At 31.5% G+C, this 72,089-nt stretch overlaps 1 protein-coding gene and 1 long non-coding RNA gene across 2 annotated transcripts; one reads left to right on the top strand and one right to left on the bottom strand.

Moving 5' to 3' along the window:
* Positions 1 to 1,561: 1,561 nt before the first annotated feature.
* LOC123658719 lies at positions 1,562 to 2,185 on the top strand. Its single transcript, XM_045594065.1, has one exon. It carries the CDS (start codon positions 1,562 to 1,564, stop codon positions 2,183 to 2,185), a length of 624 nt encoding a protein of 207 aa, XP_045450021.1.
* Positions 2,186 to 11,708: 9,523 nt separating this feature from the next.
* LOC123658553 lies at positions 11,709 to 34,604 on the bottom strand. Its single transcript, XR_006743910.1, has 3 exons — positions 34,518 to 34,604; positions 20,580 to 20,589; positions 11,709 to 11,721 (listed from the first exon to the last, which is right to left on the bottom strand). It is a non-coding gene; the product is annotated as an uncharacterized LOC123658553 (long non-coding RNA).
* Between the last annotated feature and the right edge of the window lie 37,485 nt (positions 34,605 to 72,089).

Genomic DNA, 72,089 nt, shown 5'->3' on the forward strand with positions numbered 1-72,089 from the left:
TTAACCCCAAAAGGGAGTTGATTTCTAAAGATACATTATTTGGACACCTTCTCACCATCTATAGAGCATACATTTTAAATTTCAAGTCTCTTACTTCAAAAACATAGGACTTTCATACAAACTTGCAACCCCCGTTTACCCCCTTAGGGGTTGAGTTTCGTAAAATCCGTTCTTAGCGGATGTCTACGTCCTATAAGGAGCCTACCTGCCAAATTTCAAGTTTGTAGGTGTTATAGTTTCGGAGATTTTGTGATGAGTGAGTGACCTTTCGCTTTTATATATATTATTATAGATAGTAGAAGTTAGCATTTCACACCAATCTTAAAAAGACGATAAAATGTACCGTCACGCACTTATTCTGTATAGATAAAGTTTTTCCTACCAACTTACAAGCCTATTGAGACCTCTTTTTTACCCGACTGCCAAGGAAGGGTTATGTTTTTCGCGCGTATCTTGTATGTATGTATGTATATTTGTATGTAATATTCTTTACTACCTCATATTTCCAGAACCACTGAACGGATTTACATAATTGAGGTATCGTTAGGTTCGTCTTAGCTGCCCAAGTGTTCTTAGATAGGTGACATTAAAAAAAATCAAACATGGCGGCTGCGCGAAGCCATTGTAGTTAATGAAAAAAAAAATTTTTCTCGAATAGTACAATATGGGTATCAAATTGAAGGACACAATACAAGAATTTTAAAAAGGTATATCATGATTATTATTACCGTAATACTAATAAAGAAATACAATATTAAAGTTTAAAAAATGCGGATTTTGTTCTTTCCCACGTCTATGCCATGTCAAACTCGCCTCCTAGGCGACGATCAACTTCGGGGTGTAGCCTTTCTAATAAAATACAATGCTTAAAAAAAACATACAATTAAAATTACAAATAAAAATTAATAAATGTCACACCAATTTACAATTACATTAATAAAATCAATAACAAATACATAATACCAAATACAAACAAATAATTTTAATAATAATTTTATTATATTAAAACTAATAGTTGTTGACTTAAGCAGTCACCTATTTGCTAAAGGTCAGGCTTACGTTGCTTTGAGCAGAGTGAGATCTTTCTCCGGGCTTGCTATCAGTTCTCTTGACCCTAAAAAATTACTTAATCAACCACATGATGTAAACTGTTTTAATGAATTGAACCGATTACGTAATTTATCTGACTGAAAAGACATAAATAAAATAATAATTAAAAAAAAAACAAAAAACCCGCCTGCGTGAAGAACAACTATTGGAAAATCAACTGAAAAAGCTGGAACAAGATAAAAATTCAATATGCACACAAAGTCAGCGAAATAAATAGAAACAATATCAAACATTTTGTGCTGTATATTTAAAATATATTAATACGGTAGTCCTTCGAAACTTTATGCAACGTCGTAGATAATATGCAGTCGGAGGCATGAAATTGAAGGATAAGTCAAATCATTCTCTCTTTGTGCATGTCGAAATCAGAACCGCCATTCGTGAAGTTTTTGAGGAGGAATTCGCGAAAATTAAAAGAGGAGTAGTGGAATTCCATGAATCAATATCTTACATGAACAAACAACTTGAAAGTGCCGTCTCAGATATCAAGCTGTGCGCAGAAACTACAAAACAGTTAGAAATTGAGAACGTCGTATTAAAGGGTAAGGTTCACGATCTCGAGGCAAGACTGGCCCAGGTTGAACAAGACGCTCGTCAAAACAACCTTGAAATACATTGCTTGCCGGAGCACAAACAAGAGAACCTTATTAATACTGTCTTTCAGCTAGCTAGAGTTGTTTCGTCACCATTGACTGATGGTGACATACTTTCCTGCAACAGAGTCCAAAAATTTAACCCTAATTCAAAGACACCGAGGACAGTCATATGCAGAATACCGAGCAAATTAAAGAGAGATAATTTACTAGCTGCAGTTTTATCTTACAACAAGGCGAACCCAAAACAAAAGCTTAACACCAAACTTTTAGGGTTCGGTGATGCAGAGTCTCCAGTTTATGTAAGTGAGCATCTTTCACCAACCAATAAAAGCCTTCATGCAGCGGCTAGAATAAGAGCTAAGGAGAAGCTGTATAAATTTGTTTGGGTGCGCAATGGAAAAATTTTCGTTAGAAAGAATGAATCAGCACCAGCGCTGGTCATTACCCGCATGGATGCTCTTAAGAAGCTTGTAAACTAGTATCTGTTATTAGCTGTTTCGTTTCATTTTGATCTTAGTTTTGTTTCTTTATAGTATTAAATTTAAGTTAATTGTTTTAATTCATGTCTAATCAACTAAGCATTTACTATCAAAATGTAAGAGGTATTCGTACGAAGATGCAGGATGTCTATAAAAATGTATTAACATGTAACTACCAAATAATTGTTTTAACCGAAACGTGGCTTAATGATAATATATTTACAGCTGAAATTCTGGATCATAGATATCAGGTATTTAGGAGGGATAGACAGTCTAATACGTTTGATAAGGGTAAGGATGGTGGAGGTGTTCTTATCGCTGTATCGAAATCTCTTAGTGCATTCCGCAATACTAATTTAGAAAGCTCATGTGAGGACCTGTGGGTCACTATCGACTATGTCAGCAAGAATATGTGCATGAAAATTAACTTATGCGCGATTTATTTACCACCCCCTGTTAAAATTGAGGTTATGTCACACTTTACTAATAAGTTACAAAAAAACATTAACAATTTGGAAAATGTCTTATTGGTTGGGGATTTCAATCTTAGTCGAATTGAATGGATCCAACATATGTCTATCTGGCACGTTGTACCGAGGATTTCTGGTGGTGTTGTCTGTTCAACTCTGATCGATTTCGCTGCATATGCATCTTTAAAGCAATATAATAATATAAAAAATAAACAACAGAAAATATTAGATCTTGTCTTCTCAAACACCTCATGCCCTCTGACTGTGACTAACCCAACCGATATATTGAGCAGTGTTGATTCATATCACCCTCCAATAGAAATTAATTTAACATTTGAAAAGCAAAAACCACTTAAACCTAAAACAAATACCGTGTTGCAATTTTATAAGGCTGACTATAACAGTATTAGGGAAAAATTGCTAAGTGTGGATTGGAACGAAAAACTAGATCTTTCGCTCACAGTTGATGAGATTACACAAATTTTTTACAGTGTCATAAATAATATAATACAAGAAGAAATACTAAAAAAGAGACCCACTAAGAACAATTATCCTGTGTGGTACACTATCAGCCTTATCAAAATACTAAAAGAAAAAGAAAAGCATAGAATAGCAATGAAGAAATTTAATAATAAGTTAGATGAATTTGAATATAACTTGCTAAAAAAGAGATGTAGAATTTTGATAAATAAATCATACTCTGAATATATTAAAAACGTACAAATTAATGTGGTTAAGGATCCGGAGGAAAGAGGTGGTGAAGGATAATAACATTCCTAGCTGCATGAAGTTCAGAGATGAAATAGTTTCAGATGGTGAAGGGATAGCCAATCTTTTTTGTAGACATTTTTCATCTGTGTACACTGTCCCACAAGCTACTAGTCACTGTCACGCTGGGCATGTTGTATCAGCGTTTGATTCTAGATGTTTGACAAGTATACATATTACAAAGTCTGAAATTGAGACTCAGCTGAAAAAATTGAATATAGCCAAAGGTTACGGAAATGATTGTATACCACCAATTTTCTTTTTAAAAAAACGCAGAACCACTTGCTATACCCCTTCAAATTATATTTAATAAATCTTTAAACAATGGTGTGTTTCCGACCGCTTGGAAGGAAGCCACTGTGATACCGATTCCGAAATCTGGTCCCAAGCAACTGATAGAAAATTATCGACCTATCAGTATACTATCAGTACTAGCAAAAGTATTTGAGAAAATCATCTGCATACACATTACTTGGTACACGAAACAAATGTTAGGCGAACAACAACATGGCTTTGTAGCCAAGCGATCAGTGGCTACTAACTTGGTATCTTTGTTGAACAGCTGTTGTCACATATGGGTTCCGGGGAGGAAGTAGATGCTATTTATGGGGATTTAAGTAAGGCGTTTGATAAAGTGGACCATAATTTACTTCTTAGAAAATTAAAAAATCAATTTTACATAAATGGCTCGGTGTTGCTGTGGTTCAGTTCCTACCTAAAAAACCGCAAAATGAGGGTATTAGTAAATGGGTATAGTTCAAATTACTGCATCCCTTCGTCTGGTGTTCCACAGGGATCTATTCTAGGACCTATATTGTTTGGCTTGTTTTTTGATGACATTAAATACTACATAAAACACTCAGAATTCCAGTTATATGCTGATGATCTAAAAATATTTAGAGTCGTACAGAATGAATTTGACGAGGAGTTGTTGCAGAGGGATGTTACTGGTGTTGCTCAATGGTGTCAAATTAACTATATGACTATGAATATTGACAAGTGTGTACACGTAAAATTCTCTAGAAAACGTAATAAATACAATTCTGGGTACCGTATTGATAATAAGAACTTGAAAAGAGTTGAGGAAGTAAGAGACTTAGGCGTAATTATAGATTCGGAGTTGCGGTTTACTGGCCAGATAAATCATGTTATTAAAAAAAGTTTCAAAATGTTAGGATTTATAACACGTAATACCAAAGAGTTTACATCAATATTAGCTCTAAAGACCCTATATAATGCATTGGTACGCAGTAATATCGAGTACTGTTGCTTTTTATGGTACCCAGTTTATCAAAACAATGTACAGCGTATTGAAAAGGTGCAAAAAATGTTTTTAAAAAGACTATCCTTTAAAGCTAGAACACAAAACAATCTGCTTCTCAATAACTACAACGATCGGTTACGTTATTTCAACTACCTTCCCTCATGGAAACGCAATCAGGCTCTTGGCGGCATTTTTCTGTATAAGCTGCTTAATCGTATGATTGACTGTCCCTCCCTCTTGAAACGAATTAATTTGAGTGTACCCAGAATATCATCCAGGGATAGCTTCTTTAGAATATATAAACCATTTTACTTAATGCATAATAAATCTAAGTATATAACTAACTCACCGCTTAATCTTATGCAAAAAAATTTAAATGCAGTTTTTCTTAACATAGACATAGACATCTTTGCAGATTCATTAAGCCAATTTAAGGGAAAAATAATTAAAATGTTGATGGACTTTGATATATAATTGTAATAGTTTTGTTTTGTTTTTTTCTCTCTCTATTTTTTTATTGTAACAAATGTCATTTTTTCGGTAAATCACACAATTAAGATTTATATCTGATTACAGTAGCGTTCTAAGAATGTTGTGCAAACCTTTAATTTAAGTGCATATTGTATAACTTTGTGGTATTGTTTTAATGCAGAAAGCTTTTTTATGTACTTAGTTGGTATGCCTTTATTAAATAAATAAATAAATAAATTCTGGCAACTACTGCTGCAGCAGAGCTGCGGGTAAAATCGAGAAGTGCTTTTCGCTACAAATACTGTGTAAGATATAAAAAACAAAAATAAATTGACTTCAATTTATATCGATAATTAATAAAATAAAATCATCGTCAGTTTAGGTAGTTCAAAAATAGTCAAATAAAAACGCATTATCAGGAATAACTTGAAAATTATTAGACAGATCTCGATTGAGTTGAAATAGGACCACATAATTGTGTTTGCTTGCAAACGAAAAAAAAAACCGACTTCAATTACATCGACAAGTAATACAACGTAGATCGACGAAAAAATAGTCAAGCAACTACGCGTTATCAAAGTTTACTCATAAAGTACTTATCAGATCTCGATAAAATTACCGACGACCACATGATAAACATCAGCTTTCGATTAAATTAAAAATTATCAAAATCGGTACACCCAGTAAAAAGTTATTACGGATTTTCGAGAGTTTCCCTCGATTTCTCTGGGATCCCATCATCAGATCGTGGTTTCCTTATCACGGTACCAAACTAGGGATATCCCCTTTCAAACAAAAAAAGAATTATCAAAATCGGTACATCCAGTAGAAAGTTATGCGGTGTAATACAACAAATTATTAGATATAGCTCGAAAAGTAGTTGTTAGATCTCAAATAAATTTAAATGGGACCGATTGGCACACACCACCTTTCGATTAAAACAAAATTTGTCAAAATCGGTACATCCAGTAGAAAGTTATGCGGTATAATACAACGTAGGTCGACGAAAAAAGCGTCAAGTAAAAATGCATTATTAGATATAGATCGAAAAGTAGTTGTTAGATCTCAAATAAATTTAAATGGGACCAATTGGCACACACCACCTTTCGATTAAAACAAAATTTGTCAAAATCGGTCCACCCGGTCAAAAGTTCTGATGTAACATACATAAAAAAAAGAAAAAAAACAGTCGAATTGAGAACCTCCTCCTTTTTTGGAAGTCGGTTAAAAACAATGCTCATCTTTCGAATAAAATAAGAATCATCGAAATCAGAACACTCATTAAAAAAGTATGAGGGTTTGTATCTTCACTACTACAACTACTACTACTACATACTTTTAAAAACAAACAGTCAAATTAATAACCTCCTCTTTTTTAAGTCGGTTAAAAAATAGCAGTGAACTCTAAGGCAATTTATAAACACATTATTTTGCAGTGATGAGTAGATTGGTATTATAAACGATGATGTTTAAGTAGATGCCGAGCAGACATTTTAAAATCTATCACAAGATTAACGATTAGGTTCGAGAGACGCGTCATTTCACTTAAATCGGTATAAAATTTACGACAATCGTAAAACTACTGTATAAAATTATGATAATCAATAGACAACAGTGATAAAAGACGGAGTTTCTGTAAACTATTCTTAAAATGCACTAAAATAAATTATATAATGTATTAAAGTTGTCGTATTTGTAAGTTTAAGTTACGAGAAAAAAGTTTTAATAATATATAATCCAATTTAATTGCAAGTATCTTTCTTAATGATTTATTACTTTTTTAAAAGTATTATAACAGTAGAAATATATATCGTAAAGATATTTTACTATTGATACCTTTTTTAATCGAAGTAAAAATATATTTTTATACGTATTCGTTGTTTTACATCTCATCGCGTCGTTCAAAAAAATAAATCTCATATGATACCCAGACGCAAATCATTTTACAGTCTACATGAAGTGTCAAGTTTGCACGTCTAACAAGACGTGCAATTTTCACAATAAGATCGAAAACTTTCGACGAGTGTTGAATTATTCAAGAAAAATTGAAAGTGAAGTGATAGTGAAACAAATTGCGGACGATATCGGTGTCGAGACACTCCACGAATTATTATTAAATTTCTTAAACGGAACCGAATAAAAATATGATGTTTTTTTTTTGGTTCAAATGTCATTTTTTGCGCGTCATCCTTTTACCAGATTGTGGAACAGATTGATGATTTCGTTAAAGATAACGATTAATTCCTATTAATGCTTTATTGACAGTCTTCATAACTTTTTTATATTTTTAAATGAAGAATTTGTTACTATAATTGTGAGTCGAAATGACCTAGTAAATAGAAAACTTAAATCAGAACTAACAGTACAAGATATTTTTATATAAGGTTATGATATGAGAAACTTTGTCATATCAGAAAAAAAATCTAAAATTGTTTCAATTATTTCTTTTACTGCGAAATATTGAAAGGCTGTCACGGTACTCATCACCCTATGTCTAAAAGAGTTTGAGTAGCAACAATGCAAACCAGTAACATTTTCTTTTACTTTATCGGGCATGAAACTATAAAACCAAAGGTACACAGCATAGGTGACATTCTAACATTTTTTGGGGTGTTTCTATAGTCTTTTGATTATATGTTGGACCAAAACTATTTTCTTTTTAATTTTTTGCTTCTTCTATTTTGTGTTTTTTTTTTGTATATCTTGGCTGCGCGTCATGCTAAAACTATTAATGAATGGATTTGAGTGAAAAATCAAAGTTGATTTAAACACAAAATATATTTCTTGTGATCGTCTGGTGAACTCCCACCTCAGGTACATTAATTTATAGCCAAGCTACGACTATGACATAAATTTCAATGAAATCGGTGATAACGAGTAGGCGGCTTCTCCTTGCATTTGCTTTTGATTAAATGAAATTATTATGCGCAACAAATTGGTTTAAGGTTATTGACATTCTTTTTAAACTTTAAGTTAAGACTATCGATTTTGACTAAAAAAAATACTTTATTTTTGCATGCTTTGAAACTCTACTTTAAATAAAATCATATTCGGTCAGCGAAAGGTCACTCACTCATCTCAAAATCCCCGAAACTGCAACACCTACAAACTTAAAATTTAGCAGGTAGGTTCCTTATAAGGCGTAGACATCCATTAAGAACGAATTTTACGAAACACGACCCCTAGGGGGATAAAACGGGGGTTGGAAGTATGATTGAAAGTCCTATGTTTTTGAAGTAAGAGACTTGAAATTTAAAATGTATGCTCTATAGATGGTGAGAAGGTGTCCAAATAATGCATCATAATCTACATATATAAAAGAGAAAGGTCACTGACTCACTCATCACGAGAACTCAAAAACCGCTGGATGGTCCCATCCATCCAGGATGGACAAAGATGAAATTTGGCAGGGAGGTGGATTATAGTTAGTAGACGTTCGCTAAGAACGGATTTTGCGATATTCCACCGCTAAGGGGGTTCAATTGGGGTTGATAGTTTGTATGAAACATATACAGCAGCTTTTAGTTCACCTGATAGGCTATTTATACTGCAGCCTTAAAATGGAACTAAAAATATGGTGTATAGAGAGGTTTTATAAAAATAACTATTAAATTATATTACATTGTGCCTTTTAAAAAGTTACTCAGTGTGAGAAGCATTTCAAGTGACTGAAATAAAAAAATAATTTGCGTTAAACATCTTAATAGTAATGCATATCTTCATAACCACGCGGACTTAGTCGCGGGCAACAGTTAGTGTATTTATTATAAAACAAAGTGCGGACGGAACGGCTAAGCTGATTTTGATGAGAGTTTCACTGGAAGTCTGCCGGAAAAACTTTGTGACACACTTTTGTTTTTGTAAATTAATTCATTATTAAAATCATATACATAGATATACATTGAGACACAATACAGCAATGAATGGTAAATTTTTTGTTCAATTTCAAATCAACTCACGTATAAATATTTTTTTGTAATTTTGTCAAGTGATAACTATTATACCTAATTAGTGCGAATTATTCGCACGGGTATAGCTTTGTTTATTATCTAAGAAAGTAATTGGATATTACAAAACGCTTCCGCATAGTTCCGAACAGGATTTGTTTGAAATAAAGTGGGGACCCGTTGTCTGAATATCGTAAAATTTTATGGTATGATAGTAAGTGTTATGGCTGTAATGGTATTATCGCCTTTTCCTTATGATAATTTGAATAAAATAGTTTTTATAGGCAACGATTTAACAATATAATATTAAATGGCGTAATTATCTGAATTTAATTTAGTTATTTTCCTACTATAATAAATCTGTACGTTGTAGATACTTTGAAAATTATCTTTGACATCACTATAACTGGTACTGGAACTAAATATGTATTTTTATATACACCCGTATAGAAACTTTTATCCTAGCTAGTTACTTGCAGTAACAAGCCCTAGCTTATATATACAATTAGGACCTAGCTAGGATCTCCTAACATTAAATACTTTTTATACCGAAATTCGAAATGGGTCCCTTGCCTTAAACTCTCAGTAAGAAGTCACTACAATTGGACACTCCCGTTATATAGCTATTTATCATATTTTTAATTAAAATTAAAAAGCTCTATATTCAAGTAGGGTTCAAAGGCACTTTGGAATAGTAATTTTGTAAATTTTTAAGGTTAAAATAACTCTAACTACCTATGGTATGGTAATCGCAAACGTTAACTACGTTATAGGCTTACCCTCCAAAATGAATGCAAACTTTACTTGTTAATTTTAATAATAAGATTAAAATATCAAGCAAAAGGTTCTATAAAATTTATCCCGTGTTGAGTTTTTATACACATTTCATTTTGCTTAACATTTTAAAAGCTGTTCTTGTCCTAGTCTGGTGAAGTCATAGTCTGGTGATTAATCGCCTTCTGAGATAAACAGGCTCTTACATGAAAGTACGAACAATAATTTAATCGTAATATTAGATTAAATTATTGTTCGTACAATGAGAGAACGACATATATTTAATAAGTAGGTAAATACAAAAATTATTGACATAAAATACATACAGATATTAAAATGCAAATTTAAACTAACTTTAAAAAACTTACAATCAAAATTAATCAAACAATCAAAATTATTTGATATTATATTAAATTCCCTTAATGAGAATAAAAAGGGTATACTTATAATCATTGCTTTATTACAGTTTCATTGTGAATTCAAAGCCAGTATCGAGCGAGACAGTATCTTTCGGTCCATACGTTTGAACACAATGACAGGTAATTGGAGTATCAGTAGCTTCGGCACCATATCAGTAGTCGAGCATAATTACGTTTTGAATGCGGGAAAATGAACTTCGCGCCTCCCACTGTGATATTTACCAGTAAAGGCTTTTAATACGTTCTAAATAAACATATGTGTAAAGATACACATATGGAGTAAAACATGAAAATTAATTACAAATAGAAATAAATGAATATAGTTAGTGATTATAATTTATGAGAGCGGATGTGTACATTTAACTCTTTTCATACTACGAATATCTGGGCACTTATATCATCTATTTATAAATCAGTTTTATGATAAAAATACATCTTAATTTGTTACAATATTAATATAATAGTTAGTGAATAATGAATTACTTTAGTATTTTATTAATGTTTTGCACACTTTTAATCAATCTTAGTAATCTCGCGCTAAGGGCATACTGCTCGTAGCCGTAACCCAGAGGGAATAGTTCGTTTCTCCGGCTTTACGCAGTTTTCCTAATGTAATCTTTTAAAAGTGTTATCAAGCTATATATTATCATCATCTGAACATAAAATATACAATACATGGTTCTTTTAATACATTAACGTAATTTTGCAATATCACATTTAAAGGCTTTATTTTTATAATATTAAGAAAGTTCATAAACAGTTATAATCTTTACATAAAAAGTACAAAAAATAAGTTAATGAGCTGTATCAATTGTTATGTGTGTAAAATTCCAAACTCATAGAAATATACAGTTTTACTGTAGTTCAAAAATAAATATATTATGGTTAACGAGTACGGTTTAGTGGGACATGTTACTGAACGTGTGGATTTTAATTCTAGAAAGTGCTTTTGAATTTTTCAAGTTTTCTTTTATTCATAATTTTATTCATCTCAACTTTTGTAGGACAGAAAATCTTGTGGGGATCTAAAATAAATTATGAGGCACGTGGTTTTTTTTTCAAAGGTAAAAATGAACCAAGGAATTTGGAATCTTACTAATATTTTAAATGCGAAAGTTTGTGACGATATTTGTATATTATGTGTGATTGTAATGAAATTTTGTAACGTAGACAGCTCGAGAACGAGAATAACACACAGAATACTTTTTATCCCTTTATTCCTTTCTTTTTAATAATATTCCCGTATTATCTACAATAGTGATAAATTAATCTAAAGCTAATTACGAAACCATTTTGTTCCTGCTGTCCTGTAATTTTTACACCAAATAAACTATTTTAGAAGCAATAATAAAACAAAGTATTTAATGGCATCGTCTCGATCAATTCAGCGCATGTCAAGTTAGGAACTGTAAAGCATTTATCACTGTATGGTGCTGGCTTAATTACATATAGTGGATACTTGACATATAACTGACGTGAACGCGTTACACTGATTAAGCTTAATTGACAGTTATATGTAGAAAAGTTAGAAATAGTAATTTACATGTCGTTAGTTTTTTTTCTCTTTTTTGCTTATATGGTACTTCTTCTTCTTCATCTTTAGGGTTAATGCATCATTTTAAACTTTCGATATGCTGGTGTCGTTGCAGACGGTCACTAGTGTCTTTCAAATACCTTTTGTCAATCAATAATATTAAGTATTATTTTTCTTTTATGTTTTTGAAGTAAAACTTCTTTAGGCGCATGAGGGTAAAATTTTTACGGATGAAGCGGCAACGTTTTTCTCGATGACGCTGGAACGGAAATCTAAAACGTTAGATTTATATAAATACTAGCTGTTGCCCGCGACTTCGTCCGCGTCAGTTTCTGTTATTATGATCGCAATTAAGAAGTTTTTATAAGAATATATTTCAAAGTACTTTACGTAAATGATATTTTTAGTTTTATTTTTTTGTGGCAGAAGAACATACTGATTTTCCCCGCAACCCGATCTTGACAACGCGAGTTGGCCGTGTCAGTCTTGACGTAAATCGATTCATATTTAAATGTTTTCCCTGTGATTTATTAATTATTACAGCCAAAGATAACTTAACGGGAAATTGGATTCTTTTAAAATTAAAAGGTGAATTATTGAATTTCATTTGAAATCATTGAGATGCGAGGTATAAGCACTGTTTGAAAAACTGCTGGACCAGTCAAAACTATTGCTGCGATCGCGTTGTTGCGCAGAAATTTGACTTGAAGTCGGGTCCCATTACATAAATTTGGTGGTTTAAGGTCTCTTAGTAAAATTAGTGGGGCACCTATTTACAACTTGAGGGAATATGGGGGAATGCCACTCGGGTTCAAAGAATTAAGAAACTCCTGTGGGTAATGGATCGCATCTTCTTGATCCATTACATTATCAATAGATGTGTAGGTAACTATATTCCCTGGAAGTTTAGTTAAAATTAGGTCGTTAATTTTGTCTACTGTTTCTCGCCGCCAATATTGCCCTTTGAGACGTACATTGATAATCTTTATTTTCTATTTAGACGATATCAGGGTAAACTTTCGATATTAAATCCTCAATGCTAGTCATTCTTTCTCCTAAATCGCGATTAATTACAATTTTATTTTCAAAATGAGGCACTTTTCCTTCTTCTATTAAAAGTAACTTTTAAGGGAAAATTTGTACTACCTCCCACCAAATGTGCTCTCATATTCGTTGATAGTTTTAAGATATGAACAAACTTCCATAATGGGGAACTTTTAAGGCAAGACTACAATGTCTGCTCTAGTTCCCCTTACTATTACCGGTAAAGTTTGTCGAAAATCTCCTGCAAACATAACAGTAATCCCACCCATGATTTTATCACAGCTTCTAATATCTCTAAGAGTCCTATCTAGAGCCTCTACATGAGCTCTATGGATCATGGTACATTCGCCCCAGACTATCAAAGTGACGTCTTGCAAAACTTTTCCCAATGGGCCATTTTTACGAATAGAGCACACGCTATCTTTCTGTAAAGAAACAGTTAGAGGCAGTTTAAAAGTGGAATAAGCTGTTCGTTTACCTGCTAATAAAGTTGCAGCGATTCCTGACGACGTTACTGCCAAAGCTAGTTTTCCCTGAGACCTTACTTCTGCTATCAATATCATACTCTTAATCAACAATACATTTATTTGGATAAGGATTAATATCATAATATGTACGATTTTATTTTTGTGTTTACCCACACATTAGGAATTCTAAACATTTTTTGAATATCATATCAAAAATTGACCGCTCCAGCGGGATTCGAACCCGCGTCTCCGACTTACCGTGTCGGCGCTCTAGCCAATTAAGCTATGGAACGATGTACCCGCCAGAGCGAAATTCTTGATATGATGATTTTTATTTTCGGTTTAAGCGAACCGTGGCGCCGTCTATAGTGAGTTCTTTTACAGAGACCCGTAACTATTCAAAGTTTCATATTACAATGAAAATCTTTTGACAGGAGACGACACCATGCTATTCTTAATATGTACGATTTTATTTTTGTGTTTACCCACACATTAGGGATTCTAAACATTTTTTGTATTAATGTCATGTTTATAAAAACACCTTCGCAGATAATGCAATATTTTAGAACAAATTTGGTTAGTATAGAAAAGGTTATAGTGAGTCAACCTTTAAAGATAGACATATGCTGTCGCTGACTTTTTTTAGAACTTTTAAAGATGAACAATTCTGTCATACATGATTTTTGCGAAACTTTAACTGTTTCCGCAGCGCACGCAGCTGAAGCTCTCAAAAGGAAAAAAGAACCCCCGATTTTGAAAAATTCTTCATTGGTGCTTCGCTCCTATTAGGCTTAGCGTGATGATATATAGCCTATAACCTTTATCGATAAATGAGCTATCTAACACTAAAAGAACTTTTCAAATCGGACCAGTAGTTTCTGAGATTAGTGCGTTCAAACAAATAAATAAACAAACAAACTCTTCAGCTTTATAATATTAGTATAGATAAACGAGACTTAAAAATTAGTATGCCAAAGAAGTTTCACTTCTGACATGTGTACTTTGTACGCGCGCACTTTTTTATAAGCCTCGAATTACGTTATATAATTTAATAATAATAATAATAATAATACTCTTTATTGTACACCATTAAAAGAAACAACAGAGAAAAAAACATAAAATGAAAGATGTACAAGACGGTCTTATCGCTGAAAGAGCGATCTCTTCCAGACAACCTTTGGTTATAGGACACGAAATAGAAACTGCAGTTAGGAAGTAAACAAACGATTGGTGTGCGAATAATTTATTGCTTTATTTTATTTTTTCTGGCAACGATTTAGTGTTAACTGTGTGTGAGTTCGTTATTACATTTTGTTATGTGGCGCTTTAGTATTATTTTGAAAACCATGTTAAAATATCATAAATTAATTACAAATTTTATTATAAAATTCACTTATAATAATTTAATACGAGTATATAAACACTTTATTTTCGCATAAAGTATGATCAGTTTTTTAATTAAATAAATAATACGAGTTCTTTATTGCTCGAGCCTTTTTCAAAACTTCATGTACCTAAATGTTACATTTATCATACGGTTTTTTTTTATTATTTGATTATAGGTTCACAGTTCTGTGACAGTCTAAAATAAATGAAAAAGATCGGTTTCATGACATAACTTTAATTTGGATTTTGTAAAAATAAAATAATAACAACAATAGTAATATTTGGATATGCGATTTAAAAATTTATAAAGTGACCAAATCTTTACAGGAGGCATATGAAAATCAATGATACTATACTATGTAAAACTATGTACATAAAAAAAAAACTAGTATTTTAAAAAAGGGCTGGAAATATTTTTTCCACATGAAACGTGATTTACCTGCAAAACCCCTCATGAAGGAACGTAGCCAGAAGTCGAACAACGTATATATAGAAAGTTTCGCTAATAAAAATTAACGGTTAGATTGTGCGATAAATCGTCCATTGTATTCTATTACATATTTACATAAACGTGGGTACTAAAGATTTTCCTTTTTAAGACTTCTGAGAATACCAGAGTTCGTCCCGAATTCTGAAGTAACAAATTCCTTTGTTAACGAACGACAATCCAAACCGATAAATCATTTGTCATACAGCCATGCATAACAATGAATGACTTTTCAGACGTACCTACATGAAAAATTCCTATCATTTTCGTAATGTCTTGTTATATGAACACGATATTAAGTTGAACAAGTCACATATTTTATGAGATCAAATATAATTCTAGTGAAACTGTTTTATATTTAATATTACAGTTGGATGTCTTACAAAGATAAGAGAAATACGTTTAACGGATTTTTTTATCATTTGGTATTAAACCTGGTTTAAGATTTGTACTTTATTTTCAAAGTTTCATTTTTATTCTTTTCCATATTTTTCCAACAACCGTGTTTTATATCAAATAATTATATTTAAATTCATTAATTTCTCTCAAATTTTCTTTATATCTCTCTCTCATATTAAGTATTTTATTAAAATTTTCTTTTATTTTATTTTTATATTTTGGCATGAGACATAATAAACGAGTCTACAGTTATCATAGTCGCGTTTCAATTAAATAGAAAGACGAAACAGAAACTAGAGGAAAACATTAGATAAGGGTCTTACATTTACATACGAAGTCATAATTGCAGGAACAGTATTCGGTTACTGAGTATATTCAAGTGATAATGAAAGCGATAATAGTCTTAATAACCCTGTTCTGTTATAGTATATTACTTATAAGATGCATTAAAAATAAAAAGTGTTAGCATACAATAAATTAGTAATCACATCTATACTACTATAACTAGCCTGACTGGCCCGTTCGATTCCCGCCTTGGGTGCGATATATGGATTTATTTATATAAGTATTATTTATACGTATTTATCAAAAAAATGTAGCAATATCAGGCGACTGTTACCTACATATAATACAAGCATTAAATTGCTTAGCTTAGGAACAACCTACCGTGTGCATATGTTAAAAAGGAAAAAAAAATAAAAATACGAAGAAGACAAGGTCATTTTGTTTGTAATGGATAAAAATGTAAGATCCTACATAGGCTGTATAACTTCACGCGGCAACTACCAGGAGTGGAGTAATACAAAAAGTATCAACCAATCTGATGGTGATTTAAACACACCATACATGAGATTATACTATAAATGTTTCAAAAATCAATGACATCAGTATTAATGATTTTTACAGACTAATTTGCCTTATTATAACAATTATTAGCTTTATATTTATCTTGCTTTGACTAATTTTAATTCCCATGCATAGTACTCAACTAACTTAAATATTTTTATATAGGTAGCTACCCATTTGTATTTGTTAATTATCATTCCGGTTTATTCTCTTCACGTTCTTAACCTAAAGGTTGTTTGTAAGAGATCGCTCTTTTGGCGATAAGACTGCCTTTTGTACATTTTTATTGTTCTGTTTTTTTTTTTGTTATCTTTCGGGTACAACAAAGATTATTTGTATTGTATTGTAGGTACTAACGCCAAATAATTTATAAAATTTTATTCCGAGCAAATAACATGTAAATAAATATACGAACAAACACTTTAGCTTTATGACGTTAATAAAGTAATTGTAAATAGAAACTAAATACTATGTCATTTTTTAATTCCAGCTATTGCAGCGTTTCATTAGCAATCGCGTAGTCCAGTAGTGTATTGATTGCCTCGCCTAACCCCAGAAAATTGGTCCTATAATTGGTATAGTATATTTATAGTCTAATTTACAGTCCTTGTCAGAAAGCTACTCGGATATAAATCTACACAGTCATTCAGTCCTATTTAAATAAAATAACTGCTATTTTTCAGCTTTTTTGGTAAGAGAATGTAAAATACTACATTTGTGCGATTATAAAAATATGCAACATATTTTACTAAAACAGGATATAACATGTAGCTAGAAAACATAATTCATCTTGTATATTTTCTAGAATACAAATCCAATAATGTTTATATCAACAACTACACTCGTTTGCGTTTCCGTCAACATTTGTTATGGAAACATAATGTCAATCGTGAATTACAAGCTACAAGCTACTATTATAAACGCAATGCAGGTGACCATTTATTGCAAGCTATATCACATAATTATGTTACTTTCACACATATATATATATATATATATATATATATATATCTTAAAACATACACACACGTTTGTCTGTTCCTATGGTAAGAAACTTAATGTTTATGATATTGGTAACACCCGGCTGATATAGCTAAATACTTCTTTTTTTTTGAAACCGCAACCCACGTAGCTGAAAGCAGGGTCACTACAAACTGCGCCAACGAACTAGTCGGATAATAATATAATATGTATATTATTATTTTTACTAGATACATTTTGGGATCTTTGGATCTGATCACCGAATCTAGAGACGTGCTGTATGAGAATCACGTTCCAATAGGTTTCATACGAAAGACTAATAATATTATAAATACATGTTAGTGCCACGATATTTTAGTAAACATAACATACACACATACATTTTGTCTTATATCTAGAAATTAATATTCGTATAAAAACAAATAAATTTTATCAGAGTTTATAGAGATATCTATTTTAAATTAATATCTACCACATCAGTATTAGAATACTATACAATACACAACTTAAGCATTTTTTATTTACAACTACAATAATAATAATTATTATTATTTTAATAATGATCTGTCACGTAAAATATCAATACAAGTGGACACTGTACTTTATTTTGTTTGTCATAACAAAATTTCTAAATATCGGAAAGTCGCATGAATAATTCACTTTTAATGCAGCGTGAAAATTAAAAGATTAACTCAAAGCTAGATTTATTTGGCGTAAACAAAAAGTAGTGACGCGTGCTAACCCAATAAATCACAAGCCATTTACGGCTTCGAAAAATTACTTGAGTATTTTAAAATACAGAATGAAATTATACACCCATTAAAATTTAAAATAAAAGTACATTCTTATAAAATATAATGTTTTAAAAAGCCAATGCATTGTCTTTGAGGCTATCGGAACAAAATGCCCCCAGAATATCCCACCCGTGGTGTATTTGAATCCACCTCTGGTGAATCTGGAAAAAGGTGGAGCAAAGTATTTAGGGCATATAGTTACCACTTGTCTCAGGGATGATGCAGATATTGAGAGGGAGCGGAGGGCACTGTCAGTTAGAGTGAACATGTTGGCTCGAAGGTTTGCTGGTTGCTCAGCCCAAATAAAGATAACACTTTTTAGAGCATACTGCACTTCGTTTTATACGTGTAGCTTGTGGGCTGACTACACAAAGAAAAGATACAGTGACCTCCGTATCCTCTACAATAATGCATTCAGGATATTGTTGGGGCTGCCCCGATGCTGCAGCGCCTCAGGCACGTTTGCAGACGCAAGAACCGACTGCTTCCTCACCACCATGCGTAAGAGATGCGCATCTTTTGTTCGTAGAGTAAGGGGCAGCCAAAACAGTGTGCTGAAGATGATCGCGGAGCGTTTTGACTGCTTCTACCTCCGGCATTGCTGCGATAGACACCTTGCCATACAAATGCCGGAGCGAAAGCTTCAAATATTAATTATTATTATTTTTAATTTATTTGACATTGTGTTGTTGTAATTAGTTGTTTTAGTTTTAATATAATGAAATTATTGTTAAAATGATTTATTTGTATTTGATATTATTTATTATTAATGTGATTTTATTATTGTATTATTGTATTTTACAAATTGTCGTGACATTAATTAATTTTTCTAGTTGTAATATGTGTTATGAAAATTGTTTAAGAAGAATTGTTTTATGGGCCAACTGTTACCTGAAATAAAGAAATTATTATTATTACGAGTATTATATAAAAATAGAACCAATTCTTTAAACAAACAAGAGGTTGATTTGGTATTTCAATTATGACAACGCAACGGGCAGTCAAATTTACTTTCATTTTATCGAAAAGACATTATATGTATATAAAGTAGTGAAATATGTATAACGAGCAATTATGGCATTATTGGAAGCCAGTGTCTAATTGAATGAATGAAATGAGTACTAACGTAACTAGCTAGTACTGACTTTTTTCTTTATAATATCGTTTTTCTCTTCTTCAAAATTTATTAATTAAAAACGTATAAATCAACTTCGCGATAAAATCGTATAAAACGACTTCGGTGAGACAAAGCCAGCCCTTCGGTCACCAACCTGCCTGCCCAGCGTGGTGTCTATGGACAAAATGAATTCGCGCCATGTTTTTTGAACTTGTAGGCTTATGTCCAAGTGTGGACTGTGATAGGCTAAAGTGAAATCGACTTTTCGTGTAAAACAGTTTTTTTTTTGTAAAGGTAGATTGACTGACTCTCACACATAGCGTTAGATGATATGAACTCGACTCACTCTAACAAAAGGTCTACGTGTTATTTTATCTTTATATTGGAAAAATTTGAATACTAGAAAAGAGATAGTTAGAGCATTACGTTCAAATTCAAACGTTGAATTTAAACCCTTGGGGGACCAAACCAGATGGTATAAACGACTGTAAATTCTACTTTACTAGCAATTTCAAATAATCAAAGATATTGCGAAGTAATATACAGATTTTTCAACGAAAATAAAATTGGCAGACTAATATATTACACGAACCTCAATTTACAGAGTCGTTTGTCATTCGGAACTAGATACTATTAGTTTATGTTATACAGGTAGCTTCGGTTTCTTCAGTATATAAGGTAGAATGATTGAGTCGGTCACCTGTTGAACAAAAGCCATTCGCTTGAAAGGTAATATATAAAAGGCGAGGAAAGCTTGTCATAACTAGATATTGCCACAAATGGCATCTATGAAAAGCGCTTGAACTCGTATAAAAAGTGTCTGCCATATTAATATACAAGTATAATGTTACAAAGACTGGTCTCCAATAGCAAAATATCAAAACGGAGTGAACGAAGGATATTGAATGAACATTTGAAATAATATGTTGATGTGATAATGACTTGATTTAGATTCTTAGATTTTTTTTAAATATAAAGATTTAATTCTAAGTTTATTTTTACAAGACTAAAAATAATAAACAGGATCAACGCGTAAACTTTAGGATAAAATGGAATTGGGTGACACACAGAGTTAAAAAAGCTAAAGTTATGTTATGGTTATTTTAGAAATGTAATATACACAGGTTCCGTACTAGCTATAGACAACATGTACCAGTAGTTGATTTGTGACTGTGTGATTGAATACAATATATATTGTATTGTATAGCATACGTCCAAAAGTGAACAAAAATAGGTCTAAGTAGTTCATTAAAATTTATAAATTTGTCTGAAATAATTATTTTTAGGAGAAACAAACTTATTTATTTAAAAAAAAAGACAAAAAACCGAACACTTAACTTCCATTTATTACTATTTTTTACAAATACAACAATTATCACTTTATATATATTTTTATTAACACTGTTGCATGACGTCACGAAACTTATTAAAATAATCGAGATTATGCTAACATTATTATTTACCAATTTACATTTAAGCTTTTTAATGTTATCATTAATTAGAAATTAAAACACACTGAGTGGGTGGCGTCTCCTCAACTTAAGAAAGACCTACGACCAAGTTTCCTGCTAATTATAAGAATAATGTTCTTTTTAATTACATGGATTAAGTTTGTTTATCAACTACATAGTTGACTACTCGCATGTAGCTTGTACAGTGTAATTTTAAATTTCTTAAGTAGGTAGATACTAAGGTGAGTCTTTAAAAGGATTATTTATTCGCAGAAATTTTATATTTACTCTGACTTGATTTAATTTTAAACAGCCTGCTTATATTTCTTCTAAAAGTGGCAACGCCCTTTTTCCTTTGAGAAGAAGGGTTGCAGGCTAGTTTTCCTAGCTATAATAATAAGTCTTTCTTTATTTAATTTTAGTTCAGTTTTAGTTCAGTAGTCAGTTGTTTATTTTAACATCTAGCACGAATTCCTTTTCATTATTTTCAAAGCGAGATAATACGAACTGCAAGACCAAAAACAAATATTTATACAAACAAAATTATCTGCATTGAATAAGAATCCAGAGCATGATCCTTCGGCATCGGCAATTTTACGTAGATCGTCGGTCCAGCGGGTCGGAGGGCGTCCCACACTGCGTTCATCTCCACTCCAAGACGCGTCTGCTCCAGCGATCATCGGTCCTGCGACACAGATTTTAGACAGTTTAAATATGGTTAGTAATATTGAATTATTAATGGACCTTAAACTTCGAAATTAGGAATAAATTTTAATTGGTGTTTTATTTACTTTAAAAACTGTTAACTTTTATTTACATTCTTTCTTTCAAAGTTGTTAAGATCATTAAAAATTTCGTATAAGCTGTATGAAATTAAACTAATTCAACTTAATAATATATTACAGGGATATATCGCTCGTTTATAAAATAAACTGAATGACTTAATGTGTTTTTCTTTTGGTAACTATTCAAATTACGTCATGATAAGTCGCGGCATGGCCAGTATTTAAATATTGGCATCGTAGCCTGTTTGTAAGTATTTTTAGCTACACTGAAAAAATACTTATGCGATGCGTATTTAGGTTATAAAATATATTACCATAGCTAAGTAGTAACATATGTCGGTTATAAAATATATTACTATTCCAACGTAGTATTAAATAAACACAATTTTTGCAAACATGTTTAATTAAACTTTGTTTCAAGTACACCACCTAAATAAGTTGTGCCATTATTGTTAATAAAAGCAATGTATGTAAAATAATAACGCAGGTCTTAATATTTTTAATTGGACTTTTAAGTAATTAATTTTTACTATGCAGCTTAATATTTTTCAATCACTATTTATATTCGTTTTAATTAAGTAAATTATAAATAATAACGCATTATACTCGTATTGCGAGCTTCGACAAACATTTTCAATTAAATCGACCGAGACGTCATTGACAGGTAAATTATGGTCAATATGCAAACAATTTCGATAAAATTTTAAATTAACCCCATCTCATTATGAGAGGAATGGAATGTATATTGATTTAGTGATAATAATTAGTAATTATACGTTTTACGATAAAGTTTCTTTTTCCCGTTATATTGTCATAGATTACATTCAACTGTACCATTTAAATGTATTTTATGTTTATTAGGAAAAGTCCAATGGCAATTTACAATTATATATGTGCTCAGAATTCATATATATAATTTTTTTTATTAAAAAACGTTGAACTGTATAACAATCGATTTTTTACGTGCATATGCAATTATTTTATATGTATTGAACATTTACAAAAATTATATACTTTAATACAATTATCAAGAAATAAAAGAGGATTTATTAAATCCAAAAGAGGGTTGAAATCCACATATCATTCATATCCATTTGCTATCCTCACGGTTTCCCATTCCCTTATATTAAGGAGCTACCCTCTAGTGATCTGACTATTCAAGGATTCACAACCAAGCTCTATATCGGACACCCTAAGCAATTTAGGGGAATCGACTATTTTTTATTCGTTTTGTTGCTATTGAGCTTTCACATTTAATCCTTAGGTGGGAACAGCGCGTAAAATTGGATTTTCTAGGATAAGAAAAATCGTATTGAATATTCTGTATTTTATTTCTACGTCCTGTATTGATTTGTACCCAGTCTACTCCTACATTCCGCCTTTTGAGTTTAGAGGAACGCCTACGAGTGTCGTTGATACTGCGAAGCGCATTCGTGCTACGGAGGACGAGTATATCTATTGGTTTAAATATAGCCACTTGCATATTTTCGCATCGTATAGTATAATTCAAACTTAACATATGTTAATTAAGCATTTCATATTTATTTAATTTACCTTTTTTGTTTATTTTTTTTTTCTAGCAATAATTGTCATTTATTATACATTTATAACAAACAGATTTCTACAACATAATTGTTTGTTATTAATAATAGAAGTTTAAATTTAAACTTTGCTTTATTAATGTATTTAATCTCTCACTCAATAAAGCAGATATGTAATTTTAAATTCGAGAAGAATGATATTCTAAGGAAATAAGTCTATACAATACAATATATCATAACATTAACAAATTTATAAATATATAATAAATTACACATTTTTTTTTGGATATTGGCATGAAATTGTTTTTTTTTTTTTTTTAAATATACGATTTTCAATTTTATTGTTCTAAACGTACCATCAAAAAAAGGAAGATCGAAAAGTAATAAATGTAAATCAAATTGTTATTATACACATATACCACGTACAAACTGTTTAAAATTTATACTTCAATTGCATACCAAGAGGCACTTAAGTAGAAATCATTCGACATGAGATTTTTACGTTCAAATAATCGAAATAAAATTTACATATCGTAAATTATTCAATTTTACTGACTTTATTCAACTTATCTTTGAATGTCTTGCGCTTACTATTGTCATAAAAATGTTTGTTGAATATTTTTCAACCAGGTCATTTTGATACTCTTCAAGTTAATTACTAGATTTTGTTAATTAAAAAAAAATATTATAATACATATCTGACACATTTATGATAATTAGTTGAATAGGAATTTTGAAAAAGTTTTTATTAAGCTACAATTAACGGCTTTATCATAAGGTTTTTAAACTGAAAAAATAAATAAAAACAGTTGAAATATCATTGTTGGGCGCTATCACTTTATCAGACGTCAGACAGTATCGGTTCTCTAGCGGCATGGAGCGAACGTGTCGCACCACGGCCGCAGGCCGCGAATATACCGCGTAACTTTACGAGGTAAGTTGGCATAAGCAAATAAAATTAAGAACGATTAATTATATGTTTAATTCGATTTTAATACTATTGTCTGTATTGTAAAAAGATATATATTAATAGACAAGTATAATTAATAAAATGTTCCGTAAGTGCAAAAATGCTAGTTTATAATACACCTAATTCGTTTGCAATATGTAAATTTTATTGGTCAATCGCGCTTATATACTTCATTAAAGTATAAGGTAAGTTAAGTGCATAAAATTTAAAAAAATAAATGCTTAATCAGAAGTAGTAAGCAATGATTAAATGATCACAATCGATTTTTATGTCGTACAAAAATATGCAAATATAAGTAATCAACTAATCTTTACGTAAGATTTTTTTTTTAATTTCAAATAACCTATCATCAATTACATTTAGTTATTTACGTCGTTATATTGTTAAATCTAACCGTATTAACATTTTGTATCAACGAATTTAATAAAGTAAAAGTTAAAATTAAATAAGGTGATTTGAGTGCTAAGATAAATTTATTTATTTTTACTTTCAACGAAAGTTTTAATAGCAATTTGTTCTTATTCTACTTTTTCGCATTAATTTATAAATAAATTTAAATAAAAAGGCCGTGAAAAAAGAACAAAAGTAAAAAGTAAAACTTTAAAAAACGAACCTAATTATAATTAGTCGGAAAACTTTTAATTTGTAGGAAAAGTTCATTATTTATGGACCATAAAAAGGGGTTCATTTTTTAATTTGCATTTTTTTGGCTGACGACTCCAAATTAGAATACAATTTCAAATTCATTAACGTTTAAGTGATGATGAGACAGAAATTGAGTAAAAAATATGATTCTCTCCTTGAAGACTGATCACTAATTTTTTTTTTTAATTTAGATATACCTTCCTTACATTTTTGTCTACTCCTAAAATATATAGTGAGCTTCCAACAATTTTAATAGAAAGGTAAAAGCATACTACTTTGTATGATAGATTATATTTATTCAGTATAATATTCAAAATATTTTAGTTTAAGCAAAAGTACACAAGTTAACATAAAGGTTGATAAGAAAGAAACTGTGTTGTTTTAGTGGTTGTTCTTGGTCAGATTCAGTTTCGAAAATATACTGTGAAGCTATACCAATCTATATCAATTTTTTAAAATTATTATTTTATATATCATTTTGTTAAAATCGTGAAACGTATTCTAGTTTTATACAAAAAATTGAAATAATTAATTTTAATAATGACCTGAGAGCAGATTTTCGTATTACATTTTTAAAACATGTCAGTGTTATCGTCATGCTAGAGCTCCTGGGGGGAATTGGGGATAAGGTCCGCAACGCGCTTGTAATCTTGCGATGGCGCGCGCTTTTGGTGTTGCAGACGTCTATAAGCTACGGTAATCGCTTACCCTCAGGTGAGCCGTACGCTTGTTTGCCGAACTAGTTATACATATAAAAAAAGTATACTTAAGTGGGTTACGTATTTCTCTACTTGGGTAAAATATTATTTACTTGAAAGTTGTATAAAGCTCAAAACATAAATAAGTTTAATTAATTAAAACATATTTAAGGAGTTGTTTTGTGAAATTTAACTTTATGTCTTAATAATTTAAGGATCAGCAGACTGATTATCTGTCCAAAGTAAAAGGATTTTATTTGAAGTAAAAATATTATAATAAAAAATATCTGATTTTGGTTTAAATGGAGATTTATCAGTCTAATTTACTAATTAACTCCACTAAAAATTTTATTTCATTTCTTAAATACTGTGATTAATAGAATAAGTTTAATTATATACTTTTTTAAAACTAGTACTGTACTACTAAACAAACTTTAGCCAAAAGTTAAGAGAATGTTTTGGACGTCAAAACGTGTTAACGTATCATCTTATAATATGAATTAGTAAAATACTTGGATTGTAAAAATAGCCCTAGAGAAGTCTTTGATCAGTTTTAGTAACACGAATGTAATATTAGATTACGAGGTCTGAACTTTTTTCATAAAATATAATTTGAGAAATAAAATATTTAGATTAAGTACCTTATTTCAGATGTTATTACTTGTTATGTACGATGACAGAAATTTTGGGGTTTTGAGTTTTATTAAACTTTTTAGAAGTATCAAATTCTAATAATATGATATGAACTATTAAACATATTTTTAAAATAGTAAAAAAATTATTTGGGTTTATTCCAAATATTTTTTAATTTCCTTTTATTATACTATCTGTACAATAAACGAAAATAACCAGCTGCAATTACTCAAGTGTAGTTTGTAATCTAAAGCTTCTTCCTACGTATACACGATTAGTAAACATGACTAATGGTACTGTTTAGTATTTATGGAGCCATCGATTTATCTAAATTTCCATCTATACATATAATAAAATGGTAGGAAAGTCAAAACTGTACATTGAATATTTTTTTAAAGAATACTTGGGGTGTGATCTACAGTCGATACCAAAGCCAAAAATATAGTTTTTAGAATTTTTGTCTGTTTGTCTGTTTTTCTGTTTGTCTGTAAGTATGTGCGGGATAAACTCAAAAAGTATTGCATGGATTTACTTCAAATTTGGCATGAATATTATTAAGAAGTCGGGTCAACATATAGGCTACAAATTATCACTCTATCACCTACGGGAAACGAGCAGTGAACCTTTATTTCTTCAACGCATTCTGTAACAACGTGTAATCTAACGACGCATATTTGAATGTTGTTATTATGTTAATAAACATGCTATAAGCTAGCTTCATACTATAAATAATACTATAAATAAAGACATTCTGTAGGTGGGTCGCTAGTAATAATATAAACTCGAGAATTTGAATACCAACTGTGCATAAATGAAATTACTTAAAAAAAAAAATCATACCAATTTAACAAAAAAAGTGAGTTCCAATCTACGTTAAGTATTAGTTATAATGAAACAACTTTATCGGACGTGACCATGGTTGCTGTAAAGTATCCGAAATATCGAGCATCTAAAAAACTTATAAACACCGATAAAATCCGAAGAAGCTGTTTCATTATAATAAGTAAAATTTGCGTAAACATTACACAACAATATACGTTATTAGTTTCACTCATTCGCAGTTTGGCTTTGTAAAGAACTAGCTTTGACTGCGATTTTGTCTGCGTGATACCGTTACTTTGAAATAGATTTGTGATTTTATAAGATTTTTATTTTGCAAATAATACTCTTCATTTTTATCGAGTGCCTAAATACTGTTTCGTAGTTTTATCTACAATAATTACGAACTTCTATGTATTTCAAAATATTCGATGCGATAGATACGCCGCATATATCCGCCTACGCGTATTCGAACGGTATGGCGGATTTAGCCGCGATCTTTTCTACTTCAAAATACAAAAGGCCTTTATCCAGTGAGATATTTACTGGCAAATAACGTTGCAGTGTAACGTAAGTTTTATTATGCCAGTCTTTTTTAAAATAAAAAGCAAGTCTTTTTTAAAATGAATCATTTTCATATTAGAATTATGAACGGAATTTGGTGAATTTATCATTCATCTAATTTATATCTTCCTGAATGCTAACATGCTATGTGTAACAATTTACATGACAATAACGTCTTACGTCTCAGTATATACCTGTAACTCATGGAAGTAACTTAATCAGTCTTTAGTTCATTAGAATCATAATTAGTACATCGTAACAAGTACTAAATTTACTAATCATAGTGGATTCATAGTACTCATAACGCCTACTTAGCCAGTTCCTAATAAAGCTTTCTGACGTATAATGTTATCCAGCAGATAAAAATATATGATATATTTTGCTTTTCAAGTACCAAATTTCACTTTATCTGTTGAATACTTCCATTTACAACCTTCAAAATCAAAAGTTGCTTAGACCTGTTTTACCTTCTGTCGATAAATTATATCAATAACTTAAGTGTTAGATAAACTTTATCAACAACATCAAAGCGTAATTTAAATAATATTAAATTTGTTTCTCATTAGTTCACAAAGGCTCTTTAAAGTCGTATAGCTAAATAAATTCTTCCTCCTACAAATGAGAGGATTTCAGAGAATTATTGCTTCCTTGTTGACGCTACTTCACAGTAGAATAAACTTAGATATTGTGTGTACATGAAATGCATTAAATACTTAGAAGATAGCGTAATTAAAACTTTGAGACTCTATAATAAAATGTAAAAAGAAATTTTTTCTAAAATATTATTTTTCCAAACTACTCTTTGTATAGAAGAAGCTGATACTTAAGCATTCATGCTCCTCCGTGGCAAAATTCCGGGAAAATAAATGCAGGATTATTTCCTTATCAAGAGTAACGATCGTTATCAGGTGTTCACGATAACTGCCGTCCAACGCCTTTTCGCGGTATCGAAAGGACATCCATACATGATCGAACTATAATTAATCGAGATTGTGGAGAATAAATATATTCTTTAAAAAACCTTTGAATAAATATACTTTTAAATTATATTTAGCTTAATTAAATTCAATTTACTTACATCATATACGAGTAGGTACTTTATATAATAATATGTAGTTTCAATAAATAATTTTTATATTTATTGTTAAAAATAATAATAATAATAATAAGCGTTTATTTCAGACGTGAACATCCATAGTGTCTTAGTGTGTTAGTAACAATATTTACTTATAAAAAAAGTTAAGGTTTAAGTTAAAGTTTTCAATATTTTCTCTATTCAGTAGTCTGTGAGAGATTACGTAATATTAGTAATAAGATCGCCTGTGCACTTTTTTAAAGTTAAATATTGTTTTTGTTCTCAATGTTATTCTAAATATGCAATAAAGTATTCAATAAATATTAATAATGTTAATTTTGATTTGACTTTTCACTAATTCTATTATTACCGTTTATCGTTAGAATAATGTTTTTATTTATTTTTACTTATTGAAACAGCAAATAAGCAAGCAGGCGAAATAACTGATGCTTTGTAAACACTGCCGGCCATAAACGATACAGCGTCAGGAATGTCAGAAATGTGTCACTTAATAAGTAATATATACATATTTATCTGTCATCACCCCAAGTTTGCGCTAAAAATGGTGCGAACTCATGTGTTTTGCCCATAGTCACCACGCTCGCTGGGCAGGCGGGTTGGCGATCTGAGGACCGGCTTTGTGGCAACGCTGCCCGTCTTCGGCCTGTTTATATGAAATCCAGTAGCTTCATCACGGCTTTTTAAGTTCCAAGGTGGTAGTGGAACTGTGTTGTAATTACTTGTACATGAAATATATTGAGGGAGCTAAGAGTGGCTTCTGGGCTGGGGAGTGGGGCTGAATTTAAATTGTGCTATCCAATTACAACACTACTTGTGTTTCGTATGCAAAATAATTAAATCATGCTTTGTATCTCCACCGACATGCATTATTTAACCGATATTCACAACAATAGATTCGATTTTCCAATTTACCTCATTAACCTTTCCAGGTTAATTAGGTCGTGTTATGTTGTGGTCTGTTAATTTGTAATAAATACATAAATTGTAACAGAAAATCACTTCAAGAGACTTCAAAATAATGTTTAGTATTAAAATCATAATAATTAAAGAGTGAGCGTTATGTAATTATCTCATTTATCCGCCGTAAGATCCATCCAGCTTTGGACATGGATGATTACAAATTACAATTGGGGTAAGATGGGAATATTTGATATATTTTAATGCGTAATTTAAAATATACATTTTAATTATCATTTAACGTACAACATTTTAACTACATAAATAGAAAATTAACAAATATATGTATTTATCTGGATACGTCTTTATTTGTCTATTGAAATAATTGTGCTTACTTGCAAACGGAAAAAGTAACTTAGACGACAACGAAAGTAGTCAACTCAAAATTTAAATGGGACAATACCACAAGGCATAGCTTTAAATTAAAAATAGAGTCATCAAACAAACCCATTAAAAAGTTATGAGGTTATTTTTTTATATGACTAAGTCGGCAAACAAGCGTACGACTCACTTGATAGTAAGCGATTGCCGATAGCTTATAGACGTCTGCAACACCAGAAGTCATCAAAAGCGCGATGCCGATCCTATCCCCAATTCACCCCAGAAGCTCTGGTGGACTTACTCACCAACAGGAACACAACACTGCTCGAAAACTGTATTATTTAGCTAAGACCTTTTTTTATGTTAGGTCGACGCACTACACCCCAGTCAGGCTGTTCCATATTTTAAGCAGCAAATTTCCTGCTGTTCTCGACCTCAGTTAATTCAAGGTAACAAACACACAAAAAAATATATTCAAATTGAGAACTTCCCCCTTCTTAATGGTTAGTAATTGTAAATAAAATTTGGTTTTTATTGTTACGTAGCAAACGAAACCTTTTCACTAACCTTTTTTTTTATATCAATAAAAAGGAAAAAATCACAATCGACACATAAAAATTGACAACAAATTACTAATTTCACTCGAAACAAGTTGGTTGGTGGCTTCTAATGAAAATTGTGAAACAATTTGTAAATCAAAGCTATAAATAAAAGATGCAATTTATATCCTTGTCTCTCCTATTTCATTTTTTGTATTAAGACAATTATATCTTTGATACGCTGCATGTGACATTTTCTCGATATTAATTAAATCCAATTCTACATAAGCATCTTCTATGTAAATAAAAATGAATGTTACTGAACGCATAGCTCGAGAATGGTTCGACCGATTCGGCTGATTTATTTTTTTATGTTCCTTAAGACCCACGGAAGGTTTTACAATACAAAAAAAAAATCATTATAAATAATAATCTATTAGCTTTTAACAGAACGACGTCTGTCCGGGCAACAAGTTACAATATATATATACATACACTAGCTATTAAAAAGTCTTAAACAAACCATTTTCTGTTAAAGATTATCATATCACTAGGTTTATTCTCTTGACAAGATTAATTAATGTTATATATCGGTCATTATCTGCAATTAATTACAAATTGCGACTGAACCAGCAGTTTCACCAGTAATAGAAGGCAATACATAAGTACTTTAAGGTTGAATTGAAATCTTTTTTTAAAAACAGGTCCTCAAAATGTTCGTTACTTATGATTTGTGTAAATTTTTGTGTATCATTTTTAACTTCAAACAAGAGGAGGCTATTAATTCGGTTGGTATTTTTTTATATGAATGGAACTGGTTACGCGGAGATTTCTGATCCGATTTTCTTGATAAATTTTTTGTTCCATGCGGGATCCTTGCTATTTGGTCCCATACGAATTTAATTCAGTTTAGCTCAGCGGCTTTTATTTTATGTGCATTTTTGTTCAAAATGCACATAACTTGTACGATGTCATTTACACGATATTTTATTTAATGTACACCTATTACTATATTATTCGATATCGAATATCCGATTAATTATTTTTTTGTTTGATGCGGAATAGTTGCCATTTGGTTCTATACAAATTTGATTTAGTCTTATACGTAGAACTTGGACGATGTAATTTTCACTTTTTTTTCGTACGGCTTTTATTAGAGGAAAACAAAGACTATACTATACTATAGTCTACCTGATCTAATCTAGAAATGTCCTACTGTAGTTTACAAAGAAACCTATTATAAACACTAAAAAGTAACAAGTTAAAAAAAATAACTTTGAAAAAACTGACTTCAAAAACTAAAAAACCAAAAAATAACTTACTAAAGTTACTCGGTAAGAACCGGTAAGTCGGTGACAGGCCCTAAACAATATAAAACAATATTATAAACAGCTTAAATGTTTAGTGGTAAATTACTGTAATAAAATTCCTACTAGGCTTGAGTTGTTTTGTTCTAGATGAAGTCACGGCAAGTGTAACATTTGGCTTGCTACCGACTTCAAGCCTAAAAGAAGAATACAAATAAAAGTATTTTATAAAAAAATAAATATTTATTAAGCTATTTTTTGTGTTAAGGCTTTGAAGTCGGTATCTTAAACATAGTTTTTTTTTACAAATCACTCGTAGACAGTTAAAAAAAAAAATTCTTACATTTTTATTATTTTTAAATATTTACTTACCTTAATTCTTTATAAAAACCCTAGTATTACAATTACGTGCTCAATAAATTTTATGATAAATGTTACTTAATAAAATGTAACAATTCCTTACTCAATAACTTTTTTTCTTCATTTTTTATAAACCAACGATCGCAATGTCAATTCCAGGATATTGCCCCTTAATAAAAATATATCGCGTAAAGTGCTCGAGTTCAAAATATATCTCGTGCTCAGTAGAAAACATAGATTAATCATCCTTACACTTTGTTTGTTTGTATGATTTTTCACTCAAACAACAATTTTGATCCTATTTTATGAAAATGAAATAAGTCAATGTTTATTATAAGATTATTTCACTCACACCCATTTAACGTAAAGTAACAAAAAATAACCATATTGAATTAATTAAGTTTATTATAGGCTTAAAGACAATTTCAAAATATTATATTATCAAGATAATTTTGGCACCGCGATGCTCGGCAACGACGAGTCCTGGACCTGGTTCAGGGTGAGCCGGACAGTCCCCATGGAGGAGAAGTCTGGCCTTTTCGCCGCTTCCAGCCGGTCGCTGGAGGGATCCTGTTGCCTACAGATCCGGGACCCTCCAATTAAAGCTGCTGAAAGCTCCCGCAGCGGTTAGGTCGGTAGCCCCTGCGATAACAAAAAAAAAAAAAAAAATTTGGCTCATACCCAAGTGAAAAGCTGCATCTTTTTTGTAATGCGTATGACGCTTTATGTAGACAAACATTAATGTATCTTTAATACACCGTTAGGTTTCTTTTATTTAAATTCTCAAGTTACTTTTTAACGTTTAACACGAAAGAGCGCTTAAGAATGGAAGTTCTTGCTTCTTAAACTTTTGGGAGATAATTCCGAATTCCACTATTAGTTTATGTGATGACCATGAAGATAGTGAAAACTCTTTGTCGTAATTATCATAAATCTTATCTTCTCCAATTACGGCGATATCTTTTGTGGCTAAATGTATAAAAACAAAATATAGAGTTCAAAGTAACTGAATTAGCTTATTTTGAACAGATGCATACCTACCTTTTCTCTTCACATATTTCACGATTCAGTATCGAAGCTTCATCGTCCATCATTGTCGGAGCCTTTATAATGCAATAAAAATCGCTTTTAACAATTTTTTAAATAAAGTTTGCGCTAACTGGTTTTAAAACGGTCATAAAATCCTGTCGAAAGGATGTACAGGCATTGACCACTTTTTACAGTACGAAGTGTATTAACGTGGAATAAAAATTATCTCTAGATATCTTGCGTTGATACGATAGTTGTCGGCACCGTATTCGTTCTTAATTAAACATTCTCAGAAACGCATAAGTATATGTTGTATGGTAATATTTTTATAGTAAAGCTTGTCAAAATAGGTACGTAAACATTAAAATATAAATCATAACTAGCTTAGAATATCAATTACGTTTACTAATCAAGGTATTATTATAACGCCTTTGTCTAATTAACTACTTCTATAACAATTTAACATTGGTAAATGAATAATTAATATATCTATATATATATTTTTTATTTATAACTTTTTAACGGTTACCGTCTTAACTATCTACAATAATGTAGGCGTCAAATTAAGATAGTATAAATGCATATAACTACTACTCTGGTGTAGTGGTGCATGCACCATGCATGCGACTAAATATCGATGGTTTATGGGTCCGTTTCCGGCTTGGAATGAATATTTGTATTTGTACAAATATTCCTTTCCGGTTTAGATGTCTGTCCTTGTTGGGTCTTCTTACCGTGCCTTGTTAAGCTGTCAGTCCCGGTTTTTAACATATACAACTGACAGCGATCCATAGTAAAAAATATTAAAAAACAAAAAAAATCAGCCTGTATCATCCCACTGGGGGCATAGACCCCCGGCATATATCCGCCAGTTGAGCAGATTCATGCATTAAGCACCAAATTTTTTTTTACATGAAGAAAGATGCCTATGCCCAGCTGTGGGATATTACAGGCTAAACCGTGATCGTGAAATGTATATGAATTAAAAATATGTAGTTAATTTTAATTATTATTATTCAATGACCTTACCAATAAATAGCATACATATCAATAAAATGATCGATTAAACGTCAAGTAACATCAAATATACCTTAAGACATTTTGCCCTAATTTTATCAAAAGAAAGGTTTTAAATAAATGTTACGTCAAACAACAATACCTATTATGTTCATTCATGTATTATTAAAAACAGGCGACAAAAAACAAGAAAGGGCCAATTAAATATCGATATTGAGATCACTCGACTTCTTAAAGTAGTCAGCTTGCATTCCAGTGCACACGACTCCGCTGTTGGCCGACATTTACATTGACTAGTGACGTGACTGAAATTGTTCCTTTTCCGATAACGGTTTAAACGGAATGGTCAAAACATTTGTCATACATTACGTATGAATGAACATTTTATGTTGTAACTAGCAGCGAAACTCGGCGTTGCTTGGGTAAAATAACGAGTCGGGGAAAAAGTATTTTCGTATTCTCTAGTAAAAAGTTGAATCAAATCTTTTTGGTTGTATTATTTGTAACAAGCTGGTTTTGATACCATAAAACTGGCGACATTTTTAAAAAGTAAAAACAATTTCCCGCACTGAACATAACACTGAACTTTGTTCACTTTTCACTTTTAATTCCCGTCGATAGTCATTTGATTGATACCAGAATGAAACTGACGAAAATTTACTGAGTTTCAGCTTATATACGATAAACAATCAAAATTTCTAGTACCAGAACAGTCTAGAAGTTATATATTATACTTTGTTCTTTACTGTGTTCTGGAAAACATTGAACTTTGTTCTCTTTTGAAAGTCGAAATTTCCAGTACCAGAATACTGTAGAAGACTCAGATAAATTCAATTACGGAAATTCAAAAAGTTTCACGAAAATCAAACCACTTATTTGCGTATATTTTAATATTCTAGATCATTTTGGATTACAATAGAATATTCTAAAACATTTGGGACGATTCAAGCAGTTGGAAATGATGGTCGTCCATTTAAAATCATTATTAATCATTTACAGTATTTGAATCAAATTTGATTATATTATATTGTTTCAAATATTTGAGAATATTTTAAAACGTTTAAGATCATTCTAGGTGACGACTGACCATCCTGAAGTATTTTAGTTCCTATGAATTAAATCCTATTATTGTAAAACATTCTAGAAAGTAGATAATAATTGATCAATTCATATCGTAGTCACAATTTTTAATCATTCTAGAGAACATAAAAAAGAACAGAAAAATCCTAACGTGATAGAAAATGATAGACATATAAATTTCAAAACTTTTGCCACCCAAAACCACCCACTTTTACCGGCAAAACTACCTTACTCACCACAGCAGGAGACCAAGGGGTATCTACCACCACAACGGGGAGTAAATTTCCGTTGGTAGTGATAGAGAAAATCCTGTATATACGTACATACACACACATCCGCTATATATATATATATATATAAATCTCGTGTCACAATGTTTGTCCTCAATGGACTCCTAAACCACTTAACCGATTATAATAAAATTCGCACACCATGTGCAGTTCGATCCAACTTAAAAGATAGGCTATATTTTATTTTGATATATTATGTTATTATTATATTTCAGGAAAAAATAAGGTGATACGAAGTTCGCCAGGTCAGCTATCTTAATATATATAAATATCGTGTCACAATGTTTGTCCTCAATGGACTCCTAAACCACTTAACCGATTATAATAAAATTCGCACACCATGTGCAGTTCGATCCAACTTAAAAGATAGGCTATATTTTATTTTGATATATTATTTTATTATTATATTTCAGGAAAAAATAAGGTGATACGAAGTTCGCCAGGTCAGCTAGTATATATATATATATATATATATATATATAGGCTATTGCCGCTTTGTTCGATAATCTATAATATAAAAATGAGTCGCTGAATGTGTTGCTAAGCGCAAAACTCGAGAACGGTTGGACCGATTTCGCTAATTCTTTTTTTAAAATATTACTTGAAGTACGAGGATGGTTCTTACGGAGAGAAAAATTCTAAAAAAAAAAATTTAAATTTCCTGAAAAAGTCTAAAAACAACACTTTTCTATACTTCCATACAAAAGATTTGTGATAATACTTAAAAGTCAATTTGAACTTTAATACCATACGATAAAGTTTGTGTTAGGCGATACGAAGTTCGCCGGGTCAGCTAGTATATTATATGTGTTGGCTGTAATATTCTATAGTCAACAGTAGATACTATTGCAGATAACATTAATTTAGAATTCGGTAAATACAGTATATTATAACAGGATTTGAAAATGAGACATATAAAATTGGTTTTAATTAAGCTTAGTTTCAGTTAACGTTCATATGGAGTATCATTCGATTTTATTTACATCTATAACATTCTTGAGGATTTTCTACCGTTTATATTGTATTTTGAAAGTTTGTAAAAATTTTAAATTGTTCTTTATACATAAAAGTTTGATAGCAATTATCATTTTAAGGAATTTATATCGTTGTCATGTCCGTCTGTTATGAGAATGAAATGACGTTTCCTAAGTATTTCTTCATTAAAACTAAGCACTTTGTTTGTTCCTAGCTCGATCTGAATTAAACTCATTCCTTGGTCTAGATATTTAAAGTCAGACGTCCGCGTAACACATCGGTATGTTGACCGATGTGCAAGATACGTCAACTCTGATGGAAAAACTGCAGATTTAATTTTACTTCGCTGCGAAGTACGCTCCAATGGTTTGCTACAGCATTCTTCGAGTAACTTTGCATCTAGTTAGCGTGTTTATAAATATAATTGTCTGGATGAAAACAAAGTACATTTTTACTTAGATAATAGTTTATAGATAATTTTTGAGTAAAATTTTGTATAAGTATGATTTATTAGATAATTTGTTTTTTGTACTGAAATAATATAAATAATATACGTTTTCTGGTAATGTTATTAATATTCCGAAATAGAAACATCTTAGGCTTTGCATGTTGAACTAACAGACGACACACAACCAAAGCTATTAAGTTTACCAGCATCAAGCATTTCCATAAGAGTATGTATGTACATATTGTAATTGTGTGGTTACGGCAGTAACGAATATACGTACCCCCTCCCTTCCCGTGGATAACACAGTTCTCTATCAACTTAAAAAGCCGACCGATGTCGGGATAACTATCCGACTGCTAGCTTTGGAATACACAGGCCGAAGGCAGGCAGCAGCGTCTTCGGTGCGACAAAGCCAGCCCTGCGGTCACCAACCCGCCTGCCCAGCGTGGTGATTATGGACAAAACACGCGAGTTCACGTCCAAGCGCGCGCAGGGTACAGCTAATTTAGTATAAATGGGATATAAAAACTTAATTTTAGAAATATTGAGTGATATAAACACATTATTAATTAATATCTGATCAGTATGAAAATTGATTGATAGATTAATTCTACCTATAACGTTTTATTGTTTAAAAAGACGCTCTTTCGCTATATATGAGATCAGTTGGAGGAGAACATTAATAGGTACAATTTATAATAATATTCTTTATTGCACTTAAAAATTTTGTACAGTTATTCATAGACAAATTTAGTTAGCAACGGTGGACTGATCTCTAAAAGAGATCTCTTCCAGCCAACCTGTGATAGTGGGAATTAATGTTACATAGCAGGCTAAGAAAGTGCAGTAATGTAGATAATCATATATATATATATATCAAAATATCAATATATATATATACTAAGTATACATACTATATACATATTATACAATACACAATAAAAGTAAACATTAATGAAATGATATTTACGGATTATTTTGAGCGAGGTTGTTGTTGTTGTTGAGGGTGTTGTTTCAGCTTCTTTTTGAAAGTATAGATAGGAGGACTAAGTCGGATATATTTAGGAAGTTTGTTCCAGAGCCATGCACCATATACCGAAAAAGAGGGCAGGCGGAATTTGGTATTGCTCTTCGGTATGTCGAGCATTGTAGTGATAGTGATTTAATTGTAAAATTAAATCTCTTAAGGAATGTTAAGAGATTTTATACAACGTAAAATAAACATCAATTGATTATGCTTATCCTAAAGTCAACGAAAGGTAAGTACCTACTTCGACTTTTCGGAATGAATACATATATATAATTCTCCTTCAGTTTATTTTCATGTACTCACCAGGGATATAAAGTAGATGCGATAACACTTCGTGCGTATACATGAAGTTAGGAGAGATATACGAGTATCCTACAAGAGTATTAAATTTTGTTCGCTTAGGTAAACATTACTTACACGTAATAAGGGAATTTGATGTACTTATGTAAATGTGCGAATTGAATTTTTTTTAATTATTATAAAACAAATTCGGTAGAGATGACTAAAGAATAAAGGATTAATATAATTTAAATGTGAAGTCATGGTAACAAACGGTTATAAAACGAAAAAAAAAAAAACGATATAATCAAAAATTATTTTTTATAATAATAATAAGTATTTAGGCTACCAGAGTGCCGCACTAGTTTTGAGTGGCAGCCTCCCTTAACCTGGTGATTTTTATTATTATTTATTCACTTATCCCCAATTATGTATTTATGTTATTTTTAGTCCAGGTATTTTGATACAAAAGTGATAGCACTAATATAATAACTTAATGTACTATTTATAACGTTTTCTGGTGATCCATTTCGTAGCCAGAGATCTGGAATAATGATCTGTAAAGATGAAATGCTAGAAGCATTCTTAGCTTCATTTTATGCGCACATGAGCCATAACTGTGAACAAATATTTATTTGCTCAAGCTTGCGTTGTACATATGACTACAATATTACAAACGTATTAAATATAGTAGATGTATTAAGAATTTATATATATATATACATATATATATATATATATATATATATATATATATATATATATATATATATATATTTATTATATATATATATATATATAGAATTATTTTTTTTATTGAAGTAGAGCAAAGCAGGAAATATCCTGCTCAAAATCTGGAGCAGCCCGACTGGGGAAGTAGGTATCTCAAACCTTACAGGAGATCACAGGTTAATAATACTGTTTTCAACCAGTGTTATACTCTTGTTGCTGAGTAAGATGACCAAAGTGGGGGGATTGGGATTAGGTTAGTTACAATGCGTCTGTGTGATGTTGCAGGAATCTATAAGCTATTGGAATCGCCTACTATCGGGGGCGTCATACGCTTGTTTGTCGACCTAGTTGTATAAAAAAATCCCAGGCTCAAGTATGATCTAAAAAATTAAAGATGAGAAATTAGATCTGAGATGACTATTATTAATTAGACAATGTAAAAAATCTTTTACATTCCCGAGACAGGCTGATAAGTACCCAACAGTAGGGTTGCCATCACCCAACATTCAATTACTGAATTCAGGAACAAGCAAATTAAAAAAAATTCGTTTCATTCTACAATAATAATAAAAAAAAAACTCTATTTTTCACTAATTCTAAAGTTTCCGCGGTGTTGTGAGTTTTACCGGGACATTTCTCAGAAAGTCCTCGTGATCTAAACTAGGAAAATTTCGAAATAACTCGGTCGAATGACAGCCCTAGCCAACAACGACCCGAATAATGTCTGCGTGCCTCTGACAGACAGCGCTGTCCTCGTGATAAATCAGACACGAATTCCCTCCAGATAAAAGATTCTTGTTACATAGAACAGGATATATATTTATTCGTCACTATCTTGTCTACAACCTATTTAACTTAGTTAAAAGAGTCAGTATTAATTTACTGGGAACATTTTATGTTAGTTTTATATTGTATTGAGATCAAAAAGTTTTAAATACTTATCGCAGTGTGGTGTTCTATCCTCGCTGAACGAATATACTTGTATGTAAGGATAACTATATAATATATTAATTGCAATGTTTTTCCATTGTATCAGTTTTTACAGTATTTTTAATACAATTACACACAACTAACATACGTACTTGTCAATATGATTATACCTGTAAAAAAACTTTGAAAAAAATTATAAGGATAATTGTTCCATTTATATGTTCCCTCCCTTTGTATGGAAATTGCACCTGAGCAGTAGCGGAGTCACATACATAACGTGTTAAGTGATGTTCATGACAAGCAGCACAAACGAAATACAATCTATGACGTACCTGGGTCTGCAACTGCACAATGATCCAACCTTCGTTGTTGGCAGCAATTCTAATACACTTAAAGCACCTTTGTTAACAATCAGCGATTAGCGTTTCTTAATTGAATTTGAACAGCAACGGTTTCACGTGGCAGAGAGAATCTGTCGTGAGTTTTTTACCGCCTGCAGCTATCACAGATCTATGGCATCGCTCCACAGATAACAAATACGTCATACATGACAGTTGTGATCTTCAACTGCTACGATCGTATTACGTACTTGCATAAACATCGTTACTTTTAGTTAATTTATTTTGGTGGCGGAACAATTAGTATTTATTCGTAACAATAATAAAAAATAAAACTATTTTTCCCCCTTAAACGCAAAATATTAAACTATACAATGCTAATAACGTACTGTACGAGATATTATTATTATTTTGAATTTGTTTGGTAAAAGAAATAACGAAAGCCTTTCATTTATCTTAATTTAAAATAATGCACATATGTGCGTTAAACCAAATTTGGAATGGCATCTGCTAACCCATCTCTGGTACTGGTTGATGGTTTTTTAATAAAATGGTTCTTTACTCAACATCGTATCAATGATTTGTAAATATTGTTTATTGCGGTATCTACATTTAAAATATGACAATGTTTTGAATAGGCTGACTAAAAAACTTAACAGTTATGATGGATTTAATATAATATTCATTTTACTTGTATAATCATAAATTCTAATCTCGATAAACATACACAAAAACGATCCCTTAGTTATAGACCTTTCTAGTTAGAAGCCTATAGGCTTCCATCTTGCTTCCATCTGCTATTCGAGAAAAATACCGTTTACTTCATGACTTTTAATACCGAAAATAACAAAAATATCTTAAATATTATATTAAATTTAAAAGAAATCTTAAATTGGCTTAAGTTTTCAATAGGTAGTAACACTGCTAAACATTGAAATTAAATTATTGATCAAATTTGCCCTTTATTCGTAAACTGTCCCGTACGGCAGTAAAAATGCTCTAATTTTTTCACTTTTTAAAATAGATGGGATTGTTATACCTTTCTGAATTTCCAATGAAATAGGTAATTTATTTCTATAATAGGCAGTAGCAGTTTAGTACATTTTTTTCAGTGCTGGAGACTAAAGTTGAGTAAAATTATTTTAAAAAATAAAATACAAAGTATTAATTCTTTTTGTCGACGTTCTATAAGTTCTATAGAGATCGCTCATTAGCGATAAGGCCGCCTTTTTACTTATCTCCTGTTTTTATTTTTGTAATTTTGCTCACTCTTGGTGTACAATAAAGAGTTATTATTATTATTATTATTGTATTTGCCGAAAATGGTATTTAAAATAACTGTTTGAAAATATTCGATATAAAAATAAAAACAATATGTAGCTTTTTTACGCACAGCAACAAAATATACATAAGAAAATGTATTTTTTTCCAAAAAAATTGCAAAAAAAACTTTTAAAAGGGTGAAAATTTTACTAGAGCTATTTTTTAATATGTTATGGGTCAGCCTTTCGTCTACCGGACATCTTGTACATAGCAATATTTTACAAATATAGATTTCTTACTAGCTGACCCCGCAAACGTTGTTTTGCCATATATGTTATTAACCCCTTAATCCCCCCCCCCCCCCGTTATAATCTAGGGGTATGAAAAATAGATGTTGGCCGATTCTCAGACCTTCCCGATGTGTAAACAAAATGTCATAAAAATCGGTCCAGCCAAATTGTGAGACGAGAATTTTATATATAAGATTACTGAAATTGTTGATATTTTTTTTAATTTCTTTTTACATCGATGATTGTAAGGTAACTTAATTATTTCACAACGAATAAATGTTTCATGTGTTTTATTGGAACGTTCACAGTTTTGATAAGTTTCAGCTCTGTTATTTTTGTCTTTGCGAAACTTGCAAAGTTTGCTACGTTCAAGTGGAAGGTTCTACTTATTTACGTATTTGTTCGTATCTTATTAGAGCAGCAGTATTTCCTGTAATTTTCGACGATAAATTATATCAGATATATTGTACAAGTATACTTTATTACAACCTTTACTCCCAAAACTTTTTTCATGTATTTTTTATTATTATGTCGGTAAGATCGAAAAATATTATTCATATTTCATCAGTATGTTATTTGTATTTAAATATAATATCCATAACACAATATTTACCACAAAAAAAAAAAAACAATTACCGAGCTAAGCTCAGTCATCTAGTTCTTGTATCTTAAATGATACTATACGAAATTTATTAACCCTAATATATATAATTTAAATTTAAAAAACTTATGGAGGATTTTCTACTAAATTGAAGTCTTTGAACGAAAATTTATTTATAGTTAGGTTTCGATGTTTTTTCTGTGGTTCTTATCAGCGTGTCTAGAAAGTTCGTGTAAAAAAAGTGTCTGGTAGGATGATATCCAAATGTGACGCAAAACTGGGATATTAGTGTTAATGAGATCAGATATCACTTAGTAATTTATAAGAACTAATCTAGGGTAATAAAATGAATGTGACGAAATCAATAAATGCTAACATTGTGTGGTAGTACCATTTTATGTATAGAATCATGTTCCTAAAGATATGATTAAAATTTCATCGACAATACTGCAAATCATGAATTCAAAATTCAAAATTGTTTTTAGGTACATGAAACAAGGCATCATTAATATAATCCTAAGATTAATCACTTTAGTTAGGTCAAAGTTACTAGTTTGATAGTAATTTATTGACATTATAGAAGTCAAGAAGCGATACAAATTGCCGGTGGCTCCGTAACCTTGAACCTACATCTTGCGTCTGCACCTCAATAAAACTATACCTATGTATTGCTTTAGCCAGGTTGTTTCTTACATTTGCTGCATTTACATTAAGCTATGGAACGATGCACCCGCTCGAGCGAAATTTTCGATATGATAATTTTTAATTTTCGGTTTAAGCGAACCGTGGCTTAAACCGAGTTAATTGGCTAGAGCGCCGACACGGCAAGTCGGAGACGCGGGTTCGAACCCCGCTGGAGCGGTCAATTTTTGATATGATATTCAAAAATGTTTAGATTTCCTAATGTGGGTAACACAAAAATAAAATCTTAGATATTAAAAATAGCACGGTGTCGTCTCCTGTCAAAGATTTTCATTGTAATATGAAACTTTGAATAGTTACGGGTTTCTGTAAAGAGCTCACTATAGACGGCGCCACGGTTCGCTTAAACCGTAATTTAAAATTATCATATCGAAAATTTCGCTCGGGCGGGTGTATCGTTCCATAGCTTAATTGGCTAGAGCGCCGACACGGTACGTCGGAGACGCGGGTTCGAACCCCGCTGGAGCGGTCAATTTTTGATATGATATTCAAAAATGTTTAAATTTATAATAAGTTCACCGTACTGTTTACTCGTATTTCTCTAAAGTGAGCACACAAGGATCACCGGGATTTATATAGAAATAAATGATATTCTCACAGCCACGCGAGATTCACTTCAGAAGATTTTAAGTGGGTTGCTCGGCAGACATTGTGAGCTGGCGAATAATCCAAGCAATAATGCCAATTTGATTGATTGATCGTTTTCGATCGACATAACCCAGAGTTACAACGTACATCAATGATATGATAAACGCTCTTCAGCTATAATATCATACTGATTGATAAGTCAATGAATTTATTGTCCATTAATTTTGTTTTACCCTTTTTAAAAGCAATTGAAATGCGTTATAAAATTGTATGGTTATGTATATGTATCGCATTAATGAATTGTGATATAAATCAAGTTTATTTATATTACCTTAAGTACTAATTTCCTAACTTTATAAAACTATTAAAATATTTCTTTGAACTAAACAGTGTTGCCTAAGATCCAAATAGAAGATTTTAAAAATACACACAGATCAAATTAAAAAGACAAAACATGACACTTTTCTTTGTAGAGTGAAGAAACTGTGATAGAAATTTCTTATTTCTAATATCAAATAACATTTCGAAGTTAATTGGTCTCATGTTTAACAGAGATTCAATATTTAAGCAGTAATGGTAAAACTTCTTGACTTTTTAATCGACTTCAAAAAAAAGGAGGTATATTTTTTTAAATGTATGTTCGGGGATAACTTCTTCATTTATGAACCGATTTTAATAATTCTATTTTTGTTGGAAAGGAGATATCTCAAGGGTGGTACCGTGATGAAGTGAAGAAAACCAGGATCTGATGATAGGATCCCAGAGATAAAATCGTAGTGACGACTCACTAGTCGTTTGTTTTTTTTTTTCGTCTACTTACGTTGTATTACTTGTCGATTTAATTGAAGTCGTTTTTTTTTTTGTTTGCTAACAAACAAAATTATAAGAGTACCACACCTTACTAATCTAGTGTGACTGACAAAAAGGTACGCCAGTTAATAGTTAGCTAGTTTAATATTAAATTATTTGTTAGCAAGTCCAATCTACGCAAATCCTTCCGACTTTGGACATAAAAGAAGAAAGAAAAGGAGCCAAAGTACTAATAGAGTTACTAGTTACGCTTCAGCCTGTAATATCCTACTACTGGCATGGGGCCTCTTTCCCCATGTAGGAGAAGAATCAGAGCTTAATCTTACTACTTACTTACTACTACTACTTAACTTACTACTACTACTAGTTAAGAACTAGGTACTAGTTACTAGTTAATAACTAAGATATTCCCAAGTTCTCCCTTAAGCTGAATCATGTTGTTTCAAATTTTATATTTTGATAATTTTATTTGTCGACTGTAGAAGTCTCAGTGGCTTGACGTAAGAATATGTTTTAAGACAGGGCAAAGATAATGGTATGAGCAGAAGTGATAAAGAAGTTCGCTAACCGCTCTCACCAGTTCATTTAATTTTGTATTCTTTCGATATTGATTTTTAAATATCAAGCAAACCTACTTACTTTAATGAACTTCGAATTACCTGCGTGCTAAATACAAACCTGTTAAATATAATAGGTTTTTACCCCTCTTGTTTCTAAATCTCAATTAAACTGTTATTGCTTATATATATTTGCTTTGGTTTAGTCAAGAGGGCCAAGCAAGCGAAAGTAATTTTCGTATACGCTTTTACTAATTACTTTATGTATTTCTCATCAGAAGCCAAAACTCGAAGTTCATATTAAATAAATAAAATGGAGCATATCAAAATTAAAAAATTAAAATCACCTATATCAAGATACTTAATAATATTATAATATGATGTATATCCATAGCTGGTGATATATGTCTTCAAACAGTGATTTTAAGTGTGTCGTAAATGCGACATATTAATCTTGTCTCAGTTCCATAAATAGGATAAAGTGGAATAAAGATTGTTACCACACAAATATCCGTAAAAGGCGATTCAGACAACCATAATTAATCTTCTAGAAATATAATGTGATATAAATAGCCGTGCATTCCTTTTTACGTTGTTTACTTCAGATTATTGATAAAACCTAGAACATAAATTGATCAGTTACCGTATTTCCAAGGGTACGTGAAAAGGGATATTACTGGGAAGAAACTTTATGTGTAATCGTTGTCCTCGATATTTAAAATTTTGCAAGTCAAAGAAAACAAACAAAGGCAACGGCAAGTTAGGCAACTATATAAGATAATAATATAATCAAATGATAGCCCTTTATACAGTGGGACAGAGGCCTGTGCCTAGCAGAGGGATAATACAGGGTGAATCAATCAATTAGTGAATCAAATCATACATATGACATTTACATAACACCTGAAGATTATACACTTTACATTTTCTAAAAAGAAAAACAAAGATTAGGTGTAGGTGCGTTACAATAGATTTACCAGCGTAACGTAAAGCACGCTGGACCTAAATGCATAAATTGTAACTAACACATTGTTTTGGATGCTTTGATTTGCGTTTTATATTTATATAAGTTTGATGTGTATATACATATACACTGTTCAACACTTCTTCGTTTTGTTTTTACAATAAGTAAAAAGTATGAATGTTTTAATATTCGATTCAAGATTGTCGATTTGTAAGCACGATAAGCTGATATTTTATTAATACGAGTAGGCAAGAAGTTTCTTGCGGTTCCCACGTCACACGAACCCACGTCGACGTTTTTATAGCAACTGTTTCACTTCTGTTCTATCATACTTTAAGCTGTGAGACCCCAATAATTTAAAAGATTCATAAGTAACTATGCAACTGTGACCGTGCTTGCTATGGTGCCGAAATATCGAGAATCAAAATAGTAAAATAATAACAACAAACAGTAAATATTCCGTGTTACTTATAAATCATAGAGCTATTGACAATAGTATTATTTTAGTTATACTGACTTTTACATTTACTTTACAAAATTATAACATTAATCTAGATAAAGTTTAAAATGAAAGATAACGTATGTTATTTACACGCTACTTTGTCTTACTGTGAATCAGTTCGCTATAGTGTGGTGGTGCGAGTATTTGCCTAAAACACCGATAGTTTGCGGGTTCGATTCCTACTCGGGACGGATATTTGTAGATATTTGTACAAATATTTTTTTCGGTTTGGATGTCTCTCCTTATGGGTCTCCCCACCGTACTTTGGAAAAAAAAACGTAAATACCTGAAAATAATTGTTACTCACAGTAGGGAATATATCCGCCAACCCGCAGTGAAGCAGCGTGGTGGGTTAAGCTCCAATCCATAAAAGGAGAAAGAAGTCCATGTCCAGTAGTAGGATGTTACAGGCTGACTGCATTCCTACTTCAAATATTTTTATACAAATTTGAGGGTAGATTATTAATAAGTCGAGACACAATATAAGCGGTTGTATGCTCACCATACACACCATTCGTCATTTTAATATAATATTAACATATAACGCATATAATATTAACGTATTGTAGTCATTTGTGGGATGGCTCAGCTAAATATCAACTCACCACACTGGACTCAGTGGAATGCAGAGCCAAGCGGCTTATCGGTAATGCCAGTTTGGTAAAATCTCTTCATACTCTGGCTCACCGAAGAAAGGTTGCCAGTCTAACGGTCTTTTACAGGTTGTACTTTGGAGAGTGTGCCCTGGAGCTGCACGAGCTCATACCCCCATCTCCTTTCTTCCATCGGACTTTCAGACGTACCGCAGGCTTTCATCCCTACCTGATTGATATACCTTTCATACGTACAAAGCGCTTCGAATCATCTTTTTTAATGCGCACTGCCAAGGAATGGAACTCCCTGCCGGCGTCTGTATTTCCGAGTTCATATAACCCGAACATGTTTAAAGCGCGAATGAACAGGCTTCTTCTGGGCGAACTCGCTCCATCTTCGACCTCGTCTGTGCTCTAGAGCTAGACTGAGGTCAAGAGTAAGCCCATATCGTAATTAAAAAAAAACGTATTAAGAAATATTTGTATGTACAAAATATATATAATTATATATTCGTAGTCTTGGTGTAACTCCTGGTGGATATCCTTATAGAGCCTTGAAGAACTCGTAAAGCTTGTCACACACCGGTCATAGTTGTTATCACTTAATAATTATTGTTGTATTTGGTAGGAAAACTATTAACTAACCTAAATGGTAAAGCCACACCCACCACACAGTGGCAAATAAGAAAACCTTTCTTAAACGTTAAGAGGACTTTTTTGACTAACTTCGGATTATAAACAGACGATATCAGCTAGGTTTGTATAACAATTAAATTGAATTTAAGAAAAAAACCTAACGCAAAAAGACTCGATAGATGACCTCGATATCAATTATGATTTCCCAAAATATATTCACGTACTTTTATTTGATATCGCACCAAATTGATAACAAAACTATATAATATAATGTTTAAACACCACATAATACTCAAGTTATATCATTATGTGAATAAAACAATTTCCCAAAGTACTGGCATCTAATTGAAAAACGCCAGGTGATCCTGACAGCTCGACTTCAATAAAATCTATTTATAAGATAGATGTTACCGGCATGCGGTATAGGCAAGTGTGAAAATATTTGAAGCGTTATTCTATAAAAATCGCTGATGAGATTGTTAACCTCATAATATTTTGTGGATCGAATACGTTTAATACGAAATGAATGTAACAACAAATATAACCCTAGATATGAATTTCTTTATTTGTATTGTTTATTAAATGTATATTTTATAGCTTTGTCACCAAAATCTGCTTTTGATTGCATTCGCTAGACTGTAACAGGGCTAGCTTTAGAACCATAACACACTCGAAATTTTTTTAGGTAAAATATTACCAAAGCTAAAATATAAAAAAAAAATTCATTGACAAATTTCATTGGTCTCCATTAAAGGGTTTTTAAAATATTATTTTCTTACTAAATATATGCTGATATGAATGCAAATGATTTTCTCTAGGATATGATTTATGACATAGTCATTCAATTGAGGCGCTTTTAAGAATATTTTTGAATTCAAAAAGAATATTTTATGGCGTAAAAATGAAAGTATTCTCGAGAGATTACATAAAAAACCGGCAAAGTGTGAGTCGGACTCACGCACCGAGGGTTCAGTACAAAGAACATTATTAAAAATATTTTTATTATTTAATTTAACTTAAAATTAAAGCATTTCGCTATTTTTCCGTTATCTGTGCTATAAGAAGTTGCTTCGTATCAAATTTCAAAATTCTGAGTTCACGGGAAGTACCCTGTTTTTTCCTGGTTTTCATTCTCTTGCTAGTGTCGAAAATTTGCAACATAAGCGGCTGTATCTTTTGATTGCGTTGGCTTAAAAGCTCTAAGGGACAGTAGATTTGAGTATTTGATATGAATTTCAGCTTGATAACTTCTCGCGTTCCTGAGAAAAAGGGTCTTGACAGACCGACGGACAACAAAGTCATCCTATAAGGGTTTCTTTTTTTCCTTTTGAGGTATGGAACCCTAAAAACGTATCTCTATTTCCAAGCAAACGAAGTCACTAGCACGACGATTTGTCGTATTATATTTACATAAAATCGTAAAAGGCTCAACGGTTATGCTAAACAAGAAGGATAAAATTGTCCTAAATTACATTTGAATATCAACATTAATCACTGTTGGTATATCGCTGCGGAAAAGATCGTGCTGACTTGATAAATAATGTCTCCTTGTTTCGGACAAATTAGCGGCGATTTCGTTACATTACTCTTTCTGTTCAGCTGAAATTATTGATCCCTACTATTTACGATTAATTGAATATGCAACACCATAGAACACTTACAAAGAAATTCTCACCACGTTGACGAAGACTGATTAACTAACCTGCTAACGCAGTTTGTAGTAACCCCGCTTTCTTTCCATGTATTGCAGGCGCAATTACTGACCCGAGCATGGATGTAATATACAGGCTTTTTTTTATATGTACATTAATTTAAAAAAGATAATAAATAAGAAATATATATAAGTCAGCTGTTAAACACAGGCATTGAGCTGCCTATCTCAGGAACACACGACTGTGTGTGTATGTTGAACATATTTATTTATTTTTATAAACTGTAGAATGAAGTAACAAAACACAAGAATGATTAAGGTTCCTGCAAAAAAGCTACTAAGGCCTGTAAATGATCATAATAATATCATTGAAAAATATTTAAACGTTTAAAAGAGCTTCTAAACGAGTTTTAGAGTACTGACTTGATAGCTATAATTAAGTAAACTGCGATTCTTAGGTACAGCTGTGAAGCTGTAATAATCTTGGAGGTCAATGCTTAATACTTAATTTTTATAAGAAATACACAAAGTTTCGAAGTATGTAGACAACTCAATTCGTATGTTATAAGTAGCAGCCAGCTGGCATCTAAACATAATATTTTTGTAATAAATGTAAATATAGAATAAACATATATTACAACCGGACCGATATAATCTCTATAAACTGCACCAACGGGCTAGTCAAATATATATAGTCAATGTATAAAAATCGTTAATAATTTGTATTAAATAAGTATAAAATAACTAAATATAGATTCCCTTTAAAATCAAGACCATCATCACCATATCTTTAATAAAGATGTCCTTTTGATTGGCAGTTTTGAAAATTATCAACATGGCCGCCTTCATAACTGACGTGATTGTATATTTTATAACGTATATTTTCGCATTTACTCTTGAAAATCGAAAAAGACGATTTACGTTACGGTAATATGCGACGTTGTGCTTTGCTTCAGTTGCCTTAATCTTTAATAGGATTATTGTGTCACATTCGCATCACCGCATTGTATACAAGTTAATCGTATTTAAAAGCAATTACTCAATGATTTGAGAAATGAAAAATCATTTTGAATAATGTCGTACTATATAATGGTGGAAAGCCACCAATACAGTACAACATTAAGGTTACGATTGTGATTTATAAATGAAACTGTTAAAATGTGATTATTTTTATTCAATTATAAACGTAAACAGTGACTGAATATTATAAACGCCTCACACACAAAGGTCCCAGTAAGATTATCTCTTGTGTCTCGTGTGTCCAGAAATACACACAATACACAAGCAAAAACGATCAGACCGTAATAAACATCTATATGGCTAATATAAATGTTTGTCATGTGCAGAGACCGAACCCGCGACCGCCACCGCTACAGTCAGTGCTTTGACCGCTGCAAAAATTACTGATTGAATATTATCACTTATCATATTTATTTATTCAAGTGAGCTAGCAGGAAGTAGAACGAAATATCCTGCTCAAAATCTAGTACAGTCCGAGCGGGAAATATCATCGTCAAATAATACAGCTATCAAATAGTTTTGTTTAACTAAGGTATCCAAAAATCTTGTATACACAAATACTACTTATCAGGAACCGCCAAATCAAATTAGTCAAAATGTACATTATGGAATCACAGCCCAGACACAATATTAATAAACTTTAAACAATAACGACTAAACGTTGCTATTGAAGAGAGCGCATAGCTATAAAACTACGTGAGATGATTATCTCAAAAAGAAATATTTAAAATTCAATTGTCTGTCGAAGCGATGAGGCAACAAAAAGAATCAGCGCCAGTAATTACTAAGTATGAATGGGCTCCGAAATTAAATGACGTCTGAAAACTTCTGAACTTGGTGTATCTGTTATGTGTATCTCTTTTATTTGCTAAATGTCTATTCACAACTCAAATTAGATACTCGAGCTTAAATTTGGCTATTTTAGACTCTAAGGTAAGGTATTAAATCGATCTTAACTTTTCATCGGCTCGTTCCTCGTACAATAATAGACTACGTGATCTAATTTTTACCGATATTTAAATGGACAACGTTAAATTAAAAAAAAAAATCGTTTCATTTTAATATTGATTACCTGTTATATGTGACACAGAACATTTTTAAAACATTTCTGATAAATTTAAGATGTTTCTGCAAGAAATCTTTACTAATATTATAAACAGGTAAAGTTTCTAACTTTGTTTGTTTGAAGGGGTAATCTTCGCAAATACTGATCCGATCAAGAATTTTTTTCATTAACAGAAAGCTACACTATTCAGGAGTGACATAGGCTATATTTTATTGTGATTGAATAAAAAAAAATTCAGAGAAAAATCGTACATATAAAATTCTCGTGTCACAATGTTAGTTACAAAACTCCTCCGAAATCGCTTGACCGATTTTTATGAAATTTTTTGTACATGTCGGGTAGGCCTGAGAATCAGCAAACATCTATTTTTCGTACTCCTAAGTTATAAGAGTGGGGGTCGATTAGGGGGTAATAACATAAATGGAAAAACAACGTTTGCGCGGTCAGCTAGTGTCTCATAAATATGATATATCTTTAAGAATATTTATAAAAAACCAGTGCGCTTTACTTTTACGTGCTGTGTGGCTACGGCACTAAAGAATTTAGCCACCCCCTCTCTTCCCGTGGGTGTCGTAAGAGGCGACTAAGGGATAACAAGGTTCCACAACCACCTTGGAACTTAAGAAGCCGACCGATGGCGGGATAACCATCCAACTGCTGGCTTTGAAATACACAGGCCGAAGACGGGCAGCAGCGTCTTCGGTGCGACAAAGCCAGTACTGCGGTCACCAACCCGCCTGCCCAGCGTGGTGACTATGGGCAAAACACATGAGTTCACGTTATTTTTGGCGTAAACTTGTGGAGGCCTATGTCCAGCAGTGGACTGTATAGGCTGTAATGAGTGCGCTTTACACAATTGAAGTAAAACTTACGAAACGTAACTCTCTCTATTTCTATCTTCACTAACTTATATCTCCATACATGTACTACAGATTTTGCTTGTGTAGTTTATATATTTATTTATTTGTTTGTGTATGTGTATATGAAGTAAACGCTAGGCAAATTCTTTATCCACTCTTTGTACACCACCCCGAACCGTACCGCTTCTCTTTTTCTACGCCCTGTCCTATATCCAAAGGTTGACTGGAAGAAATCGCTCTTAGCGATTAGACCGCCTTTGTACATCTTTCTTTGTATTTATCAACTTTTTGTAATGTTTTCTTATGGTCTACAATCAAGACTATTTACTATTATTCAAAAAGACTCTGATTCTGACTCTGACGCTTTTAAAATAACATCACTTGTAAAACTAGTTTAATAAGTTTTCATTTACTTCGTTTACTTTAGTAACATACTATTTAAATACTTAACTTTAGCTTTAGACTACAATTTATTCAGAGATAAACTATTTGTAACACATTGTAACTGTTTAGTTGATGGCTTCTTGTTGAACTTCTTTACGCACGCTGGACTTGGTCAGTAAGCTGATCAGGTGAGATGGACGGAGCAAGAGAGAGGGAGGTGTGAGAACACATTTTCTTTCTCTTTTTTTCTCATAGCAAGTTACGTTTTGTGTATCTAAGACACAGTGCAGGCCTATTGCTAAAGAAGTTTTATTTCAGTTGTGTGTCTAAAGCACACTCGTTTTTTATGGTATGAACTATTTTAGGTCTTTCTGTTTGCAAAGATATTTCTTTACACTTGTATTATTAAACTTCACTCAGACGTTTCATGCCTAAAATAAAAACACATTATTATTAAATGTAGCTTTTATATTGCAAAACAGTTGTTATTTATTTGGAATGTATGTACCTATATGTTGAGCATCACTAAATTTAACATGGCGTATTTTGTAAGATGATTTTATAAATATGTGTCGCGTCTGTAAATCGGATTAATACAATATGAATTACATTTGCCTTAAACCTCAATTTGCATAAAGACTATTTTGTATTCGTGGTAATGAATTATTCAACTACATTTTGCTTCCAAACACTATTAGTTACATAATATTTAATCGCACCGATTAGCTAGCAAAGACGTCATAAACTTTTTCATTACTATCCTCATTCATTTATTCTTAAATAACTATAATAATTTATCAAATATTATAATAATTTTATGAATAAATAAATGTATCATTTATTCTTAAAATTATTCTCAGATGCAATGTAATGCATGTTAAATGTAATATGTTTATCATGCAAAATAACTCTTAAAATATATATATTAGAAAATAGTTAATTATACATAACATATTAATTAAATAATAGCGTATGTGTAGCGTGAACAATAACATTCACATAACAAAAACTCAACCAAACAAAGCGTAGTCTGTTTTTTACTAACTGATATTGCCAAAAAATATGTTAAGGATTGATTTGGCTTGAACCAAAGCTTGGTCGAAACTGTACTAACCAAAACTTGGAATAACTTATTTTTATACAATAGAAAATAGGGATATATTCTTTTCTAACAAATAATTTATTGATTTTTTTTTTTGTTTCAGATAATAAACATTTAAATATATATACAATGTGAAGTGAACTGTGTGACATTTTAGTTTTTATATAAAAATGCAACCATCAAAAGTGTATAAAAATGACACTCCGCCGGTGTGACAGTCTGCCGTCAAAACTTCGAGAGGTACCCATAGCTAACCCCGAAGTAACCCAACCTTTAACGAATAAAATACCGGAGTCCAACACTGACCCAAATTTAAAAGAGAAACTCGTCCGAGAAGAAGTTATCGCCACTTGGAAATCCCTTCACGCCGATGTCAAGGATATAAAAAATGGTTTTCCCGCAAAGAATGACCCACCGGACCACGACACAGATAAAAGGATATCCATTACGCACAATTTCAGTCCAGCGCCTTCACGCAACAATGGGGAAAGGCAGAAAAAAATCACTTATGATAATAGACATATCTCGATCGGCGCGCAAGACGCTGATCGTAGCTCGTCGTTTCCTTTGGACATGGTTACGAGATGTTCAACAGATACGAAGGCAAACTCGGTGCGACGAAAAACATTACTGGATCGTCTTCTCTCGTGGAAAACTCCTGAGTGTGACTGCAATATCAAGTGCTCATCGAAGTATCGCTACGCACCCAAATCGAGACCCGATGACACGTTTTGCACATGTGGCATCATTCAACCGAATGTTGCGGGCAACCTGAATAAATATGCAGAGCGTGGACGCTCAAAAAGTGTAGGCTATGAGGCTACACGCGAAGTGACTCAATTCCGCCGGTTAGTGCTTTGTTAAATGTAGGTTTAATGAAGATATAAGTTGATTTACATGTTCGTTCATACATAGTTGGAATAAAGTGTTTTTCTCATTAAATGTGTGATATAATAGGTGTGCAAGCGCAGGTGCTACAGTGGGTGCAGAGACGGCAGCCGCATTGCGTGCTCGCGCCGCTCTTACCTTAGCAAGACGTTACTACCCGGAGGGAGGTTGGGGTTGGACCATTGCCATCGTGGGCACAATTGTTCAAATATTATCGCATGGTTTACAACTTGGCGGCGGCACGGGTGCGATAGCGTGCACAGCGTCTGTTAAGTACCGCGTCTCTCCCCTTTATTCTTATGGTAAGTGGTGACATAATCTATTGTATAATTTTCTTTCGCAGAATAATACTCTAATTCAGTAAAGATGACTACAATGAACGACATTTTGTTTATTAAAATATAAAAAAAAAAAACTATTATGCGATAAATATGATTCCAACAATTAATAAAATATAAAACGTAAAATTAAAGAACATTTAAAACCTCTATATATAAAAGTACCGTCTGCGATAGATTTCATAGAGTGAACAATATTAGAAACAAGACAAATTGGATGCTTTGTCCGTGTTTTTTTTTTTATGGGTACAGTATTAATTTGGAGAATTTGAAAGAAATTATAACCTTAATATATGAAGTAAAAAAATATAAAGATTACAAAATACCAATCTAAATTTCATTGTAATATTTGCTAGCTAGAGATAAGGTATACTTGCAAAATCGAAAACACTGTATGAAAATGAATAGTCACAAAAAGTATAACGTGAGAACTCTGAGTCATCCCTCTGTAGCTGCATTCAATCAATTAATCTGCACTTAAATTTTAATTATTCCATTTACTTGATTGCACGCATGAAACGACTGCATGTGGGAGGTGAAAATCGGTTTAGGTAGTTGTTCTCCGTGTTTTAGTATAATTGATGTCGATATTTTTCCACCTTTTTATCTATTAACTATGCTACAATCCCATTAAAATTTGCAATAAACTGTAAAACAATTGCTTAAAAAAATGCCGTCCATGCATCCATCAGCCTTTAATTGTCCACTGCTGGACATAAGACTCACCTAATGTTCGCCACTCCATCCGCCATTGCACCCTCAAAATCAACATTACTCGAAATTACTCGGATTGTGGATTCTACAAAGAAGAATTTTACAAAAATAACTGTCAGTCGTATTCTTGTGTTAAGTCGCATTCAAGTTACATACAATAAAACAACTTTGATTAATTAAAACAAACTTTTCTATTATAATAAACCGACAAAGTGCGTGACACGTGTTTCACGTGGTGACGCACAATGTTCGGTTCCTCTATAGTTCGTCAAAATCACATACATAGTTCAGTTTACAGACTTACAGAGTTTTTGTTTATTATACATTTTATCAAATTTATTTTATGGAAGATCGGATTGTATAGATTATTGTACATAAAAAATATAGAATTTTTGTTCATTTTAGAGTAGGCTCAACAGGGGAATCGTAAACCATATTTTTTTATTCTATGTAATTTATAAAATTAATATAGTTGAAATCTTCACTTTTTTTTAATATTCAAAAATTATTCGCCGTGTACTATCAGTGTTTCACACTGAACCGGCAAGTATTGTACAGTGAAGCAGAATAATTAATCAATAAAAAAGCAAAAAAAAACAAATCTAATTACGACCTGAAGTTTCTTATTTGTTTTAATCCACGTTATGTTTATCTCCTTTGTTAATTACATTGTGAGCTACATGGGAAGAGGAAAAGTTTGTTTAAACATCTATGAATCTGGATATTTAAAATAAAATATTTAAGATTTACAAAGACTGTTTATTAATAACATTAGTTCTAAGACATAAATCGTCGTGTTATGATTTACAGCGAAACAGTAAATTTACATAAATATCAAAACGGATGGAATCGTTCAAGTTGTTTGAAAAATACTATTATAATATTGTCACCATTTTGTTATCAAATGTTTTTCAAATACCATTTATTAATAAAAAGAATTGTGTGGTTTTATGAAACCGCGATGTAAGTGAAACAGTGAGTAAAAACATTTTTATTATAAAGATGAAAACACGGAGATACGGCGGAACACTTAAACGAATAAGTGAGAATATACCTAAATGCTACACGGTCATTTGATGCGAGCTATGGGCGCCATATTGGGCTTGCCTTGCTCTAACGCGACACGGTGCAACATGTGATAGATGAACGAAAAATTTGGGACGATAGAATAAAAGTTTCACTTTAAAAGAGAATTTAATAAATCCTAAATGTATGTCAAAAACTTCACATGTTATCCTGGCTCATTAACTATTTGCGCAAACAATACCAACAACATTGTCTACGCGGGCCAATATGGCATTTTACGACATAAAATATTAGGAATGAAGTAACCGTTGACAAACAACTGTGCATACCTCATGCCAGTGCAGTGTATATTACCGTGGACTAGTTTTGCTCTTTGTTTCCGTGTATCCTAGATAAGATATATATGATAGGGGAATTTATCGATGTACTATTTTGTCGAAACAAAACCAATAACTTTAATAATTTCACACAATTATAATTCAGGCTGAATAGTGTTTTGTTATCAAAATATATTACAGAAATATGTTAACATATTAAGATGTATTATAGATGTGTCTGCATTATATTACGTTTTTAATGGTTTTGTAAAATTAACATAAGATATGAATTGAATTTTTTTTGTATAATCAAACTTTTCAATAAGCAAATGTGATACATTCATTAAACCGATTAAATAATTTCACAGTTTATGCAAAAATTAATTTTAATAATTTTAAGAGATTATATCATGTGCATTTATAAATAAACATAACAATAGTTTATTAAACATTATACATATTTACAATTCACAACTTAAGAACTAAATATTTACAAATAGTTTTGGTATAAATCATGTTAATCATTTATAAATTGAAGTGTCGAAGCTTAAAGATATATTTTAATTAATACAAGTTTACTCATTCAATAATGGGAATTAATTATTAATATTATATATTCTGTGTAGTAGGTAACAAGTATTTAACATTACCATTGTCATTCCATTTTAATTTCCATCAAGAAAAATTTACAACAATCTGTCTTTTATGTGTTTGATATACAGCGCAGGGACAGCAACATCTGTGTTAACTATAAACTCAAAGCTTGTACAAAATAGGTTTTTACTACACAGATTTTACCGCGTAGATGTTGTTATTTTGGATCATCTCAAATCTCTTGACAGCGAGTTAAGCCATTTTAACAACCAATAAATGCAATTAAGTTTTAGTAGGTCAGTTATTCTAATGTGTTACTGGTTTGCCAATAAAGGATTGCAGAGGTCAAATGGTAATCACTACGCATAAAAACTAGTTCATAAACTATCAGATCAGGATTAGAATAATAAGCAGGCTCTAGTGCTTAGGTAGCCCAATTATAGAAATAACTTTTACTTTCTATATCCGATTGTGATCTAGAATTTCGTTCTTATAATATTACTAGCTGTGCTTACGATTTCGTTCGCGTGAAATTTAACAAAAAAGTTAGTGTTCAGTTCGCAGAGTTATAAAATAAAATAATAAAAAAAAAAAACAAAAACCCGCCTGCGTGAAGAACAACTAATAGAAAATCAACTGAAAAAGTTGGAACAAGATAAAAATTCAATATGCACACAAAGTCAGCGAAATAAATAGAAACAATATCAAACATTTTGTGCCGTACATTTAAAATATATTAATACGGTAGTCCTTCAAAACTTTATACAACGTCGTACATAACATGCAGTCGGAGACATGCACAAAGACAGAATGATTTGACTTATCCTTCAATTTCCCCGAAATTGATCGTCGCTTAGGAGGCGAGTTTGGCATGGCATAGGCGTGGGAAAGAGCAAAGTCCACATTTTTTAAACTTTAATATTGTATTTCTTTATTACTACTACGGTAATAATAATCATGATATACCTTTTTAAAATCCTTGTATTGTGCCCTTCAATTTGATACCCATATTGTAGTATTTGAGAATTTTTTTTTTCACTAACTACATTGGTTTCGCGCAGCCGCCATGTTTGATTTTTTTTTAATGTCACCTATCTAAGAACACTTGGGCAGCTAAGACGAACCTAACGATACCTCAATTATGTCAATCCGTTCAGTGGTTCTGGAAATATGAGGTAGTAAAGAATATTACATACAAACATACATACATACATACAAGATACGCGCGAAAAACATAACCCTTCCTTGGCAGTCGGGTAATAAATAAACTTCTAAAATAAAAGTATCCTAAGTTACTACTTACTGCATCAGCTATCTGCCGGTGAGAGTCCCGACAAAATCGGTCCAGCCATTTCAGAGATTAGCCGGAACAAATAGACAAAAATTGTAAAAAATGTTGTTTTGGTATATATTGTATCGTGTATACATTCATATTCATTTAGTAAAAAGCGGTTATTTTAATAATACAAACAGATAATCCAATTTTATTTATTTGTATACATAAAAATTTGACAAACATAAACTTGAAAATAACAATAACGAAAAGTTTTGATAGATGATTGACGTCACTGCTTAGTTTGCAAAGTAATTAAAAGATATTATGACGCAAGTACCTATTAGAGTTTAATGAAGCCTAAATCACGTAACGAATCACGTAAAATTCAGTTTTTTGCGCTAGCATCGTAGAAGCAACTCCACAAAAAAGTTTGAGACATTTTTTATCTGTGAAAACATATTGAAAACCATATTACTGAAATAAATCAATTGACGCTGGATGCGATACTTTTTCGTGAAATATTAAAAACGTGACATGGTTCTTTTTAAGTAAATTCTTACGGCTTCTGACAGGCATAGTGTTAAAAAATTATTAATTTAAAAGGTTTTTTACAAGTTACTGAAATTTTTACTTATTGATAATTAACGATTTTGAAGAAGATACCTTTGAAAAGTTAATAAAACTTTCTATAAAAAAATATAACTAAAATAAGCCACTTTTGACACTGATGGTGATTATTGGGTGATGAATTGTTTTTGTTTCAGCAAGATATTTTTGTTTGTTCTTGATTTAGCACATCACTTATAAAGCTTAGCGCCTTAATAATAACTAAATTACTTACCAAAAAATGCTAACATAAATAATTTTAAAATTACTATTTAAAACGCACATACAGACGCTTATTTTGAGCTAGTGACCGACAATCAAGTCAACTGCGTAAAGTAAATAAAGTTTGTTGTAATTTAACGGCAGACTTTTTGAAGTTATACTTCCTATAGCGCGTTAGGGATAAATGATGAGAGTAAATTTTTACGATGCGCGCGCACACCGTCACAAAAAAACGACACCCTGAAGTTAGCTAGGCAACGAAGAAGAAGTTAGCAACGGTAAGTTAGCTAGCTAATCACTAATGTAAGTATAACTTCTTACGGGCGTACATAAGTACACACACACTTTTTTTATATTTTATTATAAAACAAACGTGAACACGACTGATGATACAACTTAGGATAAATTAATTTTTGGTTGAATTCGTAAAATACAACCTTTCAGTAGAGAACAATTAATCAAACTTTGTTATTGAACTCAAGGATGAGTTGTTAGTCCAAATAATTATAAGAACGTAATGTATTCTATTAAATAAAAATGATTTATCCAAATCGCTCATATAAATGCAAAGTAATGCTAAATAATTAATTTAATTACGACGATTAGCGGTTGACAAACATTCAAGAATTGTTTTGATTATCTGACCATATTTTAAATAACTAATTTTTGTTATTAATCTAAAATCCAAACTCGACCATGTGTCTCAAATAATAGCGCTTTGTTTTAAACTTTAATACAAACCCCGGTTATTATCCCGGTTGTTATCATGTACACCTGATAGCGATCGTTACTCATAGTAGTGAATATATCCGCTGACCCGCATTGGAGCAGCGTGGTGGATTAAGCTCTGACCCTTCTCCTAGATGGGGAGAGTAGTGGGATATTACAGGCTGAAGCGTAAGCGTAGATAAGTTATCATTAAAATTTTAGTTCAAATGTCGAAGTCTTTTGGGTAAGTATAAAGTTATTTTAGTCACAGTTAGCAGTTCAGTGAAATAATCTCAAAGTAAAAAGCTTAAATAGATTTTATTATCTGTTATAATAATATTTTAAGATTATTGTTATAGCTGCACTTATATGAGCGTAGCGTGATGATTAATATAATACCTCTTAATTTTAACCTTTTTGATATCAAACTACTTAAAAAATGGATTAGAACGAGCTTAGTATGTTTCAAGTAGCGTACAAAATAAACAAATTTTTCTGTTATAAAAAAAGTCTGTCGTGAATTCAATTTATTAATTGAGTTTACAATATAGAATCCTAATTAACGAATATGTACCTTCAAGAAGTGTATCAATTACTGGGATATATGATGCTCCTTGCCCTGTCACAGTTATATCATGTTTAACCCTGTTAAAAAAAGTTGAAAATATAGAAAATAAAAAAAAGTGCACTACGTGTACAAACAAAGTATAGAATACGGTATATGTTCAAGACTCGGCAAACTAAAACATAAGCATACTATTTGAAATTTTGCTGACATAGCAAGGGGTTCCTATTTTATCAGCAGCTTTTGATTTACGGATTCATGGTGGCTGTAAACAGCTATTTGCCTGCGCTAACGACATGCGATTCATAAGAGTTATTTTGACTGTCGAAATGGGAACGGGTGTGAATGGTAATAACTACCACTTTGTTTGATGACTCCGGATGGATTACTTTGGCTGTGTTTTATTTGACGAAAAACTCTATGAAACATTTTATATAACAAATATGATTCGAAATATACAGACACATACCCACTAATTAAAAATAAGTAATGTGTTTCAACTTTCCATTTAATAGTAAAAAGTGTTATACCATAAAATTAATGGATTAATTTTTTTTATTATGAAAACAAGAATACATCTGCTATTTTTTATTTAATAATGTCAATGAAAATCTTAATGTTTTATGTTCAATAACACTTTAATGTTCTACAACATCCAACTGTTGGGCAAATACTTTTTCTATTGATGTGAAATAGATAAATGATGAAAAAATATTGAGTACATATTAATAAATATCATTTTGTATTCATAAACTGTCAAGTATGAAATCTAAAAATTTCCTAGATATTGATACATATTTTGACTTACGAATTTATGAAAATTTTATTTTAAAATGAGTGAGCGTCGAAGATAAATTGCTTACCCAGTAACATGATGTCAGGTCGTGCAATCTTAAACGCGATCTTTTTGGCACATTAGTTATCCTTCGTGATATTCATGATGCTTTCAATATATTTTTAGATTTTATTATTATACTACGAAAGTGTAATCTTACAGCTCTACACTTATCTAAATCGTGTTTGCTTGTTTGTTGTTGTTGATTAAATACAATCGCTGTAACCGTTTACTAAGAGAACCCATTTGAATATACATCATCTCGCCGACTGTATTTAAACGCTTATGTTTTGGTATTACAGTGCTATTTGTTTTAAATAAAATATGGAAAAGCTTTGCTCTAAACGGTCCCCATTAGGATGTGAATTCTTTATTGGTTGCTCAAAATAATACATGAGCACAAACATTGAGATCACAATCAAGAGAAAAAAGCCGTAATCACCAGCGGATTAGTCATTTGCTGAATCCACTGTGCCAAGGTATTGTTAATTTATTTCAAATAATATAATATATAAAAAAAACTTTTAACACATACACTTAATGTAGAAAAAAAGCTCTATTATTCTTTTCTCGTTGTCAACTTTATAAGTCTTTTGAGATTTGAGATTTAGTTCATGTGTAGGTGTTTGACCACTCTAGTCTAGTGGTGCGTGTTGTTGTGTTGACGCCTACATACCGGTGGTCGCGAGTTCGATTCTCGCTTGGAGTGAATATTCGTACTAATATTTATTTCCGGCCTGGATGTCTATCCTTGTGGATCTTACCACCGTGCCCCGGAAATTACGTTAAGCTGTCGGTCCCGAACGTTATCATAGACACCGGATAGCGATTGTTACTTATAGGAGTCAGTTTAACTGAGGTAGGGCACAGTGGTGTGGTGTAGTAGTGGTAACTAAGGGCAAAACACATGAGTTCACGCCATTTTTGGCTCCAACTTGTGGAGGCCTATGTCCAGCAGTGGACTGCGATAGGCTGAAATGATAATGATGATGATGATGATGATGATGAAGGGCACAGCAGGAATATTCCTGCTATAAGCTACGGTAATCGCTTACTATCAGGTGAGCCGTACGCTTGTTTGCCGATCTAGTTGTATAAAAAAAAAGTAGGAAATATATCCACCAACACACAGTGGAGCAGCGTGGTGGATTAAGCCCCAGTCCTTTTCCTATATAAGCCCATGCCCAGGATGTTACAGGCTGAAGTGTAGCGTAGATGTTCATAATTTTAAATTCTTAATTCAAATTTAGGTTTTTTTTGGCACGTGGTAACTTTGCTCAAAAACTATTTAAAAAAATTTATGTGGTGTCATAGGACACCAGGTAGGAACGAAGTTCTTTAGGGTAGTATAGAAGCAACACAATTTGAAAAAACATGTTGAATTTTATATGTATTTTCTAGTTCTTGATTTTTTTTAATTTTGTTGATTGGTTTTTAATTAAGTACATAAAAGTATTTAGGAAATTTAGTATTTTAGAAAATAACAAATACCGTAAAATAAAATAAATCAAACAAAATAATAATAATAATAATAATAATAATGTAAGTATAAGTAAATTTACTATATTATCTATATAAGTAGTTATTATAATATATGTATATATTATGTATTGGGCGGGCGGAGTGACATTCAGTGAAATAATAATAATTCAAACTATTAAGTGAAATAAAAAAACACGTCTTTATTTATTTTTGTCGACAGTATAAAATTGTATAAATAATTTAAAAAAAGTTTACTAGTAATATTTTAGTTTTACAAACGTCATATTATACAGTCGTGATATTACGTCACTTCCGTTATATATTTTTCTTACGGTTTTAGTATCACATTTTTTCAGTTCGGTCGCCTAGCCAAATGAGCCTGCTGTAAGGAACTTCGTTCCAAAACTTAGTTCCAATTATTCAACGATTTTTTCTCCATGATGGTAATATAAATTCAATAAAAACCTCCGTCCTTAATGCTGATAATGCGAAGACATTTTCTATGTCTGTTTAAATTATAGCAACATTCAATATATAATATGAACTTAAACAAAATATAAACAAACATGTATAATATTCAATGTTTTTCCAGGTACATTATGCTAAATGTTACGTATATTATGATAAATAATTCATTTTAAACCCTTGTCGGCATGTCGCTTAAATTATCATTGTATTAATCTTAAACGGAATAATTTCGGACGGAAGTTATTCAGTCAAAATGTTTTTGGGTAAATATACCACTTGTAATTAAAAAGAAAACGTTCAAATTGTGTATTAGACATTATTTTATTTTAAAGACCCTATATAGATAAAATGCTACTGAACCTAATAATTAGGAATTCTTAATTATGACTATCACAAGAACTAAAAGCGTATTTTTTTTTAAATATTCTTTAAATAATATTTTAATAATATACAATCAAAGGCTTGGTTATAACCTTAGCACAATTTCAAAAACCACTGAACGCAATTGGCAATTTTACATAACTAATTTATTTAACAAGGCCATATATAAATTAACATATTATAAGTTATTGATTGATAGACTGTTTAAAAAAAATTGTCTTGAGGCTGTGTAACATCACGCTAAACGATTCTTAGAATTAACTATGAACGTGATCTCAGTAAAAGAAAATTTACCTGTTATTTTCACAACGTGTCATCTATACTTTGGAAATGATATCACAGATCAACAGTTGTCTAAAAAATCAATGATAGCACAGATCACATCTCTGTTCGTCGATGTTATATAGATTTAAGAGTTTGCTGATTTTTATACACGGAAAAAGTTGTCTTATTTAAAGAACTGATAAAGGTAAAGGTGTAAACTATTGTGACTAAATAAATTTCACTAACAACGATATCAAATGTGAAGAGCTAGTAGTGTTAGTAAGTTTTTGTGAAGAGATATTATGAGAATATTTAGAGAACATTACTAAGACCACACTAAAACACCACCCGCTATGGTTCTAAATCATTAAAAATTTTACTTCTTATTGTTTTTTCTTTTCTATTTTATCGATAACTACATTTTTAGATCTAATCTTACATAGGTTGAAACAATAAAATACATAATTATTGCTTCATTTATAAACATAAGTAAATAGTAATAAGATTAATTAATATTGATAAAAATTGAATTCATAATATTAGATTTGTTAATTTGATTTTGGCCCGACATATTATGTACAGAGTCACAATCTGACTGAAATACCGCAAGCCACCTGACGGAAATAATGAAAGGAACTGTTTTTGACCGACTTTAAAAAGTTTTCGTGTCACAATGTTAGTTAACATACTCCTCCGAAACGGCTGATCCGATTTTTATGAAATTTTGTGTGCATGTCGGGTAGGTCTGAGAATCAGCCAACATCGGGCGGTGGGGGGGGGGGGGGGAATTAAGGGGTTTAGTAACAAATGTGGCAAAACAACATTTCCGGGATCAGCAATATCTAGCTACTATCAGGGATAACTTCGTCGTTTATGAACCGATTTTAACAATTTCTTTGTTGGAAAGGAGATATCCCAAGTATGGTACCATGATAAAGAAACCAGGATCTGATGATGGAATCCCAGAGAAATTGAGAGAAACCCTCGAAAGTGACGACTAGAACATTTGTTAATTTCTTCGTCAACTTACGTTGTATTACTTGTACATCATGTAATTATCGGAATTTTTCGTTTGCAAGCAAACACAATTATTGTGACTTGATGAATTTTTTTATTCTAAAATGATTTAATGAAATCAGCTTATAATAAATACATCTAAATTCTAAACAGCATTATAAATTGTCATTTGTGTGTGTGTTTGTGTATGTGTGTGTTTGTATGCGTAAAAATCATTTTTTAAATGTATTATATCTTGATAATTAGGTAGTATCGGCCCAGAATCGAACCCCTAATATCGTTAACGATAACTACAACAGCATTCTGTTTTTAGTCTATTATCAACTTTTAATTGATAAAATTTTGCAAAGTAAAACCATGAAGCAAGTTTAACGTTATTATAAAGGTTAACCTTTTTATTTATACACCTCGGCTCATTTTTGAATTAAATCGAATCGTCCATAACAGGCTTTAAATCATGCAGCTGTCAACATTTATAATATGAAAATGGATTTAACTTCGTGACAAAGACGGAATCATGACTTATTATACTGTCAGAATTAAGGCTTACGGCATTATACCTTTATGTTATTTTACTCGAATCCTTTATACACGACTGCGTTTAAGTGGATGGATGATATTAAAGTAAATATAAACTTACTATATACTTGTTTGATATAGTTTTGCGGAATAGTACGTTACTGTTATCGTCTTGTGACCTTTTTATTTATCTATGTAACATAAAAAGGGATGAAAAGATCAAAATCTAAAATGTGTTTAACATTGACTTATAAAATGTCTCTTTAAATAAATAAGAAGCAAAAAAGTGTTACTATAATGTTGTTAAATTTTATTTCATTAAGCGCTATTGTAGGTAAAGAAATAAAATGTGTTTTATACCAAAAAAAATAGCGTAAACTACTAGAAACATTAGGAAACAGTATTTAACAATGACTACTAAAACAACACACATTAGGACGAGTACATTTAGTTCTAAACAAAGACGTACTTATTCCGCGTCAAAGCATACCAAAAACACGCCCTATCGGGGCTTTTCATCCCACGGCATTCATTGTAAGCCGATTAAAAATTTAATATTAATTAAGTACTCAAGCAATTATTTTCATTTTTATTTTATTGCTTTGAAATGTTATGGATTGAAATCAATTAATCGCTCTGGCAGATTCTATTTTAGAAAACCAATAAGTTTACTCTTTATTATTATTATTATTATTATTTTGTTTAACATACACTCGGTCGTCTATTCCTATAGTAGGCAACATACCTGACTAATATAATTACATAATAATAATATAGTTTTTGTTGTACACCAAAATATGATCAAACAGTAGTAACTAAAAAAAATATGTACAAAAGCGATCTTATCGCTGAAGAGCGATTTCTTCCAGATAACCTTTGGGCACAGGTTACGATATAATAGTGACAGATAGGAAGTGTACAATATTCTTAAAGATGAATAAAAATAGTGTATGATAGATTCTATAATACATACGCATACACATATACAAATATCCATACATAAATAATCAAGATAGTATAACATACGTATACAAATGTAAAATATAAATTGATATAAAATATGTATGTTTAAATTCTGAAAATTATTATATGTTAAGCAACATATAACTTCTTTAGACGTTGCTTAAAGCAGGCTGGAGTAGAAGCACGTCTTATTGGCAGCGGAAGAAAATTTCAAAGGCGTGTATTATATAATACGTGTGTACATATTTTCTTTTTATCGATAAATTTGCATATAAATAGAAGATATACGATTAAATACACGTATTAAAAAACGTAAAGCGGCTACTGCAAACTGAGCTAACAAGGAAGTCGAACATGCCTTGTACTATTTTATGCCCTGAATCAACAGCTACTATTAAATTTTTACTATTTTGTATTAGATAATACGCTTCAGCTTGTAATATCCCACTGCTGGGCATAAGCCATTTTCCCTATGTAGGAGAAGGATCAGAGCTTAATCCACCATGCTGCTCCAATGCGGGTTGGCAGATATATACTATAAGTAACGATCGCTATCAGGTCTAAGTGATAACAACCGGAACTGACGGCTTAACGTGCTTTCCGAGGCATGGTGGGAAGACCCACAAGGACCGCATAAACACCCAGACCACGGCAAACATCTGTATGTCCAATACAAATGTTTGTCGTGTGCGGGGATGGAACCCGCAACCGCCAGCACAACAGCTACAAGCCAGTGTTATGACCGTTGCGCCAACGCGGCGTCATTTGATTGAGGGTGATCAGTCAAACTCGCCCAATATACAGTATACTCGTATAATTTTGACACAAGTTCTTATTTTAACGGTTGTACATATTTTTTTTTTCAAAAGTAACCAATTAAATTAACAGTATTTAAAATTGTTTCATTTTTAAATCCTGTAGTACTATTTTGTTGTATTTTTAATGAGTTCGGAAAGTGTTAGAATATTTTAATGTGTATTATTTAGTAAACGTTATTAAATATAGTCAAAAATTTGATCCCCATCCACATCTACTTAAAAATATGTCCAATGTAATAAAATTTAAATGAATTAATCGGCTGTATTTTAATTTTCTCGTTTTGATACTTAAAGCTAAAAATATTTACTTTAAAATGTTTCTATGAAATTGTACTTTTAGCTAAAAAACTTACTTCAATTTTTGTCCTGAATTATTATGATTAATTTCAGTGTGTTGCTTATTATTCATAGAGTATGTACGCACGTAAAACACTCTTATGTATCTCTCATGACTCAAACATGATACAACATGGTTAATTGTCGAAATTTTGTCGCAAACGTGTTGTTTTAGGACCGTTATAGGACCTTATTTATATAAATCCCTTTCCTGATAAGCTTTAAGCTAGAACTTTATAATTATTTATTACAAGAAAATTCCGACATTAGTATTTTGTAATGTATTTATTTAGATGACTTTATTTTATTATTTTAATTTTAAATTAAATTTAACTTAATTGAATAAGTTAGTAAAATGTCTTATAAATTTAAAATAAGTGAGAAATACGATTCATTATATTTAATAATTAATTAATTGATAATTAAAAATAATAAATAAATTTTTAATGAACTGATTGTTTGATTGTGTATTGTTATACATCTACATCGAATAATAAGGAACATTTATTATAACTATTTGATGAATATTGATCTGGCAAACTTGTTATCGCTCACTCTAAAATTTCTTCTCAATAGATTCAAATCCTTTAACAATAAGGATTTATAAAATTAAATGATTGATGACGATCTATTCGAGATATTGTCGAAGGCTTATTTGTCGACTATTGTCTCTAAAACTTAACTTAAAGTAATATTATTGAACAAAATTAAAGTAAAAATATATAAAACTCTTCAAAATTTAATAAACTAGTTGTGCTCCCCGATTTAACCGCGCTTATTTGATAAGAAAACGTACTAAAATAATATATTCCTCTTTAAATTGACGACAATACAAATATAATTTTTCAATTTGAACCAGTAGTCCCCGAGATAAGCGTTCGATTCCCACCCCGAGTCTGGGTGTAATATATATATTTATTTATTTATAAATTATTTACATGTATGCTTATTAAACATAATGTGAATGCTTATGCATGAATGTGTATGCTTATTAAATGTATAAAGGGAATAATGAAAGTGGACGAAGCGAAACAAGTATGTAAGGATATAGCAAGTGGAAAGTGGTCTCTGCCTACCCCTACGGGAAAGAGGCGTGATTATATGCATGTATGTATGTATGATTATTAAAAAAAACGTGGTTATACCAGTCGGCTGTTACCTATAACACAAGCATTAAGTTGCTTACTTTAGGAACAGATGACCGTGTATATGTAGTAGATATAAAAAAAGTGGTTGTTTATTCGTCTAATTTTATAATAAAAAATTAAAAATAATTATAACATTATTGTATTAAAATAAATAAATATACATTTAATTCAAATACTTTTTTAACATTAGGCTGTATAAATTATTTCATGGTGCGGCCGCCATTTTGCTTATTAAAAAAGAATAGGGAAAAAGAATGCTTCGGAAGTGCAAAAGATGGCGTCGAGGAAGAATAACGTAGATTGTAAAAAGAAAAATATTTTTAAGTGTTAACGTTTAATTTTTGTTTTCCGAATGAAGTCTTATTAAATTTACATGCTCAGTTGTTTGTACATAATAAATGGTCTATTACCCTACTGAATAGATTAACACGTTTTTGACTATTTTGGTAAAATTTTGCAGTATTTGAACGCACCCACAATAGTATTTATTAAATTTTCACTTAATAGTGCGAGCACCGCGCTTAATTATTCTCGCTCTACTATACTTGTTACCAGGGCTCGTCTCTTTCGTTTGGCCTTTGTTTTTATTGCAATTGAATATTGGATTACGGTCCAGATTTTGATACCAAGGTTTCGGCCGTTGCAACTAATACACCTATTAGACTGCGGTCATAAAATTATATAAACTACAAGATGTTATAAGACAAGTGCAGTTTCACTATAAATTGGTCGACTTCTTGAGGAATATTCATCGAAACAACTTCAGAACCTGCTGTAATAGCCACATTGGGTGCGGAGCCACTCACCTCACTTTTTATACATACAATCCATATAAATACATTAACAGGGAGAGAAATGGTTTCCAAATGTTATAATTTATTGAATAAAACACAAAATTATATTTACTACAATAAATTAACCGCATGTAAGCAATGTATTATTATGAACTTTTTTAAATCTATTTCTTTATAATCACTGACGTTCTAAAAGAACATGGTTATCACTAAGCCATCGTCACTAGACGGATCCTAAGTGACTAGACAATATCACGAGCCATGTAAATAATATTTTTATATATGTATTATCTTCATAGTGTGAGTAGAATTTAGGCCTAGCACATATTAGTAGTATAAAATGTATACTTTTATTTGTAACACTGTCTCGTTCTGAGACATTCAGAAAAAATCAAAACTTTTTCATCATGCTATATAGTGAGTAAATATGTACTTTAAAATAAAGTAATAATTTCAAATTTATGCGATCCAATACGCTAATATTTAAATATTCCGAATCGATGCCAAAATGAGGGTAGTTAACTGCCATAACATAGCTTGCATAAACTACATAAGAAAAGATTTAAAACTCTCGGTATTTTTTATTACAATATGAAGAAATGTTGATTTGAATAATATCCTAAACTTGAAACTATGATGCATGAATTTTTTTTTGACCTAGAGACATAATGGTTTCTTCAATATAAAAAAAAATTCTCACATAGTTATTTATAAAAATATAAAAGCTTTTTGAAACTATAGAAGTAGAATGGAGAATGACATAGTTCGAGATCCTTCTTCATTTTGGGGCTATATAGGAGCTAAGCGAAAGGAGAGACAAACCAAGTCAATTACCTATAATGGCGTACCCGTTTCAAATAATGAAGGTGCCCAGAAGTTGGCGGATTATTTTAACTCGATGTATTCTCATCATCCACCGGATTTTGACCCGCAGGATGCTATGAGTTGTTCTGAATGTTCTAGTAGACGAATACAAATAGGAATTTTGACAATAAATGATGTTGATCAAGCGTTCAGGAAGTTCAAAGTAAAGCGCTCTCCGGGTCCGTATGGTATATCGTCATATATTTATTATAAAAGATTGTAGTTCAGTTTTTACACAACCGCTATTTTTATATATTTTTAATCTTTGCCTTAAAAACAACAAATACCCAGATATCTGGAAAATATCTCGCGTAGTACCGGTACCGAATAAAGTTTCTAGTTCAGAGGTAAGTGACTTCAGACCCGTAGCTGTGTTATCAGCGTTCGGTAAGTTATTTGAGACAGTGTTACATCGATTAATAAGTGTTCAGGTGGAGAGCCAACTATCGGATGCATAGCACGGCTTTCGGACTTGTCGGTCTACAACTAGTAACATGTTAACATTCTACACATATACCGCTCAGGCGATGGATGGTGGTTATCAAGTTGACGCAGCCTATTTTGATTACCGGAGGGCATTTGATACGGTTGACAATGATTTGCTTCTCCGAAAGTTTGCGACTGTGGGATTCACTCCGTCTTTATTAAAGTTTTTCTCCTGCTACCTCCGTAAACGGAGACAGTATGTGCAGTTTAATGGACACCTCTCAAGACCGTGTTATACACTTTCCGGTATAAGCCAGGGATCGTACCTTGGACCTTTGGGATTTTTATTATTTATAAATGATCCGCTTGGCATAATCAGCGCAGCTCGCTGTTTGTTATTTGCAGATGACTTGAAGCTATTCTTGACAGTTGATAGTTTCTCGGATTGTGAGTTGTTGCAGCGGGACATTGTAAACGTCAAAAAATGGAGTGCCCGTAACAAACTAACATTCAACAAAAGCAAGTGCTCTGTAATATCGTTTATCCCGCGCAACATCGGATTGTGTACGATTATCGGTTAGATAATTGTACATTAAATAGACAAACGAAAATAAGTGATTTATGAATTTTAATGCGTTCAGATCTCAGTTTTGCCGATCATATTAAAAATGTCGCTACTAAAGCCTACAAATACATTAGGATTTATTTTGAGGCAATCTTGTGACCTTGATAGTGCTGCGGTTA

The sequence above is a fragment of the Melitaea cinxia genome, chromosome 12 (assembly GCF_905220565.1).
Source record: "Melitaea cinxia chromosome 12, ilMelCinx1.1, whole genome shotgun sequence".
NCBI lineage: Eukaryota > Metazoa > Arthropoda > Insecta > Lepidoptera > Nymphalidae > Melitaea > Melitaea cinxia.

Coding starts and splice junctions, on each gene's coding strand:
- LOC123658719 (XM_045594065.1), top strand. CDS start 1,562: ATGAACAAACAACTTGAAAGTGCCGTCTCAGATATCAAGCTGTGCGCA.